General features: G+C 43.0%; 1 protein-coding gene across 1 annotated transcript; it reads left to right on the top strand.

Annotated features, from left to right (window-relative positions):
* Positions 1-46940: 46940 nt before the first annotated feature.
* On the top strand, positions 46941-53719 carry GPR101 (G protein-coupled receptor 101). The gene is given in 3 exon segments (XM_037822907.1): positions 46941-47367; positions 47370-47694; positions 52767-53719. Coding segments are annotated over 3 exon segments (1572 nt in total). The 3' UTR covers positions 53587-53719.
* Positions 53720-72089: the final 18370 nt, after the last annotated feature.

The raw sequence follows: 72089 nt of genomic DNA, 5'->3' as shown, positions 1-72089 counted from the left end.
CTCCTTCTCTTCTGTGTTTGACAGTGTGATCAGTATATGTCTCGGAGTGGGTTTATTTGGATTTATTCTATTTGGGGTTCGCTGAGCATTTATGATTTGTGTATTTATGTTCTTTAGAAGATTTGGGAAGTTTTCCCCAACAATTTCTTTGAATACTCTTCCTAGACCTTTACCCTTTTCTTCCCCTTCTGGGACACCAATGAGTCTTATATTTGGACGTTTCATATTATCTATCATATCCCTGAGGTCCATTTCGATTTTTTCAATTTTTTCCCCATTCTTTCTTCTATGCTTTCATTTTCCATTCTGTCATCTTCCAGGTCACTGATTCGTTGTTCAGCTTCCTCTAGTCTTGTACTATGAGTGTCCAGAATCTTTTTAATTTGGTCAACAGTTTCTTTAATTTCCATAAGATCATCCATTTTTTTATTTAGTCTTGCAATGTCTTCTTTATGCTCTTCTAGGGTCTTCTTGATTTCCTTTGTCTCCCGTACTGTGGTCTCATTGTTCATCTTTAGTTCTTTGAGTAGCTGCTCTAGGTGCTGTGTCTCTTCTGGTCTTTTGATTTGGGTGCTTGGGCTTGGGTTATCCATATCGTCTGGTTTTTTCATACGCTTTATAATTTTCTGCTGTTCTTGGCCTCGTGGCATTTGCTGAACTTGATAGGGTTCTTTTAGGATTTGTAGACCAATTGAAGCCCTTATCTCTACTTTATCAGATCTACAGCTTCGTGGAGTACATTTTCTCTAACTAACCAGCAGGTGGCGTCCACGAGCCACCTGTTCTCCACAAGCCAGTTCTCCCCTGCTTAGCCTTTTTGGTGAGTGCGGGAGTGAGTCTTGTGGGGTCCAATTGGTGTACCAAGCTTGCGTGTGTAGTTGGTGTTGCCTGCCCTGTATATGGGGCGTGTTTCTGGGCAGTCAGGGGGGGGGGTGGCTCTAACAATCAAATCTCCCTGGTGATCCTAGAGTTTTAAAGCTGCTGCAATAGTGTAATTCTTCAGTTCAGTCCTGCCACAGTTTGTCTCTGCCAGTGACCCATGAGTCCTTGGTACTGGCGTATGGCTCCTGAGACTTGCAAGTGGACCGCTCTTCCAGACTGTGCACCCCGGGTCCTCTGTTGAGGGATGACTGTGCTATGTCACAGGTGAGTGCCGTCCCCCCAGGGCAGTTCTGGGCTGCTGGGCCATGTAGGGACGCTCCCAGTCTGCTGAAATGATGGCTGAATGGGGCTTTGTTAATTCACACTTCTCTACCTTCCCAACTCTGGGACAATCAGCTGAGGTTGCAGGGAAGACTGATGTCCATGCCCAGTTTTGTGGTGTGTGCCTGTTATTTGAAGCACTTCCGTCACACTGGGTTGTCTGGGGCAGTTCTGGGCTATGGGGCTGGCGATGGGCAGGAGTGTTTCCTGTCCACCAGGATGATGGCTGTGAGCGGACACCCCCCTTTTCTTGGGAAGTTGTGGTGTTTAGTGAATTTTCTCAGCCACTGGATTATTGCCTTTTGTCTCAGAGCTCTCTTAGTTCTGCTCTTGACTTGACCTGCCCAAATTGCAAGTCTTTGAAGCTTTCTGTATTGGGCTTCTTAGAGTAATTGTTTTAGAAAAAGAAAAAAGGATTAAAAAAAAAAAAAAAGAAGGGCCCTCCTCAGAGATCTAATGGGTTATTGAAATGCTAAGAGACAAAGCAATTAGGGCCATTAAGGAAAGGTCCACAGGGCAGAGAGATCAGCTTTTCTTCGGGATTTGCATATGAGCCTCAGGGCCTGAGCTCTGCCCTTCCCCTTTCTATGTTCACCAGAACTCCAAAAATCCTCCGCTTTTATTTTGGAGTTTTTCGTGTTGTTTTTTTTTTCTATGCCTGTCTCCTCTCTGCTGGGCTGGCTGCTCTCAGATTCTCTGGTGTCTGGTCTCAGTCTATCTATGGTTGGAGTTTGGATCAGTAGAATGATTTTCCGATAAGGGCTGCCACTGCAGTTCTCCCTTCTCCTTCCCGGAGCTGACAGCCCCTCCTCCCACGGGACTGAGACTGGCAGGGAGGGGCGCGGGTCCCCTGGCTGCAAAAACTTACAGATTTCGCTGATCTCAGCATTTCCACGTTTTCATGAGTGTTGTACGAAGTATGCCCAAAGACAGATTGCTCTGTGGTGTCCAGTCCACGCAGTTCCTTGCTTTCTACCTACTTTCCTGGAGGAGTAACTAAAACATACAGCTCACCAGTCTGCCATCTTGCCCCGCCTCTCCTGGCTGCATTCTTGATATTTGTCTGCTGCCAGCTTTCAAGCTCCATCACTCCCTTTTCCTTTTGCCCCACATCTGGGCAAGCCAAATAAGAAACTCACGCAGTCCCTCCTTTGAACTCCAGCAGGGGAATTCAAACCACAAAAACCCAGTTCACATGCAGAAACAATCACCCTGGCCCTACCCTGCAACCACCATAAAAACCTGAGCCGTCTGTCCTTCTTTCACTCAAATGGACTAGCTTGGGTTCCTGCCATGTTGTCCCCAGAAAGCCTGATGATGTGAATTATAAACCTTTCCATACCCTCATGATGCATATGTGGCATCATCAGTCCCAAGCTCCAAACCAGTTTGGGGTGGGAGGGGGTTGATCCTACCCTCTGAGAGGGAACCTCAAGACAGTTGATGCTTTGAACAGGATGGTCTAGGAGATGATCCCTGTAAAGGGAAAGACACCTGCTACCACCTCTAGGCCAGGAGTACCATCACATGGAGAATAGCAAAGAGATTTCAACCCACTCCAAAACAGGTATTAGAGTCACCAACGAAAGACACAACTTACACAAGCACTGGATGGAACACTTTATTCACATAGAGGAAAGACGGAGCAAGGTCAGCTTCAATAGTGGGCACCAGTCCCCTATTACCAGCTGGTCTCCATCACTTCATGCATTGAGATGGTATGCACACACCCCCTTTGTGCTATAAGTGAAGGGTCCCTGCTCCCTCCCAGCCAGGAACAGGTCTAGAAGTGGAGGTGAGCCAGGTACCAGAAAATGCATACTCCCAGCCAAGCAGTCTCCACTGAATGTTTACATATGCTTAGGGCAAAAAGGGAAGGGATGTGCTGGCAGGTTACTGCTAGGGGATGAGTTTTATCTCCAGGCGCTCCCCAAAAGGGAGTCAACTCACATTTATCATCCCATACTAGGAGTCAGGTTAACACACCTTGTCCTGAGCATAGGGTTTATTTGTCAATCCCAGGAAAAGGCATCAAGCTGCTCTCAGACTATCTCCTACCATGGCCACAACTTTCTTGAGGTCTTTTCCTCTTCCTTTTGATTTGCTAAGTGGATTTCGACCAGCTGGCAAACGTGCACTTGAAGCAGCTGCCTGCTGGTGAGATTGCTCTTTGAGTTTTGCTGCTCTGTGCTGCATTCAACAAGTCCTACCAAATCTGTTACAGATTTAACTGACCTACGTCAGAAGTTTCTCATTTAGGGACAAGAGTATGGGGTTGGGGCCCTCCTTAAAGTGGTCCTGGGTTGGATGTCTCAGCCCAGATCTGTGTGTCTCAGATTGAATTGTGTGTCCAATTCCAGAACAAGCTGTAATTGACATTAGGCTCAAGGGAACAATCTTACTCTGTGACCTCTGGAATGTTTCAACCAGACTTTGGCCCCTTTCTATAGAATTCTCAGGGAAAAGACTGATACTCTGTGCAGTATACAAGCCCATTGGGTGGTCGCTCATATGGAGGAAGAATTTCTATGCAAGTTCCATGTGATGTGCTAAGGTCTATACTCCTAAAAGCAGGTGGCTCACCAGCACGCTAAATGCCTCTGCTGCTGCTACTCATGTTCCTGTTACAACAAAGATCCTGATCCTCAGGGTTATAAGGAAAAACACCCAAAGGCACTCTCTTGGTACAGACCCTTATGAAGAGCACCTGAATGCTTTACCCCCATTCGTCTTAAAGGGCCAGACGACACCATCACCCAATTGGATAATTGTAAAATGCACCAAGGAAGACTCAGTTCTACTGAGTACTGAGGGGTGAAATCAAATCCAACTTAAGCCTCAGACTGTAGACCCAATAAAACAATAATTTCTATAAGAAAGGCCCCAAACCTTGGTGATTCTGATTTGGAACTCTCTGGAGAAGAAACTTATAAATATGAGCAGGGTAGAGAGCACCCATCTTTCCACCCTGAAGTACATCTAGTAACCACCAAAACAAAACACAAAGAAAAACTTGGCATAGTGGGAGGAAAGAAACTGATTTTTAGACCTCTACAAGATACATTCTAAATTAATTTTAACATCTCCTGAAATGCACCAATTGGTAAACTTTCATGGCCTTAATCAATACTGGGGCTCAAATTATGGTTATACCTGGGACTCTCAGTAAATTTAAACAAGAAGCCTCTATACTCTTAGGAAAGTTACCAAACATAAACTAGAGGACACTTATGCCTCTCCTTAACAACTGGAGCTACTGCCTTGACTAAATTCCCCAGGTTGCCCATTGCCCTAAAGTATCTCAGAGTGGGCATGAGCATGCTGACCCAACGAGTGATAAATTGAAATAAAATTAAGTCTTTGGCACTTACAATTGGCTTGGCAAAATGAGACCCTATGGACCGCCCTCTCCCATCTTCCACTGTGCTGTTTAAAAATCATTAGTACAGGCCAATGCAGATTACAGTGTCCCTGGCAATGTGGAACATGACTTCTGGGGATGAACCTGGACCCAGAATTAAGAGATTGAGAAAGCCTTCTTGACCAAAATGGGGAAGAGAAATTAAACAAAATAAAGTCTCAGTGGCTGAGCAATTTCAAATGGAGTGGAGAGGTCACTCTGGTGGACATTCTTATGTGCTATATAGATATCCCTTTTTAGTTATTAGTGTATGAGAATAGCTAAAGGAAATAACTGAAACTGTTGAACTTCAAACCAGTATTCTTGATTCTTGAAGACAATTGTTGTTCCAGTTTGCTGATGCTGCCATTATGCAAAATACCAGAGATGGATTGGCTTTTATAAAGGGGGGTTATTTGGTTACAAAGTTATAGTCTTAAGACCATAAAGTGGTCAAGCTAAGGTGTAAACAATAGGGTACCTTCACAGAAGAATGGTCAGTGGCGTCTGGAAAACCTCTGTTGTATCAGAAGGCACATGGTTAGCGTCCTCTTCCTTTGCTCCCAGGTTGTGTTTCAAAACGGTTCTCCCAGGACATTTCTCTCTAGGCACCTGGAGGGATTCTCTTAGTTTCTCCCTGGCAAACTCTGGAGTAGCAAAAGTCTACTTTCAATCGCTGTCTTCAAAATGTCTCTCTTGGCTGCAGCTGCTCTAAGCTCCTTATGTCTGAGTTCTCATAGGGCTCCAGTAAACTAATCAAGACTCATGCTGAATGGGCAGGGCCACACCGCCATGGAAATAATCTAATCAAAGGTTTTACCCACAGTAGGGTGAGTCACATCTCCATGGCAACAGCCTAATCCAAAGATTACAACCTAATCAACACTACTACATCCGCCCCCACAAGACTGCATTTAAAGAACATGGCATTTTGGGGGACATAATACATCCAAACGAGCACAATCATGTAACTGTATAGTTTACACAATGTGATTGTATGATTGTGAAAACCTTGTGGCTCACACTCCCTTTATCCAGTGTATGGACAGATAAGTAGAAAAAAAGGGACAAAAAGTAAATGAATAATAGGGGGAAAAAGGAGTATGAGATGTTTTGGGGGTGTCTTTTTTTACTTTTATTTTTATTCTTATTTTTATTATTTTTTGGAGTAGTGGAAGTGTTCAAAAAGTATGGTGATGAATGCACATCTATATGATGGTACTGTAAACAACTGATTGTACACTTTGGATGACTCTATGGTATGTGCACATATCTCAATAAAATTGAATTTAAAAAAAAAACTAGGCTTACAGAAATCAAGACCAATTGCACAAGACCTACTGAAGGAAGAGGTCATTGTTCCTACTGTCTCTCCCTTTAATAGCCTTATTTGGCCTATTCTCAAACCTGATAAAAAATGAATGATGGCTTCTGTTTAGGGTGATGGAAAAGTTTTGATAAAGGATGGTGATGATAGTAGCACAACATTATGAATGTAATCAACACCACTGAATTATGTATTTGTGGTTCAAAAAGGAAATTTTAGGTTGTATACATGTACTAGAATAAAAGTTTTTCAAAAAGTAAGACTGTGCAACACACACAGGAACCCTAATGTAAACTATGGACTATAGTTTATAGTATAATTATAATAATATTGTGTCATCAATTGTAACAAAGTTACCACACTGATGCAAAGTGTTAAATAGGGAAAACTCTGTGGTGGCTGGTGTATGGGAACTCTGTATTTTCTGCATGATTTTTCTGTAAACCTACAACTTCTCTCATAAAAAATAATGAATGGTGCTTAACAATGGATTACCAAAACCTTAATGCCAAGGTACCCTGATTAAAGTCCCCATATCCAATATTATTGAAATTGCTGACTCCACCTAGTCAGTAAATGGAAAATATTTTGCAATTACAAATTTGGCTAGTATCTTCTATTCAATGACTATTTCAACAGCCTCTCAGTAGCAGTTTGCATTTGCCTTTGAAGCAATACAATACATCTTTACCCAGCTACACAGCCCTGCCATTGCACACAATCTTTGCAAGCAAGATCTTAGTCACATCTAACTTTCCCCAAGAGAACAGATATGACATCGCACTGATGACATTTTCCTCTGAGAAGATTCACTTCACGCATTCATTCAAGACATACAAATATTCACAAATGGGAAGAGGCCCTTGCACAATACCTCGATTAAATTCTTGGGTAACATTTGTTCAGCTGGGGACCACTTCATTCCTGACACTGTCAAGAAAAAACTATTCACCCACTCAGCATCCCCATCATTAATGAAACAAGCCCAACACCTTTTAGGCCTTTCTGTGTTCTGAAAGCAAATTGTTCCTCACATTCAAAGTTTACTTAAGCCCATTTATGCTGTTACTTGCAAATCAGCCCACCCTGAATGGGACCCCTTCCAACAACAGCTCTAGAATATGTTCAAATTGCAACACTACAGACACTCTCTTTAGTGCCCTCAAGAGATCCCTTTACTGTAGAGACCTTAGCAACCTCCTGTTATGCATCCTGAAATCACTGAAACCCCCACATGTCCATAAGTTGCCTGTGGGCTTCTGGTGCAAAAAATCTGCCTTCTTGGCCTCACATTATATACCTTAAGAGAACAATCACTGGCTGGGCCCTTCCGGAGATGAAGGCTCTCTCAGGTGACTTTCTGCACCTTGTTGCCCATTATGCCTTTGGTCATGGAGACAGCAACCCTCCTTATTTAAATGAAAATGATTCTTACAAGTCAGAACCAAACTTGGGCCCTCTGGCAAAACCTACTACAGGAGGGGGTCATATCCCCGGCTTCAGTCCCTGAACAGATACAATGGTGCTGGAAGAGATTATCCCTCTCTTGGACCCAGTGACCTCCTGAAGAGCCCCTAGAGCTCAACTGAGGGATCAGAAAAAGGAAATTCAAACACTTTATAGACAGCAGTGCCATGGAAGAGTTGTTGCTATCCATCCTTAATCTGGACATCACTAGTCAAGGACAAGATCTAGGCATCATCAAAATTGGCCAAACTTCAGGCAGCCATCTTAGCACTAGAGGATATCCTGGCCAACAATCAGTCCTATGTGACCAATTTTATAAACTAACTCTTGGGCCATTGTCAATGGTTTGGTCATCTGGTCTGACCAATGGCAATAGCAATTGCTTATCCAAGGTTGCAATTCCCATAGAACCCTGGGAATCTCGTGCCTCACAGATACCCAAAATATAAATCAAGTTCACACATGTCTCTGCACATACTGAAACTGCATTAGAAGGTCTCACCAAAGGACTCATCCTCTTCAGAGTTCCAGACATCACTGATAGTGACCAAGTCACTCATCTCACTTCTCAGATTACACAATGTTGGGCTCTTAAACAAAGCATTCTATGGGACTTTCACTTCTCTTACCAGCATCAGCCTGCAGGTCTCATACAGAAGACAACCATACTGGCTTGCTTAAGTTCAAATTAATTAACATGGCACATTTCAGTCATCAGTCAAACATCAGGTGTGAACTGTAATAAAATATCTGATCTCATTTTTGATGTCTGACTACTGATAGATTTCAATCCCTACCACTCCCCCCTTTTATTTTTGCCCCATAATAGAGCAAGCCCATAAGAAATCCCTGGGTATGGTCCCTCCCTTGGCTTGGGCAGGAAAATTCAAACCATGCAAACTCCAACCCAATTGTGGAAACCTTCACCTTGACCCCACCCCCTAACTACAATAAAACCAATGCCACTTGCCCCTTCCTTCACTCAAGCCAAACAGACAAGCTTGGGTGCCTGCCCTGCTCTCCCCAAGTGTAATCATACCCTCTTGGTGCATGTTTGTAATCATCAGTCTCGACATCCAAACCAATTTGGGGAAAGGGTTTAACTCTACCTTCCGTAGGGCAACCACAAGACAGAAATTCTATCATTTAATAACTGATATAAAACATACTGTCACATTTAATGAAATCTAACCCTGCCTCCAGAAGGAATTTATTCTTAGTAACAAAATAGGATTTTCTCAATAGCATTAGTGAAGGAAGAAGACATTTTAGGAGCTTACATAGCATGTTACATATCTCCCCCACTCCTACTTAGCTATCAATTAATTTCCTCTTAAATATATTTGCAAAGCTGTCTTTTCCAGTCAGGCAGAAAAGAATGCGACATTCAAAGTCGTCATCTGTACAGAAATCCTGATAAGAGTTTTAAAGAACTGCAATGTCACAGCTACCCTGGTATTGTTAATCCCTGAAAAGGGCAGTTAGCATCACCAAAGAAAGCTTTGTTAATACTATAATAATCACATATTTGGCCAAAATAGAGAGTAGTAAAAGCAGTAGGATTGAAGTCCTAAGTATGTTTTATGCAAAATAACTGTCTATAAGAGGTTGTACAGTGAAAGTGATATTGACAAATGTCAGCAACTCAAGCTGCTTGTCACCTTTTGAAACAAAAATTATTTCAAAATAATTCCAAACTTTTAAGATAGCTGCAAAAACAATACAAATCCCATACAGAGAATTCCAACATACTCTCACCCAGATACCCAGATCCATCTACTATTAACATTTTGCCACATTTACTGTGTAATTCCATCTACCCATCTATTTGTCTATCTGTTTATTTATCAAGTTTCTAAACACAAGAGGAGGTTGTATATATCATGCTCCTTGAAAACGTAATCCTTCCTTATACATTTCCTAAGAACAAGGATATTCACTTATGTAACCACCTTAAGTACATTAAGTTCAAGAAATTAAACATTGATATTTTAAAAACCTGCTTGTCACTTTTCAAAAATTGAAATCTTCCTGATGGCCATGCATTTGCTGTATGTCTGTAAATTACCATTTTAAAAGCTTCCCTCTCGGTCTCTGGAACTTTGGGTATCTGTGTGACACCTAAGACTAAGAGTCAGAGTTTGGCAGCTATGAATGTCAGCATTAACCCATACAGCAAAGGTTAAAGAAGCTGAAAAACAGATCAGACTTTAATTAGAGATAAGAACGAAATGGACTTGGTTAGGACTAAGGTAAATCAGACTAAAGGGTAAAGGACAACACTGACAGTGTTTGTAAAACTTCAACTCCTGTGTGAGACCAAAGGAAGAGATGTTTATTAGGTGCAAAATCTACAGTTTTTGTAATGCATGATATAATTTAACTTGCATGGCCAGTTTATTCAAACAACATAATTACATGGAACATTGCATAGGGAGGGAAATCTGATTGGTTTGTACGGGTTAGGGTGAAGCCCAATACATCCCAGAGTAATTTGGGCAGAGAGTAAAAATGTATTTGCAAAGCCCCCTTGAGGGACTTGAGAAAAATGTGGAAATATTAAATTTCCCCACCTGGGGAATTAATGATATTCTCACAAGCATTGGGGGTTACCAATTTAGAAGGCCAAACCCTCAATCTTGGGACTTGCCTTTATGAAGTTTGTTACTGCAAAGGAGAAGCTAAGCCTACTTAAAATGGTGCCTAAGAGTCACCCCCAGATAACATCTTTTGTTGTTCAAATGTGGCCTCTCTCTCTAAGCCAACTCAGCAGATGGAATTTCTGCCCTTCCCCTTACATTGGGCATGACTCTCAGAGGTGTAAGTCTCCCCAGCAACGTGGGACATGACTCCCAGGGATGAGCCTGGCTCGAGAAAGCTTTCTTGGACCAAAAGGGGGGAGAGAAATGAAACAAAATAAAGTTTCAGTGGCTGAGAGATTTCAAATAGAGTCGAGAGGTCATTCTTGAGGTTATTCTTATGCATTATATAGATATCCCTTTTTAGTCTTCAGTGTATTAGAATAGCTGGAAGGAAATACCTGAACTGGTTGAACTGCAGCCTGGTAGCCTTGATTCTTGAAGACAATTGTATAACTATATAGCTTATACAATGTGACCGTGTGATTGTGAAAACTTTGTAGGTCCTATTCTCTTTATACAGTGTATGGACAGATGAATAGAAAAATGAGGACAAAAAGTAAATGAATAATAGGGAAGGATGGGGGGTACAGGATGTTTTGGGTGTTCTTTTTCATTTTAATATTTATTCTTTTTTTGCGGTATTGAAAACGTTCAAAAATTGATTGTGGTGATGAATACGCAACTATATGATGATACTGTGAATAATTGACTGAACACTTTGGATGATTGTATGGCATGTGAATATATCTCAGTAAAATTGAATTTTATTTCCACAGAATGAGATTTCATTTCTCCCTCTGTGAAACACTGATCACAGCCCTCACTCACAGACTAACAGAGTTCTTTCTTCGTCTAACTTCAATTCTTCTTTCCCTGGTTACAGTGCTTCTCATTGTTTTGAAGATGGTTTTCCTTACAGCTTATTGGTAGGTTTGATGAGAGTCAGCATCCTGTCAGCTCTGGGCTAAGTCCTTAGCTCTTTAATACAGCCTTGTCCATAGTTTTCTAAACTCAGAAATATATCCATTCAACCACATGAATGCTTCTCTCTCTTTCCGAGGAATCATGGCACTCCACTATTCCTACATGAAAGGAATTCTAGTGGACAAGCTTCTCTCTCTTCTTTCTTTCTCTCTCTCATGCTCTGACACACACATGTATATATACACACTCACACTCACAAGTACACAGAGTACTTAGGATCCACAAACTCAACACAGCAGAAAGGAACAGCAACAGCTTGGACTCTTCCTATGAGCTGTACAGTTGATGAAACTCTCTGGTCCTCACTCAGCCCTACAGGTCGTCGTTCCCTTTTCCATGTGAAGAAACTGAAGCACTTGCTTCCAACCTTTAACTCCTCAATGCCCACAGTGCCCCCAGCAGCCTCAGGCTGACCCAGCTCCCTGGAGATCAAAGACCCTGACAGGGGAGCCAGACCACTCCCTTTCTCCCTTCCACCTTAAAAAGTGTCCCACGACACAATGAAAATACTCAGTGGCCTTTTATGGAGGCCCACTTTGAGGTACACCTACCAACCCAATCTTCCAGGTAGACCAAGAAAATAAAACAAACACCGACAAAGTAGAGTTCCACCCCTTAAGCCTGGTGCCTATTTCTCTCAGAGCCCTACTGGCCTCCTTCTAAGCCCAAGGTATATGGGCCTCTGCTAAGTCCTGAGCAGTGGGAATCTTGTTGCTATTTGGTCTGAAAGTCCCTCTTGGTTTCTCCCCTCTTGCACGGAGGCTGCACAGTTGCCAGGGGAAGCAAGCATTTGAACACTGGTAGAAGAAATCAAGTTTGAACTTTCAACTTGGAGCACGCATGACAGAAAAATAAAAATATAGAGAGCATATGTAAGGACAAAAGAAAAGAGAGACAAAAAACACACATTTAAGGAGACCCACATAATGCAGATGCTTTGGATTTGTGAAAAGGGTGACATGCAATTGTTTCTTCCAATTGTATTTCTTTTATCACTTTCTTTCACCAACTTCTTAGAATCTGCCTTTCACAGAAAACACATTTGATGATGAGTACTGAATTGGAATGCTCTACTTGTGATAAACCTGACCTGCCTGAGTTTATATAAAAGAAGAGTGAGGGAGGACGACCAAGTAAGAGAAGATAATACCGTAATTAAGACAATAATAATTCATCTTTTTTTTTGTTTTGCCATTCAAAATATTTTAACATTTGAAGGGATGAATACACGTCCTCACAGTCCCTGCTACTCAATAACACAACTCATTACGAGGAAGCAGAGAGAAATCTCGGTGTTATTAAGAAAACCGAGAAGGGGAAAACCTAAAGCCAGTGTTACAAGCCCCACGGACAAATTCAGAAATGAATGATAATTAGATTGCCATTTAAAATGCGCAGGCGATCCAGACACACATTTTGAATCCCATCCACATTTGCAGAAGGAAGAGGCAGACAATGCCTGGAATGTTGCCTTTCAAAAGTATTAATGACGCACTATAAATTTAGTCCACGTATCAATGATAATTCAGTCCTCATTAAGCGCCAGCGCTGATAGAAACCCACATTTCCGCACAGCAGACCCTTGCAAATTTATTTTCCCTTTGTTAAATCCAGGTTGTTTTAATAGTTTACCGAGCAATAGACAGAAGCTGCGCGGTGGAAATCGGTTTCTATCTCTGACCAAATACTCGATTTTCTAAACTGCAGCACACGTGCTTATATGGACATGAGGGCATCTTCCTGACTTCAGAAGAGATGGGGTTGCGAGTAAAGTTCAGTTACGAATGAGCTGCCAGCGAGATAAACCCCCCTTTCTGCAAACGAAAAGGGTGGCAAGGGCAGCAGATGGCAGCGGCTAGAGCGCTGGGAGATGTGGGCTGGCAGTGGCTCTGTCTAAAGGGATCCGCGCCCCCGTTTCCGTTAGGGTGCGATGGTGACCTCGGCTGAATTCTATTGCAGGCGCTGCCACAGAAGGAGGAAGACGGCTTATTTGGGGACAGTTGAGGCTGGCGCCAGGCCGCATGAACCTCGAAGTCCCGTCCATGCTGGCCGCCCTGAGCCAGGGCTCCCTGTGAGCGCTCAAAGAGCAACGCCTTAGGCACAATTTTGCTAAAGCAATAAAAGGCACGAAGCGCCCCTGGTCTGTGTCCCATGGGACCGGGGCAAGAGACCGAAAACACACTGGAGTGGAGGTGGGGGCTCTCCGCCGCAGCAGGGACCCACGCAGCCACTCTCGTTGGATTGGGCCCAAGTGCGGGTGCAGGCATAGGCGTAGTGACAGCTCCTGGACACCAGAGGGCGCCGTGCGCACAGCTAGCTGTAGCGGTGAGCCAGGCGGGGGCCGGGGTGGTGGGGACCTCCATGTGGGTGGGGACTAGAGCGCGTCTCCACCAGCCTACTTGGACCACCGCTCATTGTCCGCACGGGCCCACGGGCCTCGCTGTGCAGCCCACTGGAGGGGCCCTCTCTTCTCAGGTACATCCGACCAGATAATCTGATGACAACCCAGTAAAACGCAAATGAAGGAGGGGGAAGCATCCGTTACACCTACGGGAGCTCAAGCAAATGTCATTTTTAAATTTCTAAGGATGAGCAATTGCCATCAGATCATATCCTGCCGCACCTCACAATCCCTCAGAGCTAGCTTTGTCCTGAGGTATGCCTGGCCTCAGGCCTCAGTCCTCAGAGATGTGGCGATCCCACACATCAAGGCAACCCTCCTGCTTGGGATACCACAGAACTGTATCATAAACATCAAAATAGCACCTACTATTTGCCAGCCGGAGTGCCGAGCACTTTCACACAAATTGTCTTATTTACTCCTCATAACAATCCTTTGAGGCAATTCTTTACAGATTGAGAAACAGGTTCAGAGGGAGCACAGGCCAAGACCCAGAACTCATGTTCTTTTCACTACCTGGCACTGCTTCCTTGATGGGAATACAGCTGTCTCTCTGGCTACTTACACACTTCTTCAAGCCAGCAGGAAATACCTGAGCTAAAAGTATGCATAAAAATAACTCTGGCCCTAATTCCCTTCCACGTTGGATATGACCCCAAAACCTTCCTCTGGTACCCTTTGAATGCTGTACCTCAGGCTGGTTGAAGAAAGCCTTCCCCACTTGAGTTAGAAGGTAACCACCCACACCAGGAGCCACAGTGGTCCCTGACACCTAGAACCTTTTCTTTTGCACTCTTGAGCATGGGTTCATGCCAGCATTTGCAAGATCTGCTTCCTGTGCACAGAGGAACAGGAGAGCATCCAGTTGGCCCAGAGGTGTCACTAAGCACACTAGCATGAGCTGCTGATGCCAGGGTCTTACCATCACCCCACCCCCACCCCCAGAAGCCTATGTTGGTTCCTTCAGCCCACACTGCCTTCTCCTGCTTCTGGCCTCTCCTCAGCACTTTATGTATGAGCCATCAGGTAGCAGCTTGCTTTTTTCCATCCCCTGTTCTTTGATTCTCTCATGTGCATCTGTCTTCCCCCTGAGTTAGCAAGAACCACGGCCACAGAAGCCATGTCAGCACTGGGCACGTAGCACGTTCTCAGAGAGTTGTGAAATTGAATTATGGCTGTATCTCTGCTTACAACATCTATCACTTTCCACCAATTGAACAAGATGGCCTTGTTTGCTTTTTCTTCTGTTTTTGTTTTTTTTTTTTTTTTTGTAGGCGGGGGGAGTTGTTTATTTGAAACTGTAAGGGCTGCTGACAGGTATGGTTTTCAAAAAGACAACAAAAATTGTGAAAATGTAAATTCTTTTCTCTGTGCAGTGCAATGTTTACTCATCCTCTCTTCTCTTTCGGGTTCCTGCTTCATCCCTCTTGTTCATCTGTATTTTGATAACAAGCACTCATCTATGCTATAGGAAGCCAAATTCAAATTAATACTAAAAGCAACCACTGCCGTCTAGCAGATTCCTGTTTTCTCCACCAGTTGCCATAATGTCCTTAGCGTAGTCTATACCAATTCAACCCGCTGGGCTAGATAGCACCCTCCCCCATGCTCCCCTCCCTCAACCCAGTACCAAAACTGGCTGTTACTGGCAGGAGATGGAAAGATGGGCAGGGCAATTGGAGGGAATTGGTTAGGGAACAGGATGAAAATGGCAGAATGGGGGTGGGAGAATAGAAGATGTTGGAAAAAGGGAAAGCAGCAAGGCTTTCCCTACAAGATTTTTGAATATTACAGAATCAAAAAACTGGAGCGATGGAGGAAGGCTTGGAGGGGTGCAACTTCTTGCTGGACCATGTCTGCCACCCAAGTGACTCCAGTGACTCAATCCAAAATGCATGCACTTGCAAAAGGCTCCAGAGTTACCAGATACCTGCTATGCTAAACTGCTGCCTCAGCTTGAATGTGAGTTCCTGTGGCTAGGTTAGGTGCTTTGGGTTGAAATTAACAGTGTCTCATTTGGGCTGCTTTTAGAAAAGGGTCTCCTTCATGATTTAATGAATCTAGTCAAAGATCCCTGGTGGCTACTAACATCTCAAAAAGAGAGACAACCAGACATCGTGCACCTTCAGATGGAAGCAGACAGCACCATCTATGAAGAGTTTTGCCAAAAGGCAAACATGAATTGAGTCAAGCCTCGATCCAACTACCAATTTACAGGAAATACAAAGGACAGGGAACATGTTAAAAGTCATCACAGGAAGTATAATGAACAAAGCTGAGCATGAGTATGGTTGAAAAAGGAAGGCTTGGGTCATGTACATCACCAGAAGGAAAACTGGAGGATAAAAACTGGGACTGTATAACTTGGTGAAACCTAGACTGGACAATGATGGTGATTAATTGTACAAATATATGAAAGTTCTTATATGAACCAGAACAAATGCATGTCACTATTACAAAGTGTTAATAATATGGTGGTATATGGGGGAAAATACAATTAATGCAAACTAAGGTCTATAGATAATAGTTAACATCGTAATATTCTTTCATTAATTGAAATAAAGGCACTATACCAAAGCTAAATATTAATAACAGGGGGATATAAAGGGTATGGGATATTTTTGGAGGAAACTGTAATGTTCTCAAATTGAAAATGGTGGTGAATGCATAACTATATGATTATACAAAGAATCATTTATTGTATACTTAGTATGCATTGTATGGTATGTGAATGAAACTGTTTAAAAACAAAGAATGAGGGGGAAGATAAGGGGTATGGGATGTTTGGGTTTTTTTCTTTTCGTTTTTTATTTCTTTTTCTGGAGTAATGAAAATGTTCTAAAATTGACCATGCTGATGAATGCACAACTATGAGATGATACTGTGTGCCACTGATTGTAGACTTTGGATAGATTGTATGGTGTGAGAATATATCTCAAAATTGCATTTTAAAAAGGCATCACAGGAATGATGCCTTTCAGCAAGATCAGTCAGCAAGATCCATACCATAAGAAACTCTACAGGACAAATGATCTCGTTTCTTCAATAAATAAATTTGGGGGGGGTGGCTTTAGATCAAAAGAGGCTTAATATGTATTTATTAAGGATGAGGATCATCATTCAAGAAAACTGTAAAAACTAAAAATCCTATGGCATTTAAGAGGTTATTGGACCTGGCCCGGCATCATGGGATTGAGAATGCCTTCTTGATCAAAAGGGGGAAAAAATGAACAAAATAAAGTTCCAGTGCCTAAGAGATTCCAAATAGGGTCAAGAGGTCATTCTGGAGGTTATTCTTATGCACAATATAGATATCACTTTTTAGTTTTTAGTGTATTGGAATAGCTAGAAGGAAATACCTGACACTGCTGAACTGCAACCCATAGCAATGATTCTTGATAATGATTATATAACCATGTAGCTTTTATCGTGTGACTGTGTGATTCTGAAAACCATGTGACTGACACTCCCTTTATCCAGTGTATGGGAAGATGAGTAATAAAATAAAGACAAAAAATATATAAATAATGGGGGGGGTGAGGGGTATGGGATGTTTTGGGTGTTCATTATCATTTTTTATTTTTATTTTGGAGTAATAAAATGTTCTAAAATTGATGGTGATGGTGAATGCACAATTATATGATTATACTGTGAGCCACTGATTGTATACTTTGGATAGATTATATGGTGTGTGAATACATGTCAATAAAATTGCATTAAAAAAGAGATAATTGGAAATTTTAACATCATTGGATATCTATTGATCTTGAATTGTTGTAAGTGGTAACAGTGCTGTGTTTATTTTTTTTGAGTCCTGTATTCAATTTAGAGATAAATGCTAAAATATTCACAAGTGAAATGATATAATATCAGGGGTTTGCTTGAAAATGCTCCAGGGCCAAACGTGCTTATCAGCATTATTCATAGTAGCCAAATGGTAGAAACACCAAAATGTCCATCAGTGGATTAATGGCTAAACAAAATATGGTATAGCCACACAATGGAATCCTATTCAACAATAAAAGGTACAAACTACTAACACATGCTTCTGCATGGATGAACCTCAAAAATATTATGCTAAGCATAAGAAGCTAGATACAAAAGGCTGCATATTCTATGATTCCATTTATATAAAATGTCCAGAAAAAGGTAAATCTATAGATACAGAAAGCATGTAAGTGGTTGTCAGGTTCTCAGGGTGGGAACAGGGAGTGACTGAAAATGGGCACAAGGAATCTTTTTGGAGTGGTAAAAATATTCTAAAACTGGACTTCGGTCTGCTTTTGTAACTCTATAAATTTTTTAAAAGCCATCTAATTGTACACCTAAAATTGGTGAATTTTCTAGTATGTAAATTGTACCTCAATAAAGCTGTTTTTCTAAGTGCTGCAGGGGATGGAAGGAGGTAGTGAGTAGAAATTTAAACCATTTACATTTAAACTGATCATTGATATAGTTGGATTGATAGCTACCATATTTGTAACTGTTTTCTATTTCTTGCTCTTGTTCTTTGTTTCTTTCTCCCCCTTACTCTTTTACTGCCTTCTCTGATTTTAATTGAGCATTTCAGATGATTCCATTTTCTCTCCTATCTTACCATACCAATTATACTTCTTTTTAAAGAAAAATTTAGTGATTGCTCTAGAGTTTGAAATATACATTTACAACTAACCTAAGTGCACTTTCAAAAAACACTTTACTGCTTCATGGTTAGTGCAGGTATATTGTAATAGAATATTCCCAATTCCTTCCTTTCATGCCTCATAATATTTGTGTCATTCATTTCACTGTCTATAAGCTATAATAATCAAGTATTTTGCTGCTATTATTATTTTGAAAAAAACTGTTATCTGTTAGACCAACTAAGAAAAATAAAAAATAAAATATTTTACCTTCATTTATTTCTTCTCAAATGCATAAAATTGCGTTAAAAAAGAGGTAATTGGAAAATTTTTTATGTAGATGAGTGTTTCTGATATATATCATTTTCCTTCTGTCCGAAGAAATTCTTCTAATGTTTCTTGGACTAATTTCCCCAATTTTTGTTTGCCTGAGAAAATCTTTGCCCTTCACTTTTGAAGGTTAATCTTTCTAGATACAGAATTCTAGGTTGGTGGTTTTATTTTCTTTCAACACTTTAAATATTTCATTCCACTCTCTTTTTGCTTACATGGTTTCTGAAGAGAATTCCCATGTAATTCTTATCCTTGTTCATCTATGGGTAAGAGGGATTTTCCTCCTGGATTTTTGCCTTTGCTTTTCTTCAGTTTGAATATGACATGTCTAGGTGTATATGTTTTGGTATTCATCCTTCGTGGGGTACTCTGAGCTTCCTCAATCTGTAGTTTGGTGTTTGTCATTTTTTAGGAAAATTTTCAGCCATTATTACTTCAAATATTTCTTCTGTTCCTCTCTCCTTCTGGTATTCTCATTATGCATATGTTACAACTTTTATAATTGCCTACAGCTCTTGTATATTCTCTTCCCTTTTTTCATTCTTTTTTCTCTTTGCTTTTTGGTTTGGGAAGTTTCTATTTAAATATCTTCAAGCTCACTTTCCTCTTCTGTTCTTGTTTTTGTCTCCCTGTTGTCTTTTGGTTGCCCTAGAGACTCCTTCTTAAATAGGGTCTGAACATTGCAGTCTTTTCATCTGTATCCCCTTTCATTTAAAGTGGAGAACTATTGATGTGGTGGTAAGATGTAGGGGGAGAGCAAAGCGTTCAGTAATCCTACGATTAGGTCTCAGGCTTTAAGTGAGCCCAATCCCCTGAGTTGTAACTTTCACCAGTGCTTCTCAGTTTTATTTTCATACCTCAGGTGAGACAGGAAGGCTAGTGGGGGCTAGAGTTGGGTGTTCCCTTTCCCCTATACCAAAGGCTAGAGGCGGGTAGAGTTGTGGTTTTCCCTTCCTCACATCAGTAAGTCTCTGTTAAACCCACATTGGTTAGACTCTGGTTAAATAGTTTCCCTTCAGGGCTAGCTTTTGTTAAGGAGAACAGAATACTTTGAGTGTATTTTCAAAATGGTCTTTTTTCTTCTTTCCTTGCCAGAAGCATGGAGGATTTTCCCCCAATCTTCAAATGAGAACTTGCTAGGGTTACTGATGGTAAAACTCATGAAAATGTGAAGTTCCCCTTAAGTTTGGGCCTTCAGGAGTTTTTTGTTTGTTTGTTTGTTTGTTTCTATCAAGCTAATCCACTCTCAGTCTCCAGCAATTAGCCAATTACCCTTTAAGTGTTCCAATCCAATGCTGGCTCCAGTGAAGTTTTCTGCTCCTGGCAAATGTGATTCTCTGTATCTATCTCTCCAGTTTTGGGGGCAGTGGTTTTCCCCATGACCTCAATTCTCTGGATGGATCTAAGAAGTATTGTTGATTTTCATTTTTTAAAATGTTTTTTTTCTTGTTGTGAGACCTGGAGTGGTGAATTCCAAGCTCTTTACATATCAAACCAGAAACCAGTACTCTTGGTGAGAATTAAATGAAACAAGCTAGGTGATGGGTTCATGGGGTTTATTAGGCTATTCTATTTAATTTTGCATATGTTTGAAAATCTCCACAATAAAAAGTAAAAAATAAAAAGTGGTGGAATGTGGGAGTAGAAAGTCATGAGGAATTAAGGCTTCTCTGGGAACCTGCTACTCTCACCATTTCTCTCTCTCTCATGTGCCACATTGTCTCTCATGGTGTCTGCATCTTTTGCTTATTGTCCTCTCACGACCAACTGACAAAGGTTCTTGACATTCTCTAATCAAGAATTTTCTAATCAAGGGAGATAGTCTGTATGGCCTAGCTAATTGCCAAGGCCACTCTAAGGCAAAGCCTTTGATACCAGCCTAAATAGGGAGACTCTTGGATTTTGTGGCCATTCCTGGTCCAACCAGCCCACATCAGAATACACACACACACACACACACACACACACACACACACACACAAGTGATATGGCACTAGGTCCCTGAGCAGGAGGCTGTGGAATAGGCTATTTTAGCTAGAAGAGATCACTGAGCATGGCAGGCACTATCATACCCATATAACCCCCATTTCCACCACAAATGAACATAAAATGCATTGTTTCATTTATGAAATTGCCTCTGCTGGACATGGCTCCAGCATTTGAGTCTGAGACTCAGAGAATTGCCCACCGAATGAGAACTGGCAAAAGCAATGTAAAGTTTCCCAGTCTAGCAAAGATTAAAGAGCAAGTGACACTCTTCTAAAGGACCTGTGGGATCTAAGTGTGGACTAAACGAACTCAAGGATATACCCACTAACTGGAAAGTTCACTATTTCAGCATGCCTGGCATTAAAGAAAGAAAAAAACTTCTGGGGGCCAAACCTGTCTCTTCCTGGTTGTGATTGGGCAAATAAGTGATGGTGAGTGGTTCACTGGCAACACTTCACCCCTGCCACCTTGAAAACAATTGATTATAAACAGTTTCCTGGTTATTGCCCCATAAGCTCATCTACAACCACCCACAAAAATGGCTTGTTGCCTTAGACATGGAAAGTGCTACATTTGAGTAGGGAAAGCTATTCAGCCTCCAAGCCAAATTGACTTGTCCCACTTGTCATTTCCATGGGAAATGTAGGACTCTCCTCTTGCCACTGATATACTCCAGCTGCCACTCCAGCTTTTTGGCTGGGCCAATGCCAATGGTAAATTCATGATACCAAGCAGGTGCCCAAAGCTGACACAATTAACTCCAATTAGCTGACCCTTTTTCTCTTTGCATGTTGGCTTCAAAGGAGATTTTCTCTGCTGGTACTAGACTAGCCAAAACTTTTCTGTGCTCTGTATCTTAGACAGATATTCTCTGTAATCATTCACCATGGCAGCCAATCCAGGTCAGCCTTTGGAAAGGACATTCTGCTTCAAAATGGAACAAGTCCAGATATATTAATGATATCTGCATGCACCAAGTAACACCTCAGTGCTCTTTGCCCTGCTCCCTTTAATCCCCATTCTCTGAATCCCAATATCCCTTTCACATTTCCCCACAGCTCCATGGAACAGATGAGAAAGCTCTCCTAAAGGAAATCGTTAAATCTCCATCAAGAATTAAGATATCAGGAAGAGAGGAATTCTCCCTAAGAACATTCCTCCTCCTCTACCATTTACTTTTCTTTAGGCTCACTTCTTTTTTAGGTCATTGGCTTTCCAAAACTACTCATTTCACCTATTAGTCCTTCACCCTCACTCCAATTGTCATTTTGCATTTGAATAAACTTCTATAATTGAGCCTTTATTTTACTATTTACTTGGCTGTTTTTATAGGTTTTGGTTAGTAAAACAGAAATCAATGGATTTTCTTCCCTGGTTACCAAGCAAATAAGCATTTCTCAGCCGTCAACGTCCACTGGCAACCCTCTCACCAGAAAAAGCAACTTGACCTGAGATGTGAGAATCTGCACACTCAACCCTCCTTCCCTCTCCTATTTAGCATTGGCAAGGCTTAGCACAACCTCTAAGTTACAGAATCATATCCAAGGGATAATGACCCCTTCCAGGTACAATCAAGTCTCTGTATCAATTCTGGTAGTTTGTTGATCACTCACACTGGTTCTAGTCCATAAAGTCAAAGCATAACCAAGCTGCAAGGGAGAACACTGAGTTCAGTGCATGCCAGAAGCCATCTTCTAGAGCAGGAGCTATTAACCAGGGATCTCTAGACCCCAGATTCTATGGATTGTCTTTATGGGTCTATGAACCCCTTGCAATTGGGTTTGTATGTGTATGTTCCGATTTGCTAAAGCTACCAATATGCAAAATACCAGAAATGGATTGGCTTTTTTTTTTTTTTTTTTTTTTTTTAATCATTTTATTGAGATATATTCACATACCACGCAGTCATACAAAACAAATTTTACTTTCGATTGTTTACAGTACCATTACATAGTTGTACATTCATCACCCAAATCAATCCCTGACACCCTCATCAGCACACACACAAAAATAACAAGAATAATAATTAGAGTGAAAAAGAGCAATTGAAGCAAAAAAGAACACTAGGTACCTTTGTCTGTTTGTTTGCTTCCCCTACTTTTCTACACATCGATCCATAAACTAGACAAAGTGGAGTTTGGTCCTTATGGCATTCCCAATCCCACTGTCACCCCTCATAAGCTACATTTTTATACAACTGTCTTCGAGATTCATGGGTTCTGGGTTGTAGTTTAATAGTTTCAGGTATCCACCACCAGCTACCCCAATTCTTTAGAACCTAAAAAAGGTTGTCTAAAGTGTGCGTAAGAGTGCCCACCAGAGTGATCTCTCGGCTCGTTTTGGAATCTCTCTGCCACTGAAGCTTATTTCATTTCCTTTCACATCCCCCTTTTGGTCAAGAAGATGTTCTCCATCCCACGATGCCGGGTCTACATTCCTCCCCGGGAGTCATATTCCACGTTGCCAGGGAGATTCACTTCCCTGGGTGTCTGATCCCACGTAGGGGGGAGGGCAGTGATTTCACCTTTCAAGTTGGCTTAGCCAGAGAGAGAGGGCCACATCTGAGCAACAAAGAGGCATTCAGGAGGAGACTCTTAGGCACAAATACAGGGAGGCCTAGCCTCTCCTTTGTAGCAACCGTCTTCCCAAGGGTAAAACTTATGGTAGAGGGCTCAACCCATCAAACCACCAGTCCCCTATGTCTGTGGTCATGTTAGCAACCATGGAGGTGGGGTAGGCGAATACCCCTGCATTCTCCACAGGCTCCTCAAGGGGGCACTACATCGTTTTTTTTTTTTTTTTTTTTTTTTTCCTTGTTTGTCTTTCTTCTTTTTTTTTTTTTTTTAACTTTCCCTTCTTTTTTCAAATCAACTGTATGAAAAAAAAGTTAAAAAGAAAACAAAAAAAAAACAAACATACAATAAAAGAACATTTCAAAGAGACCATAGCAAGGGAGTAAGAAAATGACAACTAACCTAAGATAACTGCTTAACTTCCAACATGTTCCTACTTTACCCCAAGAAAGTTACATACTATAGCAACATTTCAGTGAACTTGTTCCTACTACATCCATCAGAAATTAACAGACCATAGTCATTTCTGGGCATCCCCAGAACGTTAAATAGCTTATCTGTTCTTCTTGGATTATTGTTCCCCCTTCCTTAATTGCTCTCTACTGCTAGTTCCCCTACATTCTACATTATAAACCATTTGTTTTACATTTTTCAAAGTTCACATTAGTGGTAGCATATAATATTTCTCTTTTTGTGCCTGGCTTATTTCGCTCAGCATTATGTCTTCAAGGTTCATCCATGTTGTCATATGTTTCACCAGATCATTCCTTCTTACTGCCGCGTAGTATTCCATCGTGTGTATATACCACATTTTATTTATCCACTCATCTGTTGATGGACATTTGGGTTGTTTCCATCTCTTGGCAATTGTGAATAATGCTGCTATGAACATTGGCGTGCAGATATCTGTTCGTGTCACTGCTTTCCGATCTTCCGGGTATATCCCGAGAAGTGCAATCGCTGGATCGAATGGTAGCTCTATCTCTAGTTTTCTAAGGAACTGCCAGACTGACTTCCAGAGTGGCTGAACCATTATACAGTCCCACCAACAATGAATAAGAGTTCCAATTTCTCCACATCCCCTCCAGCATTTGTAGTTTCCTGTTTGTTTAATGGCAGCCATTCTAACCGGTGTTAGATGGTATCTCATTGTGGTCTTAATTTGCATCTCTCTAATAGCTAGTGAAGCTGAACATTTTTTCATGTGTTTCTTGGCCATTTGTATTTCCTCTTCAGAGAACTGTCTTTTCATATCTTTTGCCCATTTTATAATTGGGCCGACTGTACTATTGTCATTGAGTTGTAGGATTTCTTTGTATATGCAAGATATCAGTCTTTTGTCAGATACATGGTTTCCAAAAATTTTTTCCCATTGAGTTGGCTGCCTCTTTACCTTTTTGAGAAATTCCTTTGAGGTGCAGAAACTTCTAAGCTTGAGGAGTTCCCATTTATCTATTTTCTCTTTTGTTGCTTGTGCTTTGGGTGTAAAGTCTAGGAAGTGGCCGCCTAATACAAGGTCTTGAAGATGTTTTCCTACATTATCTTCTAGGAGTTTAATGGTACTTTCTTTTATATTGAGATCTTTGGTCCATTTTGAGTTAATTTTTGTGTAGGGGGTGAGGTAGGGGTCCTCTTTCATTCTTTTGGATATGGATATCCAACTCTCCCAGCCCCATTTGTTGAAAAGACCATTATGGCTCAGTTCGGTGACTTTGGGGGCCTTATCAAAGATCAGTCGGCCATAGATCTGAGGGTCTATCTCTGAATTCTCAATTCGATTCCATTGATCTATATGTCTATCTTTGTGCCAGTACCATGCTGTTTTGGCAACTGTGGCTTTATAATAAGCTTCAAAGTCAGGGAGTGTAAGTCCTCCCACTTCGTTTTTCTTTTTTAAAGTGTCTTTAGCAATTCGAGGCATCTTCCCTTTCCAAATAAATTTGATAACTAGCTTTTCCAAGTCTGCAAAGTAGGTGGTTGGAATTTTGATTGGGATTGCATTGAATCTGTAGATGAGTTTGGGTAGAATTGACATCTTAATGACATTTAGCCTTCCTATCCATGAACATGGAATATTTTTCCATCTTTTAAGGTCCCCTTCTATTTCTTTTAGTAGAGTTATGTAGTTTTCTTTGTATAGGTCTTTTACATCTTTGGTTAAGTTTATTCCTAGGTACTTGATTTTTTTAGTTGCTATTGAAAATGGTATCTTTTTCTTGAGTGTCTCTTCAGTTTGTTCATTTCTAGCATATAGAAACATTACTGACTTATGTGCATTAATCTTGTATCCCGCTACTTTGCTAAATTTGTTTATTAGCTCTAGTAGGTGTATCGTTGATTTCTCAGGGTTTTCTAGATATAAGATCATATCATCTGCAAACAATGACAGTTTTACTTCTTCTTTTCCAATTTGGATGCCTTTTATTTCTTTGTCTTGCCGGATTGCCCTGGCTAGCACTTCCAGCACAATGTTGAATAACAGTGGTGACAGCGGGCATCCTTGTCTTGTTCCTGATCTTAGAGGGAAGGCTTTCAGTCTCTCACCATTGAGTACTATGCTGGCTGTGGGTTTTTCATATATGCTCTTTATCATGTTGAGGAAGTTTCCTTCAATTCCTACCTTTTGAAGTGTTTTTATCAAAAACGGATGTTGGATTTTGTCAAATGCTTTTTCAGCATCTATTGAGATGATCAATTGATTTTTCCCTTTCGAGTTTTTAATGTGTTGTAATACATTGATTGTTTTTCTTATGTTGAACCATCCTTGCATGCCTGGAATGAACCCCACTTGGTCATGGTGAATGATTTTTTTAATGTGTCTTTGGATTCGATTTGCAAGTATTTTGTTGAGGATTTTTGCATCTATATTCATTAGGGAGATTGGCCGGTAGTTTTCCTTTTTTGTAGCATCTTTGCCTGGTTTTGGTATTAGATTGATGTTAGCTTCATAAAATGAATTAGGTAGTGTTCCATTTTTTTCAATGTTTTGAAAGAGTTTGAGTAAGATTGGTGTCAGTTCTTTCTGGAAGGTTTGGTAGAATTCCCCTGTGAAGCCATCTGGCCCTGGGCATTTATTTGTGGGAAGATTTTTGATGACTGATTGGATCTCTTTGCTTGTGATGGGTTGGTTGAGGTCTTCTATTTCTTCTCTGGTCAGTCTAGGTTGTTCATATGTTTCCAGGAAATTGTCCATTTCTTCTACATTATCCAGTTTGTTGCCATACAGTTGTTCATAATATCCTCTTATAATTTTTTTAATTTCTTCAGGATCTGCAGTTATGTCACCTTTTTCATTCATTATTTTGTTTATATGGGTCTTCTCTCTTTTTGATTTTGTCAGTCTAGCTAGGGGCTTGTCAATCTTGTTGATCTTCTCAAAGAACCAACTTTTGGTGATATTTATCCTTTCTATTGTTTTTTGTTCTCTATGTCATTTATTTCTGCTTTAATCCTTGTTATTTCTTTTCTTCTACTTGGTTTAGGATTGGTTTGCTGTTCATTTTCTAGCTTCTTCAGTTGATCCATTAGTTCTTTGATTTTGGCTCTTTCTTCCTTTTTAATATATGCGTTTAGTGCTATAAATTTCCCCCTTAGCACTGCTTTTGCTGCATCCCATAGGTTTTGGTATGTTGTGTTCTCATTTTCATTCGTCTCTATATATTTAGCAATTTCTCTTGCTATTTCTTCTTTAACCCACTGATTGTTTAGGAGTGTGTTGTTTAACCTCCAGGTATTTGTGAATTTTCTAAGTCTCTGATGGTTATTGACTTCTAATTGTATTCCATTGTGGTCAGAGAATGTGCTTTGAATAATTTCAATCTTTTTAAATTTATTGAGGCTTGTTTTATGTCCCAGCATATGATCTATTCTGGAGAAAGTTCCGTGAGCACTAGAAAAGTATGTGTATCCTGTTGATTTGGGATGTAATGTCCTGTAGATGTCTGTTAAATCTAATTCATTTATCAGATTGTTTAGGTTTTCAATTTCCTTATTGGTCTTCTGTCTGGTTGATCTATCTATAGGAGAGAGTGTTGTGTTGAAGTCTCCCACAATTATTGTGGAAACATCAATTGCTTCCTTTAGTTTTGCCAATGTTTCTCTCATGTATTTTGTGGCACCTTGATTGGGTGCATAGACATTTACGATTGTTATTTCTTCTTGCTGAATTGCCCCTTTTATTAGTATGTAGTGGCCTTCTTTGTCTCTCAAAACATCCCTGCATTTGAAGTCTATTTTATCTGAGATTAATATTGCTACACCTGCTTTCTTTTGGCTGTAGCTTGCATGAAATATTTTTTTCCATCCTTTCACTTTCAGTTTCTTTGTGTCCCTGTGTCTAAGATGAGTCTCTTGTATACAACATATTGATGGTTCATTTTTTTTGATCCATTCTGCGAATCTATATCTTTTAATTGGGGAGTTTAATCCATTTACATTCAACGTTAAAACCGTGAAGGCATTTCTTGAATCGGCCATCTTATCCTTTGGATTATGTTTGCCATATTTTTCCCTCTCTCTATTAATATCCTTTATTGTACCCATACCGAATCTCTTTAGTACTGAACCTTTCTCCAAGTCTCTCTGTCCTGTCTTTGTTTCTCTGTCTGTAGGGCTCCCTTTAGTATCTCCAGTAGGGCAGGTCTCTTGTTAGCAAATTCTCTCAGCGTTTCTTTGTCTGTGAAAAATTTAAGCTCTCCCTCAAATTTGAAGGAGAGCTTTGCTGGATAAAGTATTCTTGGCTGGAAATTCCTCTCACTCAGAATTTTAAATATATCGTGCCACTGCCTTCTCGCCTCCATGGTGGCTGCTGAGTAGTCACTACTTAGTCTTATGCTGTTTCCTTTGTATGTGGTGAATTGCTTTTCTCTTGCTGCTTTCAGAACTTGCTCCTTCTCTTCTATGTTTGACAGTGTGATCAGTATATGTCTCGGAGTGGGTTTTTTTGGATTTATTCTATTTGGAGTTCGCTGAGCATTTATGATTTGTGTATTTATGTTGTTTAGAAGATTTGGGAAGTTTTCCCCAACAATTTCTTTGAATACTCTTCCTAGACCTTTACCCTTTTCTTCCCCTTCTGGGACACCAATGAGTCTTATATTCGGACGTTTCATATTATCTATCATATCCCTGAGGTCCATTTCGAGTTTTTCAATTTTTTTCCCCATTCTTTCTTTTATGTTTTCATTTTCCATTCTGTCATCTTCCAGGTCACTGATTCGTTGTTCAACTTCCTCTAGTCTTGTACTATGAGTGTCCAGAATCTTTTTAATTTGGTCAACAGTTTCTTTAATTTCCATAAGATCATCCATTTTTTTATTTAGTCTTGCAATGTCTTCTTTATGCTCTTCTAGGGTCTTCTTGATTTCCTTCATATCCCGTACTAGGGTCTCATTGTTCATCTTTAGTTCTTTGAGTAGCTGCTCTAGGTGTGTCTCTTCTGGTCTTTTGATTTGGGTGCTTGGGCTTGGGTTATCCATATCGTCTGGTTTTTTCATATGCTTTATAATTTTCTGTTGTTTTTGGCCTCGTGGCATTTGCTGAACTTGATAGGGTTCTTTTAGGGTTTGTAGACCAGTTGAAGTCCTTATCTCTAATTTATCAGATCTACAGCTTCGTGGAGTACACTTTCTCTAACTAACCAGCAGGTGGCGTCCACGAGCCACCTGTTCTCCACAAGCCAGATCTCCCCTGCTTAGCCTTTTTGGTGAGTGGGGGAGTGAGTCTTGTGGGGCCCAATTGGTGTCCCAAGCTTGCGTGTGTAGTTGGTGTTGCCTGCCCTGTATGTGGGGCGTGTTTCTGGGCAGTCGGGGAGGGGGGGTGGCCCTAACAATCAAATCTCCCTGATGATCCTAGAGTTTTAAAGCTACTGCAATAGTCTAATCCTTCAGTTCAGTCCTGCCACAGTTTGTCTCTGCCACTGACCCACAAGTCTTTGGTATTGGCGTATGGCTCCTGAGACTTGCAAGTGGGCCCCTCTTCCAGGCTGTGCACCCCGGGTCCTCTGTTGAGGGATGACTGTGCTATGTCGCAGGTGAGTGCCGTCCCCCCAGGGCAGTTCTGGGCTGCTGGGCTGTGTTGGGAGGCTCCCAGTCTGCTCAAGTGATGGCTGAATGGGCTGGATTGGCTTTTATAAAGGGGATTTATTAGGTTACAATTTACAGTTCTAAAGCATAAAGTTGTCCAAACTAAGGCACCAACAAGAGGATACCTTCACTGAAGAAATGCTGATGGCGTCTGGAAGAACTCTGTCAGCTGGGAAGGCATGTGGCTGGTGTCTGCTGGTCCTTTGTTCCTGGGTTGTGTTTCAAAATGGCTTTCTCCAAAATGTCTCTGGGCTTCTGTTTCTCTTAACTTCTCTCAGCTCTCTGCTTGGTTCTCCTGAGGTGTTTCTCTCTAAGCATCTGGGAGTCCACTCTTAGCTTCTCCAGGGCAAACTCTGATCTTCATCTCATAGCTTAGCAACTGCAGACGTCCTTCTGTCTGCATCTCCCAGCATCTCCAAGCATCTGGGACTGTGTTGGCTTTTATCTTCTCCCAGGGCAGACTCTGGATTTTTACATATCTTAGCTTCTCTGCAAAATTTCTCTCTCATCTTCTCTGAGCTCCTTCTCTCCCTGAGCTTTCTTAAAGTACTCCAGTGAACTAATCACTGGATGGGCATGGTCATATCTCCATGGAACAAATCTAATCAAAAGGTCTCACCCACATTTGGGTGGGTCACATCTCCATGGAAACAACCTAATCAAAAGATTCCACCCTTATGAAAAGACTAATAAATCTGCCCTCACAATATTGCATTAAGAAATGGCTTTTGTGGAATCATAATAGATTCAAACCAGCACAGTATGTGTGCACTTACATGCACTATTCTGTGAACAGAATCCCTAGCATTTATCATCCTTTCAATAGGGTCTCTGATTTAAAAAAAAAAAAAGATTGAGTATCACTGCTTTTAAGAAAGACTAAGTTTGGTCAGGAGTGCCCTTCAGCTCATTATGGAAAAGGTTAGAGAGCCAGAGCACAGAACTGGGCTTGGTGGTATTTGGAATAGTATTTCAGAATGCTCTTTTTCCACATCCAGACGGCCCAGTCCCAGCCATCAATCCAGATGTGAATCCAGACTCCAGGGGCTCAGATACTGGAGGGGTTCATAAATCTTGTCAAGGGCTGAGTCAATTTGAATCTAATTCTTTACCCATGGACATGGGTGCATGTTGAAAAGGCAACGATGCAAACTGAACCACTGGGGCTATATTTGTGAAACACTGTCCTTCCCATTAAAATGAGAAAACTGAGCCCAGAGAAGGGAAATGACTGTTATACATGGAATTTGTTACTGAAACAGGCTGGAAGACAGATTCTTTGACACTACATGGCCATGTAGCATTCATTGGCTTCATTTATCCTCTCCCTGTGCCCTGGGCACCTATGGTAGGTGGAAGCATATCATTAAAAATAGATACTTATCAGGTAATTATGAGTAAAGCCCTCTAAAGTGCTTATACCAGCATAACCAGGGCCAGCAACCCAGTTCTAGAGAGAAAGCTAAAGAAATCCACCACACACTTACTCATTTCATTCTAAGAAAGGGAACTCTGGCCATTTGTGAGAATTAGGAATATGCTTGAAAAAAGATTTAAACAAGCCAATAACTATAGGATGCCTGTAGACAGTTTATAAAATGTCTTTTGTAACTCCAGGGTAAGGTGTGCTGAGAATCCAAAATATCAGAAACTTGGAAAGAACCATTTTTAAGCAAATACGTAGCCAATTAAGATAGATGAGCTGTGTGAGAAAAGATATTTCCCCAAGTGGAAGAGTAGGCCAATCAAAGAGAACAAAGACACTCCCCCAAAATGGCAGGGAAGAGGCAAACTAGAAATTAAGGGAGACCAATGAGACTGAAGAGGGATCTGGCAAGGTCCCTGTTCTGGTTTGCTATTGCTGCCATTATGCAAAACACCAGAAATGGATTGGCTTTAATTGGAGTTTATTTGGTTGCACAGTTACAGTCTTAAGGCCATAAAGTGTCCAAGGTAACACATCAGCAATCGAGTACCTTCACTGGAGGATGGCCAATGGTGTCCAGAAAACCTCTGTTAGCTGGGAAGGCACATGACTGGCGTCTGCTCTGGAGTTCTGGTTTCAAAATGGCTTTCTCCCAGGACATTCCTTTCTAGGCTGCAGCAGCAAGCTCCTTCCGTCTGAGCGTATACAGTGCTCTAGTAAACTAATCAAGGCCCATGCTAAATGGGTGGGGCCATGCCTCCATGGAAATTATCTAATCAGAGTTATCACCTACAGTTGGGTGGGTCACATCTCCATGGAAAAAGTCTAATCCAAAGGTTCCAATCTAATCAACACTAATACATCTGCCCCCACAAGATTGCATCAAAGATAGTGGCTTTTTCTGGGGGGCATAATATATACAATCTGGCACAGTCCCCAAAAGCCAAAACAAAGAGCCTTTAGAGGTTATAATCTAGGGAGGATACTGGCAAAACTACCATTGATGACAATTGACAGGAAAATGGCCATGCTCGGAAAGTCAGGAAGTGAACAGATACCAAACAGAGTATCATTGGGATGCCAGTCTCTCTCATTGAAAGTGTTCAAGTCACTAGACCAGATATTGGCAAATGCTGTGCATATTCAAGGCCTAAAGAGTGGTCTAAAAGTGCATGCTTCACTAGGACTCAGGGGTAATTTGTCCCCATAAAACTAGACCAGAAGGTTCAGCCTGTCCTAACCAAAGGTACTTATGACTGTCTGGCACAATACCACTGTGAGTTCCATTCATAAGGTGGGGTCTTAAGGAGACCCTGAGGCATAAGCTGGGAAACAGGTAATTTTTATAACAAAGGATGGGATCAATAAGCACTTGGAGAACAGCTTCCATAAGATGAAATCATTCATGGCCAATCTGTTAGAAATTTTTGAGCAGTAAAAATACACCTGGATTAAAAGGGAACAATCAAACAGAAGTTCTGATTGACATAATGCCAAATCACTAAGGAATTTTGGGTATGGTTGTATCATGGCTAGGCAATGGGCACAGTGTCAGGAAACCAACACTATGGTCTGTCCCCAAAGACTGGTGGAGGGATCTGTCTTATTTGACTTACTCAGAAATCATGTGGAAGAGACTCAGCCTAGTAAAAATTCCAAGTTTCCAGGCAACACCCAACCTTTCCGGGTAGTAACATTAAACTCTTTGGATTAAACTGCAGGAAGATGCTGAGAGGCTGTATGAGTGGGCTGAAAAATAGCAGGTGAGTGTCAGTGTAGGCAAGTGCAACATAATGCACTGGGAAAAAAGAATACCATTAACCACTCAAAATAACACACCAAGCAATCAAACCTCCTTTGTACAAAACCTTAGGACATCTGCATCCAAAATGAAAGGGCCAATTCTGGCTATGAGATCATTTGAACAACAGAGGCCATCCAGCTCACACATCTACTTTGAGAGATGAGGATATGGAAGCCCAGGGACAGAGCTAGGACTAGAACTCAGCCTAGAGCCCTTCAGCCAGGATGACAGCCACTAGACAAGAGTATGGAACTTTAACCATCAGCTAGGTCTTGGGCACAGTGTGAATACTGGAAGGAGCATGGTCTTTTGAACCAGATGCAGTCAACTCCCATCTTTATTTCTAGGTGCATGACCTAGAGCAATTTGCTTAATCTCTTTGAGTCTCAGTTGCCTCAGCTTTACGATGGGAATCATGACATCTACTTTGCAAGGTTGTTACGAGGATTGAGACATTTAAAAAGTGTTCTACAGAAGAATCTGAATAGCCACTTCACCAAGGAAGGTACACAAATGGCCAATAAGCACATGAAAAGATACTTCACATCATTAGTCACCAAGGAAATGCAAATCAAAACTACAATGAGATTCTACTTCACATCCACTAAGATGGCTATTATTAAAATAAACAGAAAAAAGTGTTGGCAATGATGTGGAGAAATTGGAACTCTCATTTCTTGCTGGTGGGAATGTAAAATGGTATACCCCCTGTGGAAAACATTTTGGCAGTTTCTTAAAAAGTTAAACATAAATTGACCATTTGGCCCAGGGATTTCACTCCAAGAGAAATGAAAACATGTCTACACAAAGACTAGTACATGAATGTTCATAGTAGCATTATTCATGACAGATAAAATGTAGAAACAACCCAAATGTCGACGAACTGATGAATGATTAGACAAAATGCGATATATTCATAAAATGGAATAGCATCCAACCATAAAGAGGAATGAAATTTTGACACAAGCCACAACATGGATGAGCCTTGAAAACATGATGTTAAGTGAAAGAAGCCAGACACAAAAGGTCACATATTTTGTGATTCCATTTGTATGAAATGTCTAGAATAGGAAAATATATAACATTTTTGTAAATTAATGGTTGCTTAGGTCTGTGAGGGAGATGGGGGTAGAGAAAGGAAAATGTTCCAAAATTGAGTGTGATGATGGTTGCACAACTCTCTAAATATAAACTAAAATCCTAAATGGATAAATTGCAGTATGTGAATTATATCTCAATAAAGCTGAATAACAAATAAAAATAAACCATTCTAAAGACAATGGTGTGCTGGTACCATCCAGCTCTCAGTGAAAAAAAAATATTGTAACTTAGTAGTGTTTGATGGTTTTCATGATGTGAAAATTTTCACCAAGGCCAATTTTAAGCAACCAATGTGATATCACTGAATGTGGAGTTGGAAAGAGATATGAAGCAGAACACCCTTAGAGAGTATATCCACCAGGCAGATACAATAGACATAACTTCAAGAGCATAGATAATAGTAAAAGGTAGTAAAATCATTACGAAATGATGAGTTTTGAGTATTTATGACCTTTATTTTAAGCATAATTTATCTGTAGGTTTATATCATTTAATTTTTAATGATTGGTGTGTTTAACAGGCTCACAAAATTCCTGTAAATTTAATAATCAGCTCTCACAAAACAGTTATAGATTGTCTCCAGGCACACTGTAACTACAGAACACTCTGAAAAATTTCACACAAGAATCTTTTAGAAAAATGCCACCATTTGCAGTCCTCTGGGTAAGAACCTATGTGTGCATTACAGTTCAGCATAAAGAGGTTGACTTTTTCCTCTAATGCTGATGTCTGAATATGGCAGAAATATTTTCCTGAATGTTGTCCGGCGCCGCCCCGCCCCGCCTCGAGTCCTCGGTCGGCCGGCGATGGGGACCAGAGAGATAAGGGGAGAGAGGGTGCGGACAACGTCTTACCCGGAGCACTTGTGATCACTCAGGACTCGCGGTGGTAAAGCAGATAAACTTTTATTGGGACTAGGCAATCATCATCTTTACAGGTTCCACCCGGGGCGAGACACCTCGGGGGAGAACAACCTCGATGCGGCCGTCAGGTACGGCTCCTTGTGGGCTGTCTCCCCGAGCTTTGCCCGGGAACTTTCTTATAAACCTTGCGTGTATCCAATGGGCTAACGCCACGCACACAAGCATGATTGGTGAATACAGCGGGTGGTTACATACATCAGAAGCCGGAAGCAGGATATGGGCGCCATCTTGGCTCATTCGATGGGCGGGGGGACTTTGGAGCAGGTTTACAGCGCATGCGCTATGCCCGTCCTGGGAGACGGCTCTCCACATCTCCCCCTTTATTATTTATATCGACCCAGTGTCCCCAGTGATGAGTGTGCTCCCGTGAACCCAGATGGCTCACAATTTGTTCCGGTGCTTTGGGGAGTCTGGACTAGGTCTCAGCCATTTAGCGGCGGAGCCTCTAGCACCGACCAGAATGCTCACCTCATATGGAGACAGGAGAGTCCGTGAGCTGGAAACAACATGACTCTCCCTGCAGTGCTTTGCCTTGCAACTGGGGGACAAAGGCGGGGGCAGGGATAGCATTAACCAGAGTCGGAGGCGTCACTAGGCGTCCCTATGCATTGGCTAGAGTCAAGTCTGGCCACAACTATGACTCTGCCTTAGGGACCTACCTGAGACAAAAATTATGACTGCTGGCGTCGCCCGTTATACCCGGGACATAGCTGCGCGCTTAGCTACAAACCTCGCTCCCGAGTGCCCCGCCCGAGGCGGCCAGGATGGGGTATGGCCATCAGAATGGTCGCTGTTGGGGGTATCAAAGGTGGAGGACATAGCCATCATAATGGTAACACGGTACTGCCGCGCTTGAAACAGGCGTTCTAGCAAAGATTTAACAATGACTAATCCCACCAATGGTCCCACCATCAAGAGAATCCAATTAGTCAAATTGGGCCAAGAGAACCAAGAGGTGACTTGGTCCCACAGATTTTTTACAGTCTCGCCCAGTGTGGAAAGGTCGAAACTAACAGGCTTCAATTTCCTAATGTTCTCAAGTCCCTGAAGGCCGGAGGCTTGGTCCAATGGCCCAGGCCGTATATTCGTTGGCGTTTCTGACAGCTGCTCCCCGGCCTCCCCAGGTGATGCCACGGTTCCCACCAGTCTTTCCGGAACCCACACTGGTTGACGTCCTGGTTCCTGGGGAAAAACACAAACAGAGCCTCTGGCCCAGCCGAGCACCGGGTCAGGGCCTTTCCACTGTGACGTGGAGGGAGCGATATGGCCCTTAACAGTCTCCCATATAAGGACTAGAATCGGGTCCAAACAGACACCCGTTTGGCGCGCTCGGTCTATATCACGACCAAGTTTCATCCAAGAGGGCAGATTAAGGCTGCCAGAACAAGGAAACCAGGGGGCAAAAGTGGCCACATCATCAAGAAATCGCTGGAGAGAACTTCTCTTAATTGAGATACCCCGCTGTTTCAAAAGGGTCTTTAAGGGGGTTAATAGGGGTGAGCTTTCAGACTGCCCCATGCTTGCAGTCGGCACTATCTCTTAATCACTCGGAGAGCTCTTCCGAGTCCCCGGGGCTACCTGAACGCCCACGGGCCCTAGTCCTCGTATGGAAAGGGGGTGCTTACCTTCTCGCGGTGATCAGTCGCGGAGGTCAAACCACGGATCCCGGGAGCACGTCTCCGTCGGGTCGAGGGGAACGCGAATGAGGTTCCCCGTACGGGCCACCACTTGTCCGGCGCCGCCCCGCCCCGCCTCGAGTCCTCGGTCGGCCGGCGATGGGGACCAGAGAGATAAGGGGAGAGAGGGTGCGGACAACGTCTTACCCGGAGCACTTGTGATCACTCAGGACTCGCGGTGGTAAAGCAGATAAACTTTTATTGGGACTAGGCAATCATCATCTTTACAGGTTCCACCCGGGGCGAGACACCTCGGGGGAGAACAACCTCGATGCGGCCGTCAGGTACGGCTCCTTGTGGGCTGTCTCCCCGAGCTTTGCCCGGGAACTTTCTTATAAACCTTGCGTGTATCCAATGGGCTAACGCCACGCACACAAGCATGATTGGTGAATACAGCGGGTGGTTACATACATCAGAAGCCGGAAGCAGGATGTGGGCGCCATCTTGGCACCACTCGATGGGCGGGGGGACTTTGGAGCAGGTTTACAGCGCATGCGCTATGCCCGTCCCGGGAGACGGCTCTCCACAGAATGTCAAAACATAATACTATTTTCCATATACTATTTTTTGAGGTATTTTGGCTTCATCTCTACAGGAAACAAGCAACACCAGCCATCCAAGGAAGACACCCTAGCATACAGGATGAATCAGCCCATCTCTGGTTATCCCACTGGCTCCAGGGCTCTCTTCTGATTGCATCTGTCATCAATCTCAGTGTTTATACTGTTTAATGAAGTCAAATGTCCAAGCATTCAATTCAATGACAAACAAAATAAAAATTTACTTTAGACAACTTCTCAGACCCTGGTATTTATTGCAGAGCAATAAACCACCCAATTGCCTGGGAGGTTTGACATGTTCGCTACCTTGAATATTCAACACTAATCAGTGATGTGCAGGCCCTATTCATCCAGGCTTTTCACTCAAGGGATATGTGTTGTAGAACAGAGTAGGCTGCTTTGATGCTCCTGGCACCCAATATGGCACTAAAGTTATTATGAAACTCTCAAGCACCTGGGCAAATCAACTCAAGAAGAATAAGCCCAGCTCCAAGAATGAAGAGAGGGTTTAAGGCTTTCCTGCCCTGATGGTGACAGTGAGTGAAGCAGCTCTAAGTTTCTACATACTATGGGGGTGACTTTGAGCAAATTATTTCACTTCTCTGAGCCTCAGTTTTCTCATCTACAAAATAAGGAGTGTTAACAATGCCCACCTCACAAGATTGTTGGAGAATTACATGAAATAAGGTGTATGAAGTTCCTCCCACATTAGTAAGAGATACTTCAAAAAAAAAAAAAAAAGTTCCTCAGGATGGGGGATGGGGGAGACAAAAAAGAGTGGTAGTTAAGTATTCAGGCTTTAAAGGCAGAGCCAGTCCTAAGTTCTAATTCTAGTCTTGCCTGTTCCCAAGTGACTCTGGGTAAGTCATTTCCCCTTTCTGAGCTTTTGGTTCCCCATCTCTAAAACAAAGTTAATGTTAGCAGTTACCCCACAGCATTCATTAAAAGAGCGGAGAGTGATCAAGTGCTAGATACTCTGTAAATCCTCAGAAAATGGAACCTATCAGCCTGCCATGAGCAAGTAAACACAATTCTGCAAGAACTTGAAAAAAAACTTGCATCAGGTTCCCATCACAGAAGGAAGATGGAGAAAGGATGCTGATTAGTGAAACACAAAATGGACTGAAGAGGGCAAAGACAGGTGCTGGGAGGCCTGATGATCCCCTCAGGAAAAAGTCAGTGACCTAAGGCTGGCAGTGGGCTCCTGGACAAGTAAACCATTGACTTTGTGGCTAGTTTCAAAAGGCCCATTTTTTTTACAGTTTTATTTAGGTACAGTACACATAGGTTAAACTGTACATATCTAAAATTTGATGAATTTTGACATGAATATACACCTGTGAAACTTCACCATCACCTCAATCAAGATAATGATCACCTCATACCCCTTTGTAATTCATTCCCCTCCCTCCCTTTCTTCCCCATCCCAAAGCAACCACTTATCTGCTTTCTGTCACTTTAGATTAGTCTGCATTTCTAGAATTTTATGTTAATGAACTCATACAGTATGTACTTTTTTTTTGGTCTGGTTTCTTTCACAGCATAATTGAGATCCATCCATGTTGTTATCCAGAATTTGTTCTCTTTTTTGGCTGAGAAGTATTAAAATGTGTGGACATGGACATTCACCTGTTGATGGACATTACAGTTGTTTCCAGGTTTTATCTACTACAAACAAAGCTGCTATGAACATTCATGTACACATCTCTGCATGGACAAATGCCTTAATTCTTCTTGGGTGGGCTGGAAAGCCTGGGTCATATGATAGGTGTACAATTAACTGTTTTTTAATCTGCCAAATTCTTTCCCAAAGTGATTGTACTATTTTAGATTCCAAAAGCAGTGTCTGAGAGTTATAGTTGACTCTAAATGCTCACAAACATGTGGTATGGGCAATCTTTTAATTTTAGCCATTCTAATGAGTGTGTAGTGGTATTTCGTGTGATTTTAATTTGCTTTTCTCTAATGACTACTGATGTTATACATATTTTTATGTCCTGATTGTCCATCTATATATTTTCTTTGGTAAAGTGTCTATTCAAATTTTTTACCCTTTCTGTAACTGGGCTGTCTTCTTCTTATGGCAGTTTAAGAGTTAATTATATATTCTAGATACAACTCTCATGTTGGTTTTGTAAATATTCTCTCCCATTCTGTGGCATTCTTTTTAATTTTTCCTAACAATGTCTTTTGAAGAGAAAACTTTGCTTAATTCTGTTAAAGTCCAGTTTAACAAGTTCATGTTTTTTGTGTCCTATTTAAGAAATTTTTGCCAAACCCAAGGTCAATAAGATTTTCTCCTACGTTTTCTTCTGGAAGTTTTATTGTTTCAACTATCATATTTAGGTCCACAATATATTTTCTATATCTTGTGTGCTAAGGTTCAACTTTCATTTTGCATATGACTATAAAATTATTCCAGCACCATGTTGAAAAGATTTTTCTTTCTCCATTGCATTGTAGTAGCCCTTTTGTCAAAAAGGAATTGACAAATATGTGGGTCTACTTATGGACTCTAGTCTATGCCAATGATCTACATGTTTAACTTTATGAACATACCACACTATCTTGATTACTGTAGATTTGTATTAAGTCTTGAAATCAGGTCCTGTAAATCCTCCAACTTTGTTCTCCTTTTTCAGAGTGGCTGTTAGGTAAATACATATTTGAGATTGTTATATTTCTTAAAGAATCAACCCTTTTATATTATGTAACTCCCTCTTTATCCCTGGTAATTTTCTTTGTTCTGAAAACTACTTTGATATTGATATTGTCAATCTAGCTTTCTTTTGAATAGTATTTCATGGCATCTTTCCATCCTTTTACTTTGAATCTATATAATATATTTGAAATAAGTTTCTTGTAGACAACATGTTGTTGGATCATTTTTCATCCTTTCTGACACTCTATCTTTTAATTGGTGTGGTTAGACCACTTACATGTTATGTAATTATTGATATGTTTTGAGTTTTGCCATTTTGTTATTTATTTTGTTTGTTCCCACTATTTTTCATTCCTAAGTTTCCTCTTTCCTGCTTTCTTTTGAGTTATTTGAACACTTTAAGCATCCTATTTTAATTTAAATTATCTATTGTGATTTTGAGACTTTGTAGTTATTTATGTGCTTGCATTAGGGATAAATATACGTATGTTTAACTTTTCACAGTATATTTAGCTTTTTCTTCCAGTATTTTAAAGATGTTGTTCCACAATTTTCTGTTGTGCATTGCTCCAATGAGATTCTGCTGTCATTCTTATATTTTTCCTCTGTAAGTGATATGTCTTTTTGCTCTGGCTGCTTTTAGTATTTCCCTTTTATGACTGGTTGCAGGCAATTTGATTATGATATGCTTTGGTATGATTTTCTTTGTGTTTTTTTTTGTGTGTCTTCTTGAGGTTCTTGGATCTGTGGGTTTATAGTTTATATCAAATTTGGGAAATATTCAGCCGCTGTTCCTTCAAATAATGTTTCTGTCTTCCTACCTCCTCTGGGACTCCAGTTACATGTATATTAAACTGTTTGAAATTGTTCCACAGCTCACTGTTGCTCTGCTCATTTTTTTTCTTTTTCTCCCTGTGTTTCATTTTGGATAGTTTCTATTGCTATGTATTCAAGTTCACTAACCTTTTCTTTTGTAGTATCTAATCTGTTAATAATTTCATCCAGTGTATTTTTTATATCCAGTGATCAGTGCTTTCCATCAAAGACTTGAGGGGAACCACCTACAGATCCCCAGAGCCAACTCTCTAGGCAGCTCTTTTCCAATACCTGGTCTGGAAAATTCTAGCAACCTTCACTTCCCTGAATCCTGAACTCTTGTCACCTCAATGTAGGCACACTGCCAGGTTCAACCTGGGTTCCACAACCATGCATTGAGACCTGGAAACTCCCTCTAGGTAATCAACTGGGGCAATCACATAGCTCACCTCATCTGTTTCCCTTCTGAGGATCACTGTCCTGCACTGCCTGTTTTCCAAAGTCTGACAAGAATTATTTCATTCATTTTGCCAATTTTTTTAGTTGTTTAGGGAAAGAGGATAAATCCAGTCCCTGTTATCCATCACGGCCAGAAACAGAAGTCCAAATTTCAGTTTTTAAATAACTGGATTGGATTAGTTTGGGGATTTTTAATAACATTCAATTAGAAAGTATATTGAATCAAAGGTCATAACTGACAGGATCTTTAGAGATTATGTAGTCCAACCTCCTCATCAGTTCGATTACAGAATCAATATCAGAGAGTGGAGGGTATCTTCCCAAAATCTCACAGCAAGTTAGCCACAGCATTAGGGCTAGATATCAGGTCTCCTTGTCTCCACTTTTTATCCATACAGTTCTTTTCTGATGATTTCCTCTTCCAAACCAGTTCCAGTTTGTTGAATAGGACCTTCTATCCTGCCCAAGTTCACAGAGTAGACAATATTAGCTTACACCCAGATGGTACTTGATTTTGCTTGAGTTTTGCAAACAACCCCTATGGGTTGGCCTAAAGAGAATACCAAAGCAGCTTACAATACTGAAAATTTTTAAACACCCTCATGGGTGGGCACTTCAGAACACAACCATATATTTTCCCCATTGATAACTCGCTAAGCAGGAAGGAGTGTGACTTAGAATTTAGATTGACTGATTTAGTCATCGCACCACCTAGGGAATGATGTGTTCTAAAAAAAGAAGCCATTATCAATGCAACTGCATTTGTCTTGCCATAATTCTAGTGATTCTTAGCCCCATTTTATCTGGATTCAAAAATATTATCTAGGCTGGGTCGCGGGAAGACCTTCTGTCCTTCCTCTGGACACTTCCAAGAAGCAACCTGGGAAAAGCACCTGCTTTGGAGTGTTATAGAACAGATTTTAACACCCAGCTCCAACACTTACTAGCTGCGTGACCTTGAGAAGTTACTTAACTTCTCTGAAAGTTACTTAACTATCTGTAAGGACAGGAATGGTACCATCTTGTAGTCATTCAAAAGCACATATGTGTGTGTGTCCTCCACATTTTAGCATATTTGAAATGGAGGTATATCTTGCTAGCACTAGTGCAACATTAAATGTGCAGCTTCTTCTCAGTGGTATATGAAATGACAATAAATCTCACAATCAGTGGTGTCTTGAATATGAAGAAATATAGTATTAATTCCTAACTTGCTGAGTTTCCTCAAGGACTAAACAGACTAAAGTAAACACAGGGCTTGGCACTCCCATTGTTACTAAAAGAAATACCTGGCTAAGTCTTGGCCTTCTGAATTCCCTCACCTAGCCATCTTTCCATCAGTCAGGGAAGCCTATCTGATGGGGTGAACAAGTCTGGGGAGACCAGGCTGGCATTCTGCAGGACAGTATTCCAGCTTACGACTGTCAGCAGGCTCTAAGGCCCTTTATTGTCAGTAGCTTCTTGCCCTCCAGCCCTGCCCCAGTAGTACCAATTGACCAATCTTACCTCTGCTGCTACTGAATTCCAATGGTAGGGAAATGGACTATGTGAATTCCTGAGCCATCATCCCAAACTCTTCCTGTCTCATCCCAAAGATCCTCCCCAGAGACTAATAAGACTTATTAGTTGAAGGGCTCATCCAAGGCCATCAGAATCAAAATCTGCAGGGCAGGAAGCCAAATCCTCATTTCCTGAGGCCCCTCACATGCCTCCAGTTGGGGAGCTGATACTTGGATGCCTTTGAAATTCAAGGACACCAACTCTGCTCATTTCTAGAGGGAAAGAAAAGAAACATACACCTGAAGATAAACAACCCCCAAACATCTCTCTGTACGGAAAAGTGGCTTGCATTAATTTCCCAGAGCTTCCCCAGCTTTTTTAGTATCTTAGCCAGGCCAGCTGGCAGTCAGGTGCAGGCTAACCTCAGTTGCAGAGGCCTTATCTCACCCAGGCTCTCTTTCCATCATCCCCTTTAGCACACAGGGGTGCAACTGCAGGCTTCCTGAGTCCACCTCTTGAGGGCACTCACATTTTTCATTTTTTTATTGTGTTAACATATACATGACACAAAACTTTCCATTTTAACCATTTTTAAGTGTACCATTCAGTGGTATTAATTACATTCACAATGTTGTGCTACCGTCACCACCAGCCATTACCAAAATTTTTACATGACCCAACACCCACTTTTAACATGTGCCTAGAAGTTTTGTCCCTCAGTCCAGGGCACTCTCAGGACCACAGAGAAAAGGAGGAAAGAGCAGGAAGCTCTGGGAAATTAATGCAAGCCACTTTTCCGTACAGAGAGATGTCTGGGGGTTGTTTGTCTCTGGCCACTTTTCCCAGTTTAACTGCCTCCCAAGTGATGGCAAAATATCAAGGCAAAACAAACTGCTGCTTCACAGTGCATGCCACCCAGTATTCTGCACTGGCATGAGGCTGGAAATTAATAACTGTGAGTGATTATCATGGAAACTGTCTCCAGGAAAGACGAACAGGTTTATACCATTAAACCTTGGGAAGATAAAATCAAGCCTGGGAGGGGGAAAGACAAATGATCTAAAAGCAATTAGAGGACTTGAAATCAAAAGGGCAGCCTGAGGCCTGATTACACACCTGCCTGTCTCCCCACCCCAGAGGTGTGATTGTGGGGGGGGGGGGGTCACTCTCCTGCTTATCAACCAAACCCGAATCCTGCAAACATTCATCTGAGAACCTCCCCCCAATGTCTCCTTGCACCTTGCCCTCTCCACTGACAATTTTGCCCCTCTTATGTCTGTGATCAGCCCCTCTCTATGTGACCCAGACCCAACTTGTCCCCTGACACAGCCTCCTTTCCACTCTCCCTCCATCCAAGCCCACAGAGCCCATCTTCTAGGAGACCCTGGAAAAACAGTTATCTCTACACATCGCCCTGCTTGAAAACCATCAAGGAACAAGAATGGCAAACCACTGATCATTGTTATGGATGGGTGCTGAGTGCAAGGAGTTCATTTTATTATCCTCATTACTTTTGTGTGTTTGATACTATTCATAATTAAAAGGTTTATAACAAATCCTCACTGGCCCTCCAGTGATCTTAGAGTAAATTCCAAAGTCTTCAGACTGGCATTCAAAGCCCTCAGGATCTGCCTCTAACCAACTTCAGCTTGGCTCCTGGCACTCACAGTGCTGCAGCCTTTCTGTTTTCCCAGACTTGGCACCCAGCTCTCTCCTGCAGCCCTATCTTTGCCCATATAGTTCATCCTGCTCAGAACACCCTTTCCCTTCTGCCCTGCCTAGAAAACACATCCTAGACCCTTGGAAACCCAATGCAAATAACCCCTGGTGTGGAACACCGTCTCAGACCCAACTCTTCCCTCTCCTCATGGGGTTTTATACCCTGGTGCCTACCTAGACCTAATAGGGAACAAACACCAAATACTTGTTTAGGAAGGACAAGCAAATCTTGGTTAATAGAGCACAAGCAACATTTATCTGAACTTGGGCAAGAAGGGTAATCTCTCTTGGCTTCTGCTTCTGTTGCTATAAAATGCAGATAAGAGAGATACAATATCTCACGAGGCTGGGCTAAAGATTCGGCGGCATTCTCTGTGTAAACACCTTAACGTGCCTGGCAGGGAGGGAGGGAGAGACTGACTTACAGAAAAGACAGACTTCAGTTAAGTAAGACAGTGGATAATCATGCGGCTTGTATTAGATGAAATGGTCTCAAACCATACAGGAAAAGCACTGCTGTTTAGCAGCTGCTGCAAGCTAGGGAAAATTGTGGAAAATCGGTGATATCTCCCGATGTCACAATTCCTCTTCCTGGTCCAGAGGTGACTCACACTTTGGGGGAGATTTCTGTTCCTCTTTGGAAGGGCCATGCAGGTCTGTTGCATGGACCGAAATCAGGGGGGCTTTAAAAGGACACGGAGCTTGCACGAAAAGCAGTCCTGGTGACAATCCTGTCTGTTAGGTCTGGAGAGCTCCAGTCGCCTGGGACAGGTACGAGTTAGAGGGGTAAGGGGGAGGGGGTAAGCAGATCAGAGTGGGGTCTATGGCGGTGCTCACCCCACCAGCTCTGCTCCGCGGGGCGTCTGAGGCCTCGTGCGTCACCAGCGCGGGCGGGGGCCGAGGGGAGGAGGCGCCGCAAGGTAAGGGCACCGCGCTGCCTTAAGATGCCGCGCGCCCCCGCGGCGCTCAGAGCTTGCAGCGAGTCGCGCGGTTCGGACCAGCGGGTACGGGCGCTGCACCCAGCTCCCGCCTGCCCTCCGCCGCACTGCGAAGGGCTGAGCTCTCAGCGGCAGGCGCCCCGGGAGGCCACCCGGACAGGGGCCGTGATTCCCCCCCAGGACACGCAACGTAGCGCCCGCGGTGCGACGCCTCCAGCAGCAACAGGTAAACAGTCTGGCTTTGCTCGCGGCGCCACGGACCTCGCCACCCTCTGGTGCCTGGAATGCCCCTCCGCCACGTCTAAACGGCCACTGCGCTGTCTGGAGCAGGGGCCACCGGAGTGGCCCCTTCTCGCTGTTCCTTGTCCATCCTCTGGTCTCGAGTCTTCCTTACCACTTTCTCTCGCGCATTCTTTCCCCCTCCCTCTCAATTATCTTTTTTTTTCTCATCCTTTTTCTCGTCCTCTGCTTCTCATCTCTTTGCTATTCTCTTTTTCACTTTCTTCAGTCTCTTTCTCTGACTCTCATTCTTTCTCTCTCTCATTCTCTTGCATTCTCCCTGTCTCCATTTCTCTCTGTGTGTGTATCTCTCATTCTATCTCTGTCACATTCTCTTTTGGTCTCTCATTTTCTCTCACTCATTCTCTCTCTCTGTCTCTCCCTCTGAGTCTGTTCCCCGCCGCCCCTGTCTCTTCTCCCATTCTCCTCGAGCCACCCACACCCCACAATGCTGGGCCACTAGAGACTGCAGGGAGGGTGCCCAATTAGTGGTGGTGGAGGCTATAAGCATCCTCTCTGCATTCTCCAGCCGCGACTGCACTCCAGAGAAACTAGGCAATTTATCCGCCGAAGCCCGCAGGGGCCACAGCGGCAACTGGTTTCCATGGCAAATAAAGTCGACAGAGACAGAAATTCGAAGAGACAGAGATCAAACCAAAGAGAAATACAGGTGCGGGGCCGCTGGAGAGAGATATAGAGATACAGACCACACGCACATGCATACATACATTCAAAGACGCAGAGAAAGTGTTTTAGCGAGAGTCCCAGGGAGAGAGTGAGAAACAGAGAAACCAACAGAGAGAGGGAGACATGGGCGGCGGTGGAGGTGGGGGTCACAGATAGCTAGGAAAGTACACGTGTTAGCGAAAAAGCCTGAGAAACGGAGAAACAGAGAGGGTCCTGAGAGACAAGCAGAAGAGGGTCAGAGACCGACGGAGAAAGATAGGCAGACTGAAAGAGACAGAGGAAACATGCGAACTGAGAGACAGAATTTGCAGAGGAAGGCCGGGAGAAACACGGAGAGGATGCGAGAAAGGCTAAGTGAGCGCACATGCACCAGCCAAGAGCAGACGTGAGGAGACAGGTAGAGAGAGACCCTGAGGGAGACAGATACAGGCGAGATGGAGAGGCCCGGAGACTGACAGAGACACACAGACAGCGAGCAATAGTGAAAAGGTGCGCTAGGGACCTACAGAGATGGTCAGGGAAATCGAATGAGAAATGGCGAGACCGAGACAGAGAGGCGAGCACTTGCGAACCACACAGACAGGGACAGTCCGAGACTGTCAAGAGACGGGAGGGAGAAATGCGGACAAAATTCAGAGAAAGACAGAGACCGAGAGATGCACACATAGCTACAAGTGCACTAGCGAAAGAGACACACGGAGAGAGATTGAGAGACAGAAATTGACTGAGTGTTGGAGGACAGATGAGCGTAACAAGGAGACACAGAACCAGAACAGAGAAGAGAGCGACAGACAGAGACCGACTGACAGAGTGCCGTGTTCTAGAGAGAGACTGAGACACAAGGACAGAGTGACAAACAGGGGTGAAAGAGTCGGAGAAAATGGTGAGACACATAAACACACTCCGAGAGATACAGAGAAAGTGAGCTAGCGAGAGGCACCTGGAGATAGAGACAGAAAGAAAAAAAAAAACGGAGACGCAGATGGAGAGCGCGCGCCCATGCTCTAGCGGGGCAGCCCAAAACTTCGGAAACCTGGTGCGGGTATGGCAGACTCTGGGGGAGACAGCACGCACACTCTGGCGGGAGAGAGTGACTAGATGGAATCAGAGACTCCGAGAGAGACTGGGAGACCAGAAAGGGAGCCTGAGAACTGTCCAGACACGGCCAGGGCCGCGATGGGGGTGGGCGGGGGATTCTGAGGGCGCTTCTGTCCAACGCGCAAGCGGCCCCTCGCAAGGTGACTAATCGAGCCTGCGTGTTTCTTTCGCCCCCACCATAGGCAATGAGTGCGGTTTGTGCACCCTTTCACGTCCGCCAGTGACTGCACCGAGCCTGCCTAGTGCCCCTCCCCCGCTCGCCGGGGACATGACACCCGCCTGCACCAATAGCACACGCGAAAGCAACCACAGCCACACGTGTGTGCCCCTCTCCAAAATGCCCATCAGCCTGTCACATGGTATCATCCTCTCAAGTGTGCTGCTGAACTTCCTCACCGCCTCGTTCGTCGGCAACGTGGTGCTGGCGCTAGTGCTGCAACGCAAGCCGCAGCTGCTGCAAGTGGCCAATCGCTTCATCTTTAACTTCCTCATCACCGACCTGCTGCAGATTTCACTCGTGGCCCCCTGGGTGGTGGCCACCTTTGTACCTCTCTTCTGGCCCCTCAACAGCCACTTCTGCACGGCCCTGATTAGCCTCACCCACCTGTTCGCCTTGGCCAGTGTCAACACCATCATGGTGGTGTCAGTGGATCACTACCTGTCTATCATCCACCCTCTCTCCTACCCGGCCAAGATGCCCAGCGCCGGGGCTACATGCTCCTCTATGGCACCTGGATCGTGGCCATTCTTCAGAGCACACCCCCACTCTACGGCTGGGGCCAGGCTGTCTTTGACCAGCGCAATGCCCTCTGATCCATGCTCTGGGGAACCAGACCCAGTTACACCATCCTCAGCGTAGCGTCCTTCATCGTGATTCCATTGATTGTCATGATTGACTGCTACTCCGTGGTGTTCGGGGCAGCCCGGCGGCAGCACGCTCTGCTGTACAACGTCAAGAGCCACAGCTTGGAGGTGTGCCCCAAGGCCTGTGTGGAGAAGGAGAACGAAGGGGTAGAGAAGAAGTGCGGTCGCAGTTCATTTATCTGGGGGGGGGGGGCGGCCGGTTGCTGAACCCTCGGCTCTCGGCGTTGCTCGGAGGGTACCGGCGGCGGGGGCTCTTTCCCGGAGGCGAGGGCGAGGCGGGGGACTTGGCCAGGTCCCCGGCGGTGGCGTGCAAGGTGTGGAGGGCGGCGAGAAAGGAACAGGCAGGACACGGTTCTTTGAGGGTGAAGAAGCCAAGAGAGTTTATTAGGGGTGAGCACAGGTTATATAGGCTGGCATAGAGGGCGGGGGTTGTTACAAGTCAATGCTGAGGGGATAAAGGCTAGGATTGGTTCTGAGAGGGTGCGGAGGTTAGGATTGGTTCTAAGAGAGCACGGAGGTTGTTTGAAAAGGGGCGGGAGTTGCTCTGGCAACGGTGTCTGGCAACAATGTATGCGCACTGGTGGTGGCGGGAGTTGCTCTGGCAACGGGGGGTGTGCGGGCAAGATAAGGGGGTGGGGAAAAGGCGGTTCCCTCCGGCAAGCCTCCCCTAACGGTGGTATTTTGGGTGAGGAAATGGGGCCTGCCTCCGGCCTCACTTTCCCAGGCCTGGGGGGCTGTGGAGGGCGCTGTCGCCCGTGCCCACCACCCTCCCCAGGGGCGGATCCGGTCCCCTGGCCCAGGCCCGCCAAGTTGAAGCACGTAATCAGTGTCCCGCATTTCCCCCTTCTTTTCTAATTAAAGGAAGAAGCTTACCGGAGAGGTCCGCTAAGGGATGAGGGAAGGGGGAGGCCGGGGAGGGGAAAAGGGGTTGACGGTGGCTCAGCGAACCTAGGGTCCTAGGGTGAGAGCTAGAATAATTATTAGCAGGGGGCCTATGAGGGGGAGGAGGTAAGGGAGGAGGGAGGTAAAGATGTGGGACCAATAGTTGGCAGCTTCACGGTCCCTTTTGTGCTGTTCTAGTCCCTCTCGGACTTTCTTTAGGCTGTCTTCGGCGAGACCTGTGGAATTGGCATAGACACAGCACTCTTCTCCTAGAGCGGCGCAAAGGCCTCCTTCTTTGAGGAGAAGAAGGTCGAGACCTCGGCGGTTTTGGAGCACGACCTTAGAGAGGGAGTTAACAGAATTTTTAAGATGGGAAATAGCGTTTTGTAGGTGACGAATGTCCTCGTCAACAGCCGCCCGGAGGTGAGTTAGGGCGGAACCTTGACTGGCTAACGCAGCGATTCCGGTGCCAGCGCCTGCAAGACCTAGGAGGGAGGCAATTGTGAGGGCGGTGATGGGCTCTCGCTTTTGCAGAGGGGCAGGAGCTGCAGTTCTTTCCAGGCGGAGGAAGAAGTCTTCTTCGCTGTGGTATAAGACCCTAGGGATAAGGACAATTAGGAGGCAAGTTTCATTAGTGGTATTGAGGGTTTGCACATTAAGGCAGGGGGTAAGTCCTGTAGAGGAGCAGAGCCATTGGGAGGAGTTGTGGGGAATAAGAAACTTGGCAGAGCTGCTGGGAGATGAGTAGTTGGCACAAGCTGTGAGGTTGGGAGAGTTACTTGAGCGAGGGTGGATGCACTTTCCTGTAAAGGAGACTGAATGAAAGGTTAGGGGGACGGCAGAGGTATTCCAATTGCATTTCGAGGGGCTGTCCTCTGTGTTTTCTGAAAAGGAGAGGTTGGAGGCAACTGGCTCATACAGGGGGAAGGAAGTGGAGAGGCAAAGCCAACAAGAGGAGGTAAGATTGGGGTTGGAGGAATTCAGGCCGCTTGGATAAGGTCGAGGAGGGGAGAGGAGTAACGAGAGGGGGGTAGGAAAGGTTGGGGTGTTGGTGTTGGCGATGCGTTGTTTGCAGCTGAGGTGCGGCTGGAGGGCTGTGGAAAAAAGGGGGTTCACTCGGACTGGGGTCCAGGCCCAGGTGTACTGTTGTCATCTGGTGCACTAGGTTGCGGAGACGACGGCGTTCTCATCTCGTTAGATGCGTGGTTGCTGGTGGCGGGCCGGATTGCCCTTCCTGGGATCCAGATTGGTTGTGCTGCATCATCTGGGAAAACACAAGCAAACCCGCGCCCCTGGGCGAGGAGTGGGGAGGGACCCTTCCAGGCATTATTCTCTGGGTCCTTCCAGTAAACCATCAGGGCCTGGGTGGGCCTATACGAGGGCCCCCAATGTTTATGTAGGGGCGAAAGCCCTTCTTTATTGAATGTGAGTAGATTAAGGTGAATAAGGGCTGCTATGATAAGGTCCCCTGGAGTTGCCTGGGGGAGCATTGCCCTTTCTTTTTCAATTTGTGTTTTTAAGCGGCGATGGACTGCTTCCACAATGGCTTGCCCCTGTGGATTATAGGGGATGCCGAAATGATGGGTGATGTTATATAACTGAAGAAAGGCCGCAAAGGAGGCACTGCGATAGGCAGGCCCATTGTCCGTTTTTAGGTTCCAGGGGACTCCCATGAAGAGAATTCCTTGTTTTAGGGCCTTGATACAGTGTTTGGCCGTTTCCCCGGCAAGGGGGACTGCATAACACATGGCCGAGAAGGTGTCAATTATTACATGCACATATTTGAGGCGCAAAGGACGGAACGTGAGTTACGTCCATTTGCCATCTAGAATTGGGTTTTAGGCCTCGTGGGTTGACTCCCTGAGGTTGCAGGGGGCCAAGCGGCGCGAAGGGCGCACAAGTTGTACAATTGCGGACAAGATGTTTACAGGTGTCTAGGGGGAGGCCACATAAATGATGTAACGATGTAGCCGAAAAGTGAAACCTGGAATGCAATAACTTGGCCTGGTTAACAGCGTCCCCCGGAGGGGCCGCTGTGTGGGTCAGCATAGCTTGGGTATTCTGAGTTGAGACCGCTTGGTCTACTGTACTATTGCCATTAGCCAAGGGCCCCGGAAGGCCTGAGTGACTACGAATGTGGCTAATGAACCAAGGATCCTGTCGATGCTCTAGGATGCTCAGAAAGGGCTTTATCAATGGCCGAGTTTCCCGGGAAAAAGGTAGAAAACGCGAGGACTCGGCAGACCTGATACGTGTAGAGGCTGTTAGTGAAAATGTTTACTGGGTGGTTACAGTGGGTGTTTAGCGCGTATGACACCGCCAGAATTTCCCCCACTTGGACTGAATGAAGGTTGACATAACTGAATAGGCGGGGTTCCGGGTGGTCCTGGGAATAAGAGAGGAAGGCGAAACGGGTTTTGGAGGCGTCAGTGAAGACGGTAGTGGCACCCGGGATGGGTGCAGAGGAGGGGAAAGGATGGAAGGGGCTGTGGAAGGGAAGCTTGGCGAGCCCCGTAACAGTCGATGGCTAGGATAGTAGCAGCTGAATTCCCTCTGAAATCCTTCTAAGAGGATTTGCATGTCCGGGTTATCACGTATAAGCAGGCGGGTTTGGCCTGCGTCCAGGGGCCAAACAATTTTTTCTGGCGGCTCTCCAAATACATGAACAGCCAGGGTGACTAGATCTGAAGCTAGGCTGATTCAGAGCCACACTGCGGGGCAAATTTTCCTAAGCCGGCTTTTAGCAGGGTGCACTCAAAGTAGAGGGCCTGGCACGGGAGTGGGGGCAGGGGCAGCGCTGTCCTAAGGGTTGCCTTGAGGTGTAGAAGGCAGCCAGGGGTTGTTAGTCGGCAGGGTGGGAGGAGTAGCGGCAACTGCCGGTAGCGGCTCCGAGGGGGAGCTTGTTGAAGGGGGAGGCGGAAGTGGGAGGCCCCAAGCGTCGCAAGATGGCGGCACGGTAGGCGTGGCTAAGACACAAGATGGCGGACTAGCTCCGCCCTGTGAAAGGGCGGGGTCTAAGGCATAAGATGGCGGACTAGCTCCGCCCTGTGAAAGGGCGGGGCCTAAGGCATAAGATGGCGGACTAGCTCCGCCCTGTGAAAGGGCGGGGTCTAAGGCATAAGATGGCGGACTAGCTCCGCCCTGTGAAAGGGCGGGGCCTAAGGCATAAGATGGCGGACTAGCTCCGCCCTGTGAAAGGGCGGGGTAAAGCGCATGCGGTTTCCGGTCTGGCTTAGGGCTGACGTCATCACTAGAGCACTTCCTCCCCTCAGTAGAAGAAGAAGGAGGAAGTTCGCCATTTTGGAGCAGTCTGGGGGGGGCGGTTGCAAAGAGGTACACGGCGCCAAAGAAAGAAAGAAACATACAAAGGACTACAGCAAAGTAATGGAGGGAAAGAGGGAGAGCGTTAGGAGGAATGGGGGTTATAGAAGAAAAGGACGAGAGGCAGCCGGGATAATTGGGGAAGGGAGGAGCGGCTCCGGAGCGGCAAGGGAGAGGCGGCCCCTGACGCGGAGCGGCGAGGGAGAGGCGGCTCCGGGAGCGGCGAGGGAGAGGCGGCCCTTACCTTGCAGGCGAGGAGAAGGGGAGTTGGAGAGGCGTCCGGGCGAGCGGGTGGTTTTACTGGACCGCTGCGTGGAGAGGACCGGCCCCACGTTGGGCGCCAGTTGTGGTCGCAGTTCATTTATCTGGGGGGGGGGGGGCGGCCGGTTGCTGAACCCTCGGCTCTCGGCGTTGCTCGGAGGGTACCGGCGGCGGGGGCTCTTTCCCGGAGGCGAGGGCGAGGCGGGGGACTGGGCCCGGTCCCCGGCGGAGGCGTGCAAGGTGTGGAGGGCGGCGAGAAGGAACAGGCAGGACACGGTTCTTTGAGGGTGAAGAAGCCAAGAGAGTTTATTAGGGGTGAGCACAGGTTATATAGGCTGGCATAGAGGGCGGGGGTTGTTACAAGTCAATGCTGAGGGGATAAAGGCTAGGATTGGTTCTGAGAGGGTGCGGAGGTTAGGATTGGTTCTAAGAGAGCACGGAGGTTGTTTGAAAAGGGGCGGGAGTTGCTCTGGCAACGGTGTCTGGCAACAATGTATGCGCACTGGTGGTGATGGGAGTTGCACTGGCAACGGGGAGTGTCCGGGCAAGATAAGGGGGTGGGGAAAAGGCGGTTCCCTCCGGCAAGCCTCCCCTAACGGTGGTATTTTGGGTGAGGAAATGGGGCCTGCCTCCGGCCTCACTTTCCCAGGCCCGGGGGGCTATAGAGGGCGCTGTCGCCTGTGCCCACCACCCTCCCCAGGGGCGGATCCGGTCCCCTGGCCCAGGCCCGCCAAGTTGAAGCACGTATTCAGTGTCCCGCAAAGAAGGATGAGTTCCAGCATGAAAGCGAGTTCCAAGATGAGGCCAGGACCAAGGAGAGCAGCGTGGAGGCCAAAGAGGGCAGCATGGAGGCCAAAGAGGGCAGCATGGAAGCCAAGAAAGATAGCGCAGAGACCACTGAGGCCAAGGGCATTGAAGAGATCAGAGAGAGTAGCATGATAGCCAGCAAAGGCAACTTGGAGGCCAAGGCAGGCAGTGTGAAAGGGAAGGAAGGCAGCACCAAAATTGAGGGGAGCAGCATGAAGACAGACAAGAGCTGCATAGAGGTCAGTCAGTGCAACATTGACTTGGGTGAAGATGACCTGGAGTTTGGTGAGTGTGACATGGAGTTCGGTGAAGACGACATCAATTTCAGTGAGGATGACATTGAGGCAGTGAACATCCCAGAGAGCCTCCCACCCAGCCGTCAAAACAGCAATGGTGACCCTCCTCTTCCCCAGTGCTACCAGTGCAAAGCTGCCAAAGTGATCTTTCTCATCATTTTCTCCTATGTGCTGTCCCTGGGGCCTTACTGCTTTCTAGCAGTCCTGGCTGCGTGGGTGGATGTCCAAACCAGGGTACCCCAGTGGGTGATCACCATAATAATCTGGCTTTTCTTCCTGCAGTGCTGCATCCACCCCTACATCTATGGCTACATGCACAAAACCATCAAGAAGGAAATCCAGGATATGCTGAAGAAATTCTTCTGCAAGGAAAATCCCCCAAAAGAAGGCAGCCACCCAGACCTGCCTGAAACAGAAGGTGGCACAGAGGGTGGGACTGAAGGCAAGATCATACCTTCCCATGATTCTGTCACTTCACCTTGAAGTCAGTTCTCCAGCAAACCTTTGAACTGTCCACCATGCAGAAAACAAGAGCAGCTTTCTTTTAAATGGACCATCCACAGTTCCATTAATGAATACCATTCCATTCTAGGCAAAGGTGTCACTCGCACATCCTTCTCACCGCAAGGTAGATCAGTATATGAAAGAGGTAGGAATTGGGATCTTCACTTAAATCACACTCAAATCACACTCAAACCTCACTCAAATCACACTTAAACCTCACTCAAATCACAGACTGCAGAATTCTGATTGAAATTTTACCCCCAGTTGATCAGGCTCTAAATTTCTTAAAGCAACAAGGGCTATCCATTTCAGACTGAACTTGGTATTGTCTCTATCTCCGCAGAGCCGCAGTGGGTGAGTCTTAGCTCTGAGGGAAAGGGAAGATGATGCCAGTGAGCTTAAGAACTTTTAGGCCTTTGGTCATGGGCAAGCTTATGTTCAACTGAAAGTGAAGCAATGAGCCAAATCATTTTCAGAGTCCAAGAAACAGAACCTGACTGACTGATCAATGTATGAGCCAAATTCTCAACTGAAGATACCCACAATCCAGTGCTAAGGCTATTATAGATAAAGGACATTGTGCAGTTAGAATACCAAGAATGTTTCTAGATCCCCAAGAGGGATCCAGAAAAGTGCAAGAACATATAGGACATGTATTAAATGGGGAGTTAGTCCAAGGGAAAAGATAGAGAAACAACACATCCATTAGGCCAAATGGTTAACTTTTTTTCTATATAATTGTGGGTTTTTTGCATGGACTGGGACCAAGATCATGCCACACAAATGGAAAATTGTCAACTGACATGAAAATATTTTCTGTCTCCTATTTGAATAATAGTGGACAGAAATCATGCCAGTCTTCTGAAGTTTCCCCTTTGTGACTGATCTGTCTGCACAAAACATTCCAGAGAAGGCTCATAGGAATCATCCAGATCTCCTTCACCAACCCTTGTGGGGTTTTTTGGTTTGTTTGTTTTCTCAGATAGGCCTTTTTTGTCAAACAGTATTTCCAGAAAAAAGAAATTCAACTGGGGGTGGCCAGAGTTCTACAAAATTCACACTACCAAGAGTGATTGGCCCATTAAGAAACTCTTTTGTATCTGTGAGATCATAGACAAGAAATATATCTCTACATGGGGAGCAAATAAGGCAGAATGAACATTTTCCTTCCTCCAGGTACCCCCATTTGTCTTTCTCCACCTGTGGCCTCTCTAAAACCTTTGAGCTCTCTGCAGATGTGGGAGAAATCTAAAGAGTCAGAAAGGACAAGAGAGGACTGTTGAATGATTTCTGGCAAGCAGCTGAGTTATTCCAGACAATCTTAAAATCAAAGCTTTTGGGTCTGATGTATCCTAATTGTTGCTATTGGAATATATCACTTTGGGAAAATCTTTACAATATCTAAATTATCCTCATGGTCAATTCAGAAGATTTTTCAAATGCCAAGCCCTAAAATCACTTTAGATATGGATGTAGATACCTGTGCTCTTTCTGAGGGCATGGACCATGTCTACATGACCAAATAAAATAGAATCAAAAAATAGTCATGACAGCGTTTTGATCTCCTAAAGGCCAAAGTAAAGCAATTTGATGGCCAGTCAAGTTTTCATGCAGAAATCCACTGCTAATATGGGTGGAGGAAGAGGAGGGAGCATTGGGTTGAAAAAATAGTTAATCAGTTATACCAGCTTGTGTACAAAGATGGCCACACTCAGAGTTCAGCCTCATTCTTGTGTGATTACCATGTCTTTTGTCAATCTCCAATTCATTCGTATAAAGTTATTTATTGACTCTATGCCAAGCTCATTTATATTTTCTTTTATCTCTTCCTCTTCACAGATTCCAACATGGGCTTCTCAAGGGGAAGAGGTAAAACAGCAGTGTATTTGGGCTGTGAAGAAGTCTGCATGGGAATTTGGGATTGCAATTTTCAGAGTTTGGGAAAGGAGAGGGGATAGACTCAAATAATATTGAACTGGCCTGTCAAAATGATATGCCCACATAAACCTTACTGATGGTAGCTCCATTGATTTGGAACCTGTGGTAATTCATAGAAGGCATGGGGACTGAAATTTACCCTTGCACTCTCATTTATTTTTCTACCAAGATGTGTAAAGCAAATTAATAGTCATAAATTTATTATAATAATTGTTTGCTAAAATATTGATTGACCTGTCCTTAAAGAGTATCTGGGCCAAGTGACCAATACTCCTATGGGAGGTAGTGCCTTGAAGGCTTGTCATGGTTGAGTGAGTTCAAGTTAGTTGTAGCTTATCTTTAGAGTAGAGATGCTTACCTGGGTAAGAAAGAAAATTTCGAACATAAGTGTCTCCAAATATTTTGTTGAAACTGAACTTCTTGTTTTATTTTTAAAGCTCAACCCCTTCAAATGTATCAGAGAACACTGTTTGCCAAAATCCCAAATCAAACTGGAACCAGAATCTGTATAACCGTGGTAAGTCCATTTAACAGCATACACAACGTTCTCCAGAGCATGGAACTCACAGATTTCCTTTTTAAGGTTTCTCTTTTACTATTTTAGTTATTGCCACTCTTTTGACAAATTGGGTTTTTCAAAAGCGAAGACCTTTTGAAAGTAGGAGACTGGGAAAGAAGACCTTTGTATTAAGAGCATTCTACTTTGATGACATTTTGTTAATGAACAATAGGGCCTCTAGTTAGCTTGGAGATAGAAACTGCTTTAAGTTTTGTACTATTTTGAATAAAGCACTATTAACATAATGAGGATTTACTGCACATACTGTTTTGTCATTTGAAAATCTGGAAGCACACACAAAAGTCATCATTAGTCTCACTAATCCACACATGCAATTGCTTTCCCTAAATGTTTTTAAAGGATGTATTATTTTGCCAAGGCCACTTCATGTGTGCAGTAAAAATCCCATTAAAGTAAAGGGGCCAGGCAAAACAGACTTCTAAATGATGAGATTTCAAATTTAATGATCTCCTTATTTAAAAATAATGAGGCATCTAGGTTGCCAAGGAGTCACAGGTGCTTCGACTAATACACCAATCTCAACAAGCTTGGGAAGGCAGTAACAAGGACCAAACCCTGGGCCTCTATGCCTTCTGTATTGCAAGGGTCCGTCTTCTCTAAGGCACCACAAATACCAGCTGCTGCCTACTTCTTGCCCTCATGCCCACTGCCTTCACCTGCCTCACTCCCCCTTCCCCTGCTGTGCTGGCCCTTCAGGAATACCCTGTGCTTTAAGCTCTGTCTGCTCACCCAACCCCCATCTATCTCCCCTAAATCCAGAGCAAACAGATTCACAGACACCCAGGGCCCATGGAAGCAGGGAAGGAGAGACATGAACATTACAAATGACCAGCAATTAAAGGTATTTTTCTGTCTCCTCCCCAACTCCAATCCAATTTAGACATGATGTGATGCCTACTTCAAATTCAACAGGTAAGAAGTGCGATTTTATAATTTAGGAGGAGGTAGGCACCTCATTTCTTACCAAAAAAAGCACCCAATATACTGCATCTTTTTTTTTTTTTTAATCATCATTTTATTGAGATATATTCACATACCACGCAGTCATACAAAACAAATTGTACTTTCGATTGTTTACAGTACCATTACATAGTTGTACATTCATCACCTAAATCAATCCCTGACACCTTCATTAGCACACACACAAAAATAACAAGAATAATAATTAGAGTGAAAAAGAGCAATTGAAGTAAAAAAGAACACTAGGTACCTTTGTCTGTTTGTTTGCTTCCCCTACTTTTCTACACATCGATCCATAAACTAGACAAAGTGGAGTTTGGTCCTTATGGCATTCCCAATCCCACTGTCACCCCTCATAAGCTACATTTTTATACAACTGTCTTCGAGATTCATGGGTTCTGGGTTGTAGTTTAATAGTTTCAGGTATCCACCACCAGCTACCCCAATTCTTTAGAACCTAAAAAAGGTTGTCTAAAGTGTGCGTAAGAGTGCCCACCAGAGTGATCTCTCGGCTCGTTTTGGAATCTCTCTGCCACTGAAGCTTATTTCATTTCCTTTCACATCCCCCTTTTGGTCAAGAAGATGTTCTCCATCCCACGATGCCGGGTCTACATTCCTCCCCGGGAGTCATATTCCACGTTGCCAGGGAGATTCACTTCCCTGGGTGTCTGATCCCACGTAGGGGGGAGGGCAGTGATTTCACCTTTCAAGTTGGCTTAGCCAGAGAGAGAGGGCCACATCTGAGCAACAAAGAGGCATTCTGGAGGAGACTCTTAGGCACAAATACAGGGAGGTCTAGCCTCTCCTTTGCAGCAACCGTCTTCCCAAGGGTAAAACTTATGGTAGAGGGCTCAACCCATCAAACCACCAGTCCCCTATGTCTGTGGTCATGTTAGCAACCATGGAGGTGGGGTAGGCGAATACCCCTGCATTCTCCACAGGCTCCTCAAGGGGGCACTACATCGTTTTTTTTTTTTTTTTTCCTTGTTTGTCTTTTTTATTTTTTTTTTTTTTTTTAACTTTCCCTTCTTTTTTCAAATCAACTGTATGAAAAAAAAAGTTAAAAAGAAAACAAACATACAATAAAAGAACATTTCAAAGAGACCATAGCAAGGGAGTAAGAAAAAGACAACTAACCTAAGATAACTGCTTAACTTCCAACATGTTCCTACTTTACCCCAAGAAAGCCACATACTATAGCAACATTTCAGTGAACTTGCCCCCACTACATCCATCAGAAATTAACAGACCATAGTCATTTCTGGGCATCCCCAGAACGTTAAATAGCTTATCTGTTCTTCTTGGATTATTGTTCCCCCTTCCTTAATTGCTCTCTGCTGCTAGTTCCCCTACATTCTACATTATAAACCATTTGTTTTACATTTTTCAAAGTTCACATTAGTGGTAGCATATAATATTTCTCTTTTTGTGCCTGGCTTATTTCGCTCAGCATTATGTCTTCAAGGTTCATCCATGTTGTCATATGTTTCACCAGATCGTTCCTTCTTACTGCCGCGTAGTATTCCATCGTGTGTATATACCACATTTTATTTATCCACTCATCTGTTGATGGACATTTGGGTTGTTTCCATCTCTTGGCAATTGTGAATAATGCTGCTATGAACATCGGCGTGCAGATATCTGTTCGTGTCACTGCTTTCCGATCTTCCGGGTATATCCCGAGAAGTGCAATCGCTGGATCGAATGGTAGCTCTATCTCTAGTTTTCTAAGGAACTGCCAGACTGACTTCCAGAGTGGCTGAACCATTATACAGTCCCACCAACAATGAATAAGAGTTCCAATTTCTCCACATCCCCTCCAGCATTTGTAGTTTCCTGTTTGTTTAATGGCAGCCATTCTAACCAGTGTTAGATGGTATCTCATTGTGGTCTTAATTTGCATCTCTCTAATAGCTAGTGAAGCTGAACATTTTTTCATGTGTTTCTTGGCCATTTGTATTTCCTCTTCAGAGAACTGTCTTTTCATATCTTTTGCCCATTTTATAATTGGGCTGTCTGTACTATTGTCATTGAGTTGTAGGATTTCTTTGTATATGCAAGATATCAGTCTTTTGTCAGATACATGGTTTCCAAAAATTTTTTCCCATTGAGTTGGCTGCCTCTTTACCTTTTTGAGAAATTCCTTTGAGGTGCAGAAACTTCTAAGCTTGAGGAGTTCCCATTTATCTATTTTCTCTTTTGTTGCTTGTGCTTTGGGTGTAAAGTCTAGGAAGTGGCCTCCTAATACAAGGTCTTGAAGATGTTTTCCTACATTATCTTCTAGGAGTTTAATGGTACTTTCTTTTATATTGAGATCTTTGGTCCATTTTGAGTTAATTTTTGTGTAGGGGGTGAGGTAGGGGTCCTCTTTCATTCTTTTGGATATGGATATCCAACTCTCCCAGCCCCATTTGTTGAAAAGACCATTATGGCTCAGTTCGCTGACTTTGGGGGCCTTATCAAAGATCAGTCGGCCATAGATCTGAGGGTCTATCTCTGAATTCTCAATTCGATTCCATTGATCTATATGTCTATCTTTGTGCCAGTACCATGCTGTTTTGGCAACTGTGGCTTTATAATAAGCTTCAAAGTCAGGGAGTGTAAGTCCTCCCACTTCGTTTTTCTTTTTTAGAGTGTCTTTAGCAATTCGAGGCATCTTCCCTTTCCAAATAAATTTGATAACTAGCTTTTCCAAGTCTGCAAAGTAGGTTGTTGGAATTTTGATTGGGATTGCATTGAATCTGTAGATGAGTTTGGGTAGAATTGACATCTTAATGACATTTAGCCTTCCTATCCATGAACATGGAATATTTTTCCATCTTTTAAGGTCCCCTTCTATTTCTTTAGTAGAGTTATGTAGTTTTCTTTGTATAGGTCTTTTACATCTTTGGTTAAGTTTATTCCTAGGTACTTGATTTTTTTAGTTGCTATTGAAAATGGTATCTTTTTCTTGAGTGTCTCTTCAGTTTGTTCATTTCTAGCATATAGAAACATTACTGACTTATGTGCATTAATCTTGTATCCCGCTACTTTGCTAAATTTGTTTATTAGCTCTAGTAGGTGTATCGTTGATTTCTCAGGGTTTTCTAGATATAAGATCATATCATCTGCAAACAATGACAGTTTTACTTCTTCTTTTCCAATTTGGATGCCTTTTATTTCTTTGTCTTGCTGGATTGCCCTGGCTAGTACTTCCAGCACAATGTTGAATAACAGTGGTGATAGCGGGCATCCTTGTCTTGTTCCTGATCTTAGAGGGAAGGCTTTCAGTCTCTCACCATTGAGTACTATGCTGGCTGTGGGTTTTTCATATATGCTCTTTATCATGTTGAGGAAGTTTCCTTCAATTCCTACCTTTTGAAGTGTTTTTATCAAAAACGGATGTTGGATTTTGTCAAATGCTTTTTCAGCATCTATTGAGATGATCAATTGATTTTTCCCTTTCGAGTTTTTAATGTGTTGTAATACATTGATTGTTTTTCTTATGTTGAACCATCCTTGCATGCCTGGAATGAACCCCACTTGGTCATGGTGTATGATTTTTTTAATGTGTCTTTGGATTCGATTTGCAAGTATTTTGTTGAGGATTTTTGCATCTATATTCATTAGGGAGATTGGCCGGTAGTTTTCCTTTTTTGTAGCATCTTTGCCTGGTTTTGGTATTAGATTGATGTTAGCTTCATAAAATGAGTTAGGTAGTGTTCCATTTTTTTCAATGTTTTGAAAGAGTTTGAGTAAGATTGGTGTCAGTTCTTTCTGGAAAGTTTGGTAGAATTCCCCTGTGAAGCCATCTGGCCCTGGGCATTTATTTGTGGGAAGATTTTTGATGACTGATTGGATCTCTTTGCTTGTGATGGGTTGGTTGAGGTCTTCTATTTCTTCTCTGGTGAGTCTAGGTTGTTCATATGTTTCCAGGAAATTGTCCATTTCTTCTACATTATCCAGTTTGTTGCCATACAGTTGTTCATAACATCCTCTTATAATTTTTTTAATTTCTTCAGGATCTGCAGTTATGTCACCTTTTTCATTCATTATTTTGTTTATATGGGTCTTCTCTCTTTTTGATTTTGTCAGTCTAGCTAGGGGCTTGTCAATCTTGTTGATCTTCTCAAAGAACCAACTTTTGGTGATATTTATCCTTTCTATTGTTTTTTTGTTCTCTATGTCATTTATTTCTGCTTTAATCCTTGTTATTTCTTTTCTTGTACTTGGTTTAGGATTGGTTTGCTGTTCATTTTCTAGCTTCTTCAGTTGATCCATTAGTTCTTTGATTTTGGCTCTTTCTTCCTTTTTAATATATGCGTTTAGTGCTATAAATTTCCCCCTTAGCACTGCTTTTGCTGCATCCCATAGGTTTTGGTATGTTGTGTTCTCATTTTCATTCGTCTCTATATATTTAGCAATTTCTCTTGCTATTTCTTCTTTAACCCACTGATTGTTTAGGAGTGTGTTGTTTAACCTCCAGGTATTTGTGAATTTTCTAAGTCTCTGATGGTTATTGACTTCTAATTGTATTCCATTGTGGTCAGAGAATGTGCTTTGAATAATTTCAATCTTTTTAAATTTATTGAGGCTTGTTTTATGTCCCAGCATATGATCTATTCTGGAGAAAGTTCCGTGAGCACTAGAAAAGTATGTGTATCCTGTTGATTTGGGATGTAATGTCCTGTAGATGTCTGTTAAATCTAATTCATTTATCAGATTGTTTAGGTTTTCAATTTCCTTATTGGTCTTCTGTCTGGTTGATCTATCTATAGGAGAGAGTGATGTGTTGAAGTCTCCCACAATTATTGTGGAAACATCAATTGCTTCCTTTAGTTTTGCCAATGTTTCTCTCATGTATTTTGTGGCACCTTGATTGGGTGCATAGACATTTACGATTGTTATTTCTTCTTGCTGAATTGCCCCTTTTATTAGTATGTAGTGGCCTTCTTTGTCTCTCAAAACATCCCTGCATTTGAAGTCTATTTTATCTGAGATTAAAATTGCTACACCTGCTTTCTTTTGGCTGTAGCTTGCATGAAATATTTTTTTCCATCCTGTCACTTTCAGTTTCTTTGTGTCCCTGTGTCTAAGATGAGTCTCTTGTATGCAACATATTGATGGTTCATTTTTTTTGATCCATTCTGCGAATCTATATCTTTTAATTGGGGAGTTTAATCCATTTACATTCAACGTTAAAACCGTGAAGGCATTTCTTGAATCGGCCATCTTATCCTTTGGATTATGTTTGCCATATTTTTCCCTCTCTCTATTAATATCCTTTATTGTACCCATACCGAATCTCTTTAGTACTGAACCTTTCTCCAAGTCTCTCTGTCCTGTCTTTGTTTCTCTGTCTGTAGGGCTCCCTTTAGTATCTCCAGTAGGGCAGGTCTCTTGTTAGCAAATTCTCTCAGCGTTTCTTTGTCTGTGAAAAATTTAAGCTCTCCCTCAAATTTGAAGGAGAGCTTTGCTGGATAAAGTATTCTTGGCTGGAAATTCCTCTCACTCAGAATTTTAAATATATCGTGCCACTGCCTTCTCGCCTCCATGGTGGCTGCTGAGTAGTCACTACTTAGTCTTATGCTGTTTCCTTTGTATGTGGAGAATTGCTTTTCTCTTGCTGCTTTCAGAACTTGCTCCTTCTCTTCTATGTTTGACAGTGTGATCAGTATATGTCTTGGAGTGGGTTTTTTTGGATTTATTCTATTTGGAGTTCGCTGAGCATTTATGATTTGTGTATTTATGTTGTTTAGAAGATTTGGGAAGTTTTCCCCAACCATTTCTTTGAATACTCTTCCTAGACCTTTACCCTTTTCTTCCCCTTCTGGGACACCAATGAGTCTTATATTCGGACGTTTCATATTATCTATCATATCCCTGAGGTCCATTTCGAGTTTTTCAATTTTTTTCCCCATTCTTTCTTTTATGTTTTCATTTTCCATTCTGTCATCTTCCAGGTCACTGATTCGTTGTTCAACTTCCTCTAGTCTTGTACTATGAGTGTCCAGAATCTTTTTAATTTGGTCAACAGTTTCTTTAATTTCCATAAGATCATCCATTTTTTTATTTAGTCTTGCAATGTCTTCTTTATGCTCTTCTAGGGTCTTCTTGATTTCCTTCATATCCCGTACTAGGGTCTCATTGTTCATCTTTAGTTCTTTGAGTAGCTGCTCTAGGTGTGTCTCTTCTGGTCTTTTGATTTGGGTGCTTGGGCTTGGGTTATCCATATCGTCTGGTTTTTTCATATGCTTTATAATTTTCTGTTGTTTTTGGCCTCGTGGCATTTGCTGACCTTGATAGGGTTCTTTTAGGGTTTGTAGACCAGTTGAAGTCCTTATCTCTAATTTATCAGATCTACAGCTTCGTGGAGTACACTTTCTCTAAGTAACCAGCAGGTGGCGTCCACGAGCCACCTGTTCTCCACAAGCCAGATCTCCCCTGCTTAGCCTTTTTGGTGAGTGGGGGAGTGAGTCTTGTGGGGCCCAATTGGTGTCCCAAGCTTGCGTGTGTAGTTGGTGTTGCCTGCCCTGTATGTGGGGCGTGTTTCTGGGCAGTCGGGGAGGGGGGGTGGCCCTAACAATCAAATCTCCCTGATGATCCTAGAGTTTTAAAGCTACTGCAATAGTCTAATCCTTCAGTTCAGTCCTGCCACAGTTTGTCTCTGCCACTGACCCACAAGTCTTTGGTATTGGCATATGGCTCCTGAGACTTGCAAGTGGGCCCCTCTTCCAGGCTGTGCACCCCGGGTCCTCTGTTGAGGGATGACTGTGCTATGTCGCAGGTGAGTGCCGTCCCCCCAGGGCAGTTCTGGGCTGCTGGGCTGTGTTGGGAGGCTCCCAGTCTGCTCAAATGATGGCTGAATGGGGCTCTGTTAATTCACACTGCTCCCCCTTCCCAGCTCTGGGACATTCAGCTGAGGTTGCAGGGAAGGCTAATGTCCACGCCCAGTTTTGTGGTGTGTGCCTGTTATTTGAAGCACTTCCGTCACACTGGGTTGTCTGGGGCAGCTCTGGGCTATGGGGCTGGCGATGGGCAGGAGTGTTTCCTGTCCACCAGGATGGTGGCTGTGAGCGGACACCCCCCTTTTCTTGGGAAGTTGTGTTGTTTAGTGAATTTTCTCAGCCACTGGATTATTGCCTTTTGTCTCAGAGCTCTCTTAGTTCTGCTCTTGACTTGACGTGCCCAAATTTCAATTCTTTGAAGCTTTCTGTATTGAGCTTCTTAGAGTAATTGTTTTAGAAAAAGCAAAAAGGATTTAAAAAAAAAAAAAAAAAAAAAAACAAACGGCCCTCCTCAGAGATCTAATGGGTTATTGAAATGCTAATAGACAAAGCAACCAGGGCCATTAAGGAAAGGTGCCCAGGGCAGAGAGATCAGCCTTGCTTCGGGATTTGCATATGCGCCTCAAGGCCTGATCTCCGCCCTTCCCCTTTCTGTGTTCACCAGAACTCCAAAAATCCTCTGCTTTTATTTTGGAGTTTTTCGTGTTGTTTTTTTTCTATGCCTGTCTCCTCTCTGCTGGGCTGGCTGCTCTCAGAGTCTCTGGTGTCTGGCCTCAGTCTATCTATGGTTGGAGTTTGAATCAGTAGAATGAGTTTCCGGTAAGAGCAGCCACTGCAATTCTCCCTTCTCCTTCCTGGAGCTGACAGCCCCTCCTCCCCCGGGACTGAGCCTGGCAGGGAGGGGCGCGGGTCCCCTGGCCGCAAAAACTTACAGATTTCGCTGATCTCAGCAGTTCCACGTTTTCATGAGTGTTGTATGAAGTATGCCCAAAGTCAGATTGCTCTGTGGTGTCCAGTCCACGCAGTTCCTGGCTTTTTACCTACTTTCCTGGAGGAGTAACTAAAACATACAGCTCACCAGTCTGCCATCTTGCCCCGCCTCTATAGTGCATCTTTGAGGCACATTCAATCTTTTAGATGCTATCCAATTAGTTCAGCAAAAAAAAAGCACTAAAAAATGTTTTATCTACACAATTATAAGGTGTCTAATATTGCCTTATTTTATACATAATTAGCTAATTAAGTACGTAAAGTTACTTCAAAATATTTTTTCATACTAACTGAAAATAATTTACATGATTAAACTAGGCTTCCTTTCTTAGACTTTGACAAAAAGCGCTTTTAAAATGTTTGAAATACATCATTTGGAAAAGCAAAATTATGCCTCATCTGATAACGTAGTTTTCAAGATGAAACCCCCAGGGGTTGTTGGGATGAAATAAAGAGAATAACAATTTAAACTTCTGGACTATAATTTTCTCTCATAACACTCCCCCCCAAATTTTGAGAAAAAAAAATCCAAAGAAGTGTTTCCCTTCATAATGCCTTCTTTTGGTTGTATTCCTCTTTAAGACAAACTCCATGCTGTCAGGAGAAGCTTCTCTATGCAAAATGTCTTTTCTTTCTAGAGCAGACAAAACATTAAAGAACAATTAGCTGCTAGCCAGTTGCCAAGATAAGGAGAGAAAACTGGTCAGTCATGTCTTTTAACCTTCTTCTTCCTTATCTCTGTCTCATTTTCTATGGGCCTTAAAGGTGCTCTCGGCCCCTCAAAAGCCCCTCCTATCTTAGGCATGAGGAGATAGAAGCAGTGAGCTGGAATCAGTGGACCATAATATAAAACTCAAAATGAAGAGAACCTCCTGTCATAAATTCTTTCCAGTTACCTGCAAACCATCTCTTCCTGTCCTGCAAATGCCCAGTTTGTTTGCAGCAGTCTCCTGCTATAAGCAACAAGGCTGGGAAAAGGAAAAAGCTAAAATCCACAGAATTTAGCCACTGATTTCCAGGTCACTGACAAGGTTACTGCTTTTTGGTAGGTAGAATAAGAATCCCCAAGGTGAATGCAAGTTGCCAGTAGGAGCCAGCTGTTGCCATCATTACCTTCCAAAGCCACTTATCGCAGAATATACATAGCAAGGGGAATCAGTCAGTTGTACACTTGAGAGAGTTTTGTTATGTCTAAGGATTAATTACTGGATTTCTCTCATTCTAAAATATAGATAGACACAGGCAAGATCGGTTTTAGTTTGGTGCTTCAAACTTGAGTGGGTTCCCACCCCCTGCCGCCTTTCATCTCTGTTACAGCTTTAATGTTAAAAGTTTGGTATTTTGTCTGTTTCAGTGCTGTAATTACTTTTTGTAGTAATTCTCCTAAATGTAAGTTATCTATTTAAATTATAAGTGTTCTCTGGAGATAAGGTCATGACACTAGATTTTGTGTTTTGTAGATCGTGTCATACTCAAAAATGGGTAGTACATACTTGTAGAGTTAGTCTATAAAATGCATGCATGCAAAATTCTATGTGTGACCCACATCTTGGTCAGTGTCTGAAGTAGAACATAGTACATTTGTTTTTAAAATTTTATTTTTAAAGTGTATCCTGTAAAACTGATAAAATGGCTCCAAGATGGAGTGGCAGGAAGTGGTGCCTTTCAGTCGTTAAATCCCTGGCACAACATATGACAGGTGAGAACTAATTCTGGTACAATTGGTCATTAATGTGAACTAATCATCTTGGCTGAAGTCCTCACTGGCAGATCTCTGCAGCACACTTGGCACTGGTACACCTGTTTTCCATTAACTGAATGTAGAGAATGCAAAATAAAAGAAGACAATCCTTTCTCTTTATGAAGCAGGAACTGCAGGATAGGCTATTGGAGTCCTTTTAACAGGATGAAAAGAATGCGGCGCACCCAAGACCCAATCAGAACCTGACTGTGAACTGACAGGATTTGCATTTAGCATCTCCGTATTGTGACCATCTCTGCCCTCCTAGAGTAGTACCAGAAACAAGAAAAAGGCTGCTCTGGGTTTTTTTCATTCGTTGATTGTCTGAGAGATAAGGTAGAGCATGGATGGGTAAAAAGACAAAGAAGTACTCCTCCAGGGTCACAGCTAAAGTGTTTGAGAATTACAATTGTATATCAAGGGTATTTCGATCAGACAAGAAAAGTGAACTATGAGATCATTTTATTATATTTTAAGAACAAAAAGATTAAATTTAGAAAAGTGTGTCTGTGTGTGTGTATATATACACACATAACCTCATTAAATGATTTCTAAAACTGCCTTTAATGACAAATTTTATGTGCTGCTTTGAGACTGAAAACAGTAGAAACATTGCCTTCAGTCAATAAACAGTTCTGCTCCTCATGAATATTTTAAATTTTGGATTTTAAATTTTATTTTTCCTTTAACAAATTTGTAATTTAAAAGTGCCTTTTTAAAGGATTGTCAAACTACAATCCTGGGGTCAAAGTCCCATTGGCACAACTTACCTTCAGGTGCACAAATGGTGGGGGAGGGGTCCCCTTCCCCCTGGCAAGAATAAAAAACCCCTTAGACCCCAGTTGAATTCATAAATCAATACTGTTACACAGGTCAGTAGTCCCAGCAACTCTGTCCAAGGGCAGGGTTTCATATATTGTTTGGCTTTCATTGGATCCTTTCTAAAATGGTTATAGTACATTTTTTGCTGAATAGGAATAATGGACTCCTACTTGGAGAATGCAGAGAGATTAATGTTTGTGGTTTAACTAAGTATTATTAAGTAACATTTGTGTTTCATAAATAGGTGCTGTTAATCTGTTCTTGGTATATTCTTCTTAAATATGTTAAATAAAGTCTAATTTTATGTGTGTATCTGGTTATTATGTGGCACTCCATGAAGAAAGCTGTGAGGGGGATACATACATACTTCTCTACCCCTTTACTTTTGTTTGAATGGAGGAGACAAGGGGATAACCAACTAACTCTATTGCAAGGTAGATTGAAATATATGGTCTCCAATATTTCACATACTAATATTCCAGTATAAGGAATATGCAATGGGATGGGGGGTGCACAACAGAAAGGGCTTGTTGAAAACAGGAGTATTAACTTGGTCCTCTATGAATTAAAAGGATTTTAAAGGTGAGAGTGAGAGAGGACTGAGAGGAAACATGGGACCAGATGTTTTGCAGGGCTGTTCTTTTTAATGCATTTTTGTTATGAACTTTAACACATATATATGACAGTGATAACTTTCAAAGTACAATTTAACAAGTAGTTAGAGAGCAAATTTCAAAGAATGTCGTGGGTCACAGTTGCACAACTTCAGCTATTTCCATTATTGTAAAATATAACATACATACAGAAAGTTGTTAGCAATCAATGTACCACTCAACAAGCAGTCATAAATGTAATTTCAAAAATTGTTATTGGTTACAGCTCCACAGTCTCAGTCCCTTCCACATTATGCAATACAAGGTATGTACAGAAAGGTGAAGATCTTCAAGGCACAATTCAATGAGCAGCTATAGAGCAAATCCTAAAGGAGGCTGTAGGCTTCAGTTCCACCATGTCATTTATCTCCTTCCAGCTATTCCAGTACCCCAACATCTAAAAAAAAAAAATGCATGTATATATTTAAATAAAGTTTCAGTATTCATAGACCTTTGTTAAATCTTATCTTGTTTGCTACCCCTTCCTCTCACTTAATCTCTTTCTTCATCTTCAGGGGTGTCTAGGCAGTGACCACCCTAACTTGCTCAAATGGAAAGGGGGTGTCGACAGTATGGGGAAGGGGACTGCATCTAATTGTTATTCTTAAAGAGGCTGTTGCCTCTGGGTTTTAAGGCTTGTCTGTCATAGGAGCACTCTGGTGGATTTAAGTTTCTGACAGATAAAACTTAGCGAGTGAATCTTTCATAGGATCTCAGGTAGGGACCTAGTTATTTGGGAACTACTTTTGGTAAGGGCATTGCATACTGTGGCCATTTGGGATGTCTAGCTGGAGCTTGCATAAGAGAAACGTCCAGGATAGCCTCTTGACTCTATTTGGGATCTCTCAGCCACTGAAACTTCAGCTTATTACCTTTCTTTCCCCCCTTTTGGTCATGTAGGCATCTCCAATTCCTCACCACCAGGGCCAGGCTCATTCCTGGAAGTCATATCCCATGTTGCCAGGGAGATTCATTCCCCTGGAAGTAATGTCCCTCATGGGGTGGGGGTATGGGTAATGAATTTGTTTGCTGAGTTGGGCTTAGAGAGAGAAAGGCCACACCTAAGCAACAAAAGAGGTTCCTTGGGGGTGTTTGCAGGACTCTTAAATGCCAAACTTTATTCTAAATGCAATGAGGTTTGAGTGGGGTGAAGGGGTTGAAGGAGGGGGAGAGGAGTGAATTGTCTTTGTTTTGAGGAAACAGTGCTGCCCAGAACCCAGGTCACCTCCACTGGGCTCCTGTCCCTGCAACCCTGCTACTCAGGCCCAGGACACTTCCTTCAGACCAATTTTGCCCAGCCTGGCCTAGCTCCCCATGCCCACCTCAATTTAGCCACAACTTACCAGAGTTTATAGCACAGGAGGGCAAGAGTGTGTTCCCTCCAGCCCCTCATTCAGCAAATGGTTTTGCCTCTAACACCAACCATTACATTGAAAGCACAGTCCACAGGTGAGATAGGCAAATCTGTCTAAAACTTAAGAATCCACTAGTTCCTCTTACGTTGAAGTGCTTGACTTACTAGGAGTTCCTCTTCTGGTACTCTCATCAGCAGTGGGGCAAGGAAGTACACACCTCACACTTCCAAAGTGGCATTCGCAGGCCCACATTCGGAGACTCAGGGAGCTATTCATCTCAGTTTCAATCAAAGTAAAGTACTCTTCTCCCTTTTCACTTCAAAACTAAGCTGAATACTGACTTACACACGGTATTCCAAGATGTTCAAGGATGGGTACCATAAAACCTACATGGGACTGCCTTCATCTTAACCTATGAATGCCAGCACGGTGATAACTTTTTCCTGCTGCAGAAATAAATTTGACTTTCAACCAAACTACTGCCATTAATGCATATAAATGGGCTCAGGTGTTCAGGAAAAAAAACACCAGGCAGCAAACCTGGTACAAAAATTGTCCACTGATGCTCACTATAACAATGTGTAGTTCGGAGCATGTTGATGAGGGTGCAAATGGTTCCCAATGAACCTCACAGTAGCAGTTTCACCTCTCAAGCAGGGCTAAGGGTCCAGCCCTAAATTATGAGAATGAAAGGCAGAGGGTCAAGAGGATATGGAAATTACACTGACAAGAAACAGCTTTGACCTTCTGTAGGCACCCCCTCTCCCACCAGTCTACTCCAAGCCTCAGGCCCATTTGCATCAGTCATAGCCCTGCTCTTTCCAATCCAGGCAAAGGCAAATACTGGCTATTGAAATATTTTCATCTTCCAGGAGGCAACTAGTCAACTTCTACTCCCTCTCCCACTCTGTTTAAGAATGAAACTCTTCTGACCCTCTCCGTCCTCATTCCAGTCTTCCCCTTCAAGGGCAGTACAACTTCTTTCATCCCTGTATGCACAATTACTTCTCAGCATGAAGATGGCTTTGAATGCTCCAGAATTGAAGAGTATGTACAGACATTTTCAAACATTTTCCCAAATAACATCAATATTTAAAAATTAAATTCATCATAGAAAATTTATGCTTTCCAAGACCGCTGAAAACGGCAAACTTGAAAAATATTTGCAATACAAATTCCCAATACTTTAGGAGTTGTGACACCTATTGTTTAGTTGAAACAAAGTAAATCCAAGAAAATTGACTTCAAAGACTTGCTGTTTACACATAAATAAGTCAAACTTGAACACTGTCAGCCTCCAAAGAACTGCAAACAGAAAAAGACAACCAACAATCAGAAATGTGCAATTTTAGTTGAGGAGTATCAAAGCAGTATTTGGCACTTTGTGAACTCTATTATGCTAAGCCAATGTACATTTTTGAAATGACCAGCCAAATACAGAGATGTAATATAGTTTATATAGTTAACTTAGAAAAATCTGCATTTTACATAAGATTTATTAGACAGTAGTTCTGGTGGAGCAATCAGATACTATGAACAAAATGACAAAAAGGGGGAAAGGAAAAAAAAGACATTTCATCTGAAAATCAGTGTACGCAACTTTAACTTTTTAAGAAAATATGTGCCTTTTGCTCTAATTGTTTTAAATGAAAGCCTTTATGGTATCTTTACAGGAAAATATGACTCAGCATAAATCTGTTTCCTAATCTATTTTCTGCTACAAAGTCAGTATTTTGTGTCATATAAACTGAGGCAAGACAATGAGATTTTAAATTTACATATACTTAAAAAAATTGGAGGCATACATGTGTATCTCTGTAGATGTTCCTATACATAATCAAAAGAAAGGGTGATGTGCCTGGAAGCCTTTGGGGAAATTCTTTAATCCATTTTCACCACACTGTAGATTTTAGTAACAAATCAGAAGCTGGCAAAAAATCCAACTGTACCTGAAACAAAATGCAAAATATGTTTGTTAACCAGACATTATAGCAAATCAAAATAGCTTTCTCAAAAACACAAAGCGTGTCAGTTTTGAAGTGAGCTGCTGTTTCACCAAATCTCAAGGCTTGTACATTATCAGATAAAAATCTCCAGGCTCTCTAGCTGAGCAGAGAGGATAAACAGCAGGGCCAAGGCAATCACCTGCAAAAGGGTGTGAGAATCCATCTGATTGAATGCTGTGGGTCACTAACAGAGCAAAAAAAATAAAAATGGGTGGCTTAAATTCTCCATTTCAGAAAGAATACAAAGTGGTCCAAGACTCCTTTCTAACACACACACACACACACAAAACGTTTTACTTCAACTTCCATATGAGACCAAGGGAAGAGATGTCTATTTGGTGCAGGATCTATATTTTCTAAACAGTATAACTCTACAGTCGGTTTGTTCAAACACCACAATTACATGGAACTTTGAATAGGAAGTGAGATACGGTAGGTTAGTATAGGTTAGAGTGAAATAGTGACACATCACAAATGTGGCAGATAATAAAAATATATTTACAGCCTCCCCCGCACTCCACCCCGAGGAGCTGGGGGAAGGTGCAGAAGTGTTGGACTTCCTCACCTGGACTAGTGTTGATGTTGTCACAAACATTGGGACTGGCGGTTTGATGTGCTGAGCCCTCGATTGTGGGACTTGCCCTTATGAAGCTCATTACTGCAAAGGAGA

The sequence above is a fragment of the Choloepus didactylus genome, chromosome Y (genome assembly GCF_015220235.1).
Source record: "Choloepus didactylus isolate mChoDid1 chromosome Y, mChoDid1.pri, whole genome shotgun sequence".
Taxonomy (NCBI): Eukaryota; Metazoa; Chordata; class Mammalia; order Pilosa; family Megalonychidae; genus Choloepus; species Choloepus didactylus.
This window is presented reverse-complemented; position numbering and strand designations above follow the sequence as displayed.